This window comes from Vipera ursinii (assembly GCF_947247035.1).
Source record: "Vipera ursinii genome assembly, chromosome: 1".
Taxonomy (NCBI): domain Eukaryota; kingdom Metazoa; phylum Chordata; class Lepidosauria; order Squamata; family Viperidae; genus Vipera; species Vipera ursinii.
In genome coordinates, this window is record NC_139512.1 from 295,223,613 (window position 1) to 295,295,701 (window position 72,089).

A 72,089-nucleotide genomic window follows, 5' to 3' on the forward strand; every position below is an offset into this window, starting at 1 on the left:
ACATTTACAATGTTCTTCTAACACTGAATCTGTTCTGTACCAGCCTACTACCGGCCCTGCAGAAAAGGCAGGGACAACCCCTTTACAAAACGGCAAGAGGCTGGAACTAAGACTGCCAAATTTATTAACATAAAACAGAGCAAACACGAACCATGAAACAGGAGCTATTCAAACGGTTGCCTCCAGCAAACCAGCCCTCCCACACATACCCCTTTTTAAACAGTTCAGGGCGTGGCTTCTCTCTGCCTCCTTCCGAGGTGCCCCATTGCCTTCCTCTGTTTACTCCTGATTGACTGCCTCCTGCGTCGGGCGTCCTTGAACAGGGCCAGCTGTGGGTCATCTTCATCCATGCTGTGAGGCTCACACAGCTGGGTCTGCCTCGTAACCAGATGGGAGGGGCCTGGCTGAGGGCTCTGCAGAGCCTCAAGGCTATCCTCTGCAAGCTCTCCAACACCCCCCTCCTCTTCCTCTGATTCGTCCGACCCAACTGCCGAACCCACAGGCTGACCCTGAATCACAACAGAATCTGATTTGAGCCGCTGACATACAGGTAATGAGGTGAGATCCATCCCCAACCCTCTTAGCTTTCCCAAAGGGCCTGAAAACTTGTCTCTGACATCTGGAGATGGAGATGTCTCATTCTGCAGGTAGCTAGTAGATTATCAGAAGATCCTACCAACACACCTTTTGCACATAAGTTCTTTTATTTGCTTTAATGTTAATTTTTTTTAAACTTTGATGCCCAATGTTTTAATCTTGGATGTTTAAATTGTTTTATATTGTTATTTATAACATTGTAAGCCACCCAGAGTCTCTTGAGAGTGAGAAGGGTGGCATATAAATTTAATTAAAAAATAAAAATAAAGAATAAATGATGGAATTCAACAGAAAGGGACTGTGATAACTTCTTTAGGTAAAATGAGTAAGCAATGCTTCTGTCAGACGACAGTATACATTGCAAGAAATATAACCAGTACTTACACGAACAATTTATAGCTGAATAAATGCTCAAAGAGTTTAGGAATCAATAGCCATTCCATATTTAGCTACTTAGTGAGGCTCTATAAAGGGCAAGGGCTGATATCTCTGACTACACTGATACAGCTGCTGTGATGTCATGGCAGCACATCTGGGCCAGGCAGCAGTTTATACATAGAGGCCATGTAAAATTCTGATTCCTAAAAAGAACTCATTCATTCATTCATTCATTCATTCATTCATTCATTCATTCATTCATTCATTCATTCCAAGTTTGTTTGTTTTGTTAAAAGAATGGCAAATTGTTCTCAGAACCTTTCACTGGTAATAGCAAGAAGGCACTTCCTGCTAGAAAGTGTGCCAGATCTACCAAAGTAATGTTTAAGCACATACATTAACGGCATTGATGACAATAATGGCAAAAGTGAGGAAGGAGGAAGCGATAAAGAACAAAGAATAACAGGGAAAGCCCAATTCTGCTTAAATAAGTTATCTAACTTTTTTTTTTTTAAAAAATCAATCTTGGGTGTTTCTGTTATACATTTGAAATCTGTATATTCAACAAATTATGCCATGTAGGATGTAAACACTGTACGTGTAATATATTATGTGCATGTCCTGCATAGTTGCAAAACCACAGCATGGAAAACCCAACCTCAGCTCTCTAAACACGGTGAATGGAAAGGAGAAAAAACTGCAGACAGGGAAATCCTCTCTAACTTTGTTATGGAAATACGATCCAGCTTGACATTTTAATTGCGATTCTTCTTCCTTGTGATTTGGCACACATTCATAGCACCCAAGATGTTGTTTAGTAGATCCAGCTGCCTCCCATGGCCTGTAAAATCCAGTGACTCAATAAGATAGGAGAGTGTGAGACTCAATGTGATTTGTGTATGCAGAAACATAAATATGTCACTGGAGTTTAGTCTTATAAATTTGGAGAGTTTATACTTGCAGCATTTGTTGTGCCCTTGTTTACACACAAGGACTGAAAAACCTGACACACCCTCTTTGTGGATGGAGACCTTCACTGTAACAGAATTGCTTCTAATGAGTATGCTTCAAACCATGTGGATGATGTTTAGCCACAAATTAATGTAAACAGAAAAAAAGGATTTCAGATGTTCAAAGAAAGCTTTAATCAAAGATATACTTTGCAAATAGCAACCAGGAGCACATGTAGGGCTCCAATGCCTCGTGGCCAGAGATCACATAGGCAAATGGATGTGAACAGAAGGGCAGAGCAGAGGATTTAATATGCTCAATCATAGTTCTATATAATCCTGAACAAACGGTAGTGGTGGATGAGATACTGGCTTTAGAGACCTGAAGGAAATTTACTGGATATCTCAGACGGTTGTGCAAGATTTTGGATTTGATGCAGGACATGGAATGAGGCAAATGCATCTCTTTAAAGCAACTGCATCTTTTCCAGCACTGTTACTCTAAAGAGTTGAATTCATCCCCATTCACCAGGAAACATCCTTCAGGAGTTGAAGCTGAAGTGCTGCGCAACCATAATATCTCATTTATATTGCCTCACTAAGATAGAAAGCCTTCTAATACTTTGGTCTAACTAATTTAGGAAACTGCTTCTGCTTTTGTTGCATCATTATTTTAAAAAATAATGGATTCTACCTTCATATAATAATGTGCACAAGGATGCATTTAAAAAGGCCTTCTTAAATAGGAAACCATGAGAGCCTGTTCCAAATATTTCACCTCCAGTTATACACAAGGAGCAGGGCATGTATAATTTTTTCCAGGTTCCTTTTCATATTTTAGAAAATTTCTGGCTATCCATCCTTTGCTTGAAAACCTCCAGTGATAGAGCATTTGTGTCTGCTGAAGAAAAGGCTGTTCTTAATAGCTTTCTTAGCTTGGACATTCTTCCCTATTTCAAGTTTAGAACTCCCTCTGTGAAGTTTCTACCCACTCTTGAGAGCAACGGAAAATGAATCAACACTCTCTTCTCTATGACAATCCTTCAAGTATTGGAAGATGCTATTATGTCTTCCCTTAATCTTCACTTCTTTAGGATAAACATACTCGATTTCTTTAAATGTTCTTCATGAGAGTTAACCTCCAGGCTCTTCATCTTCTTTGTTGCTCTTCTATACACTCTTTCCAGGTCCTTAGCATCTGTCTTATATTGCAATGTATTGCAATCCAATGTATAATTGGATTCAGTATTCCAGATGGTAAGTCTAACCAGTGCAGCATACAGCTTTTTTGGCAGCTGTACCACACTGGTGGTTCATACTTATTCTGTGATATTCCAGAACACCCAGATCCTTCTTATAAATACTGCTGAGTACCCAAATCCTCCAGAAGTGCAAAATTCAGCTTCTTCCCTACAACACCCCTACCACTGACCTTGGACAGAAACCATCATCAAGGGAACAGTTACAACTGGACTCAATGTTACTTCCAGCCAAAGATCTCTGCAGGCTTTGCAGCAGCTATTTGACTGCTGAATTCCCTCCCATTGATTGGCTGCTTCACTAGTTCCACATGAAATCTCTTTGCTGCCACCAAATAGTTGATCAACAGCATCTCCATCTCTACCTGAAGCCTCTTTGTGCTGTTGTTGCTGTTAATACTTTTACCACTCCACCATTGCTCCTAGGCCTGTCTGGTCCATTGCATTGTCCCATCTGGCCACCAGGACCTTCTTGCTCACTGACTGAGCTACAGCAACCATCCAATAAGGGGAATGGGGAGAGGAGAGACCTAGTTAAGCAAAGGAATAATTACTTCTGAGTAAAATATGTTACCATCCAAATGGAAAAGACCTTTGAAATTGCTTAGCAAATACTTCCTCCTTTCCTTTCTTATTTCCATAACTGGAAAAGTGCCAGAGACCAACATCAAGTTATTGGGAAATAAGTGAATGAACTTCTCCAGCAGCAAATTTTGCTTCCCATACATCTATTAAATGTGTTCATTGAAGCATCCATTGTCTTATCTTGTTTGCCAAATACTTCTGATTAGCTCAGATAATATCACAAAGGAATGCCTATACTGGTTTCTCATACTCTGTGTAGGTTTAAATTTATTTTCTTATTTCTATATTTAAACCTGTCATCTAGAACTATTTAGCCACAATTCAGTAGCCAAATTCTTAACCTTCCTTGAGTCAATTTGTTATTGAACTGGTTTGGTTGGTATGTGGAGCTGTATTTTTCTTCTTATGACAGGAACTGATAGGAAAAAATATCTTAACATTTATTATGCCAATGTTTATTCCAAAGGCAGCCCAAGACATTTTGCTTCCAAAGGTAGAATGTGAAATAGTGTTCTCCCCAAACAAGAACATAATAGCAACCAAGGCTGGTCAAGTTATTTTGGCATGTAAGATGGAAAAATCTCACAAATGCCTTTTTCTGGCATGCAAACATACTATACAGTAGCTATTCACTAAACACTTTGCTGCCTTTTCTTAGTACCCCAAATCATCTGCTTCTGCCATGCCCACTAAAAACTAGCATTGGTTGAGCCTATAGTAAGCTCTTAAAGCTGACAAATCACTGCTTACATTTTGTCACGTCCATAGGATCCCCAATTTCCTTGGTCTTTCATCGATGAAACATTTTCACATCTCTCCAGTCTTCTCCCTCCCTTTCATCTGTCTGCCCATTAAAATTAGCATTGCTATATTTAGCTGCCTTCAGTGCACATGGCCATTCCCATGGGCTCTGAATCAGGATAGGCAGGACTAGAGTTTTCCACCTGTAATGCAGAGGCACTTTTTTTTTCCTTTGACACCAGAGCCTTGGAAATCTCAACTAAACCAGAAGACAAGAGCTGGTGGAATGTTCTTAAAATAGTTCTAGTGACTAGCTCCCATCTTAGCTTACTGAAAGCCCTTGGTCATATGAGCAAGCAGTATCTCTGCAAAACAGCACAACTGGTGAATGAAGTCATCTTAGCTTTCTGACAATTGATGAGCAAAGCAGAAGAGCCTGATTTAAGTAGAGGAAGCCTAGGGAGCTATCGCCTCTGGACTGAGATGTTTTTTTGTTTTTTTCCTGCTGAAGAGTCAAGCATGTTCCATTGGGGTCATGCAAGTTCAGCTGAAAGGCTGCTTTAAAAATCTTCTAAATGAAATCAGACTATTTTATTTTCAGATAACATATGCAGTCATGACATTCTGTGGCATCTCTAGAAACCAGAATGTATAGCAAGAAATGGGGAAAGGATAAGGTAGAGCATATAAAATACTCGTGATCATCTCTAATCAATGTTCTCATGCTATCTCTTTTTGCCCTGTAGGTTAGACAGGACAGTCAGGCATCCTCATCCAAATGAACCTTGAAAATATTATTATTTGTTATCTACATAGATGTTCTCTTTGACATGCCCTGGAGGATTTTAGGTGGTTCTGGCTGGACTTCATTTTTTTTCTACATTGAAATCTATCTTGTTTCTTCTAAATGCCTATACAACTCTTGAATGAAGTGAGACAACGGAAGCAAGGAGAAGAAATGAATGCAAGAGTAAATGGAAAAAACTTAAGAGTTAAAACCCAGTTCAAAAAGCAGGCTTTCGATTAGAAAATCATGGACTTTTAACACAAAACTCAGCTCTCAAAACATTAACTGGAGGTAGTGACAAAGTCATAGCTATGACTGCTGGTTGCCTAATGGTAAAGAGTTAATGAGGTTATGAAATCTTACCAGTATTTTCTAATGTAAGGGTCCATTGGATACTAGCACCTCTGGAAAAAGATGGGGAACAGCAGTGATTTTTTAAAATTTGGTTAACCTGATTATGTAACACCAGAACTATCAGTATGGAGATTTGACTGAATTAATGCTTGGCTGGATAAAGCCTAAAATGGTCCTCATTTAAGGACCACTTGTTCAGTGACTGTTTGAACTTAACAGCCGTGCTGAATGAGTGGTGCTTATGACTGTTCCTTGTACTTATGAAGTTGCAGCAACCCATAGACCTGGGATTGCTGCTTGCAATGCTCTTTTGCCCCCAAATCAGTAGGGAAGCCAGCAGGAGGTCGCAAATGGCAACCATGTAGTGCCACATTCAATTATGATAAGGGTTCTGCTTAACAGTGGCAACCAGAAAGGCCAGAATTTCCATCACTAAGCAGCGCTGTCAATACACTGTCATACTTTACCGCCCTGTTGCTTAGCAATAAAAATTCCAGTCCCAGTTACTGTTGTTAAATGAGGACTACTTGCAGTGGGAATGGGTCAGTGTTTACTTTTCTTCTGCACTCTAAAATAAAAACCCACACACTTTATTACTTCTGAGAAGGCTGATTGAAGTGGCGTGGTTAGATGGATATCGCCGTCATTCATTAAAACTTTATCTGAAGAACTGAGCAGATTAGTTATTTCACATTTGTAGCAGTAATTAATATTCTGCATAGGATAAATATGAACAAAAGATGTGACAGCAGAGCCACAATACTCAGACCCTTATCTGGCCATCAGGACATTAATATTTTGTTTACCATCTATTACCTCGTTTGGCTAATGAAACTTCTGCAAGAAAACAAGCAAGCTCAGAGTGCACCAAGGACCCCTCATGCTCCTTTATTAGTACATAATATTTCAAATGCTTTTTCCAGTGAAAGTATTAATACCTATATTGAGAAATGTAACTTGAGCAGGGTCCCTGAAAAACATCCAGAGACAGATTCCATAGCTTCCATGGGAAATATGCCCATTTGTTCTTACAGCTAGAGTGGGTCTGGAGGAGAGCCTACAATACTTTTCTGAGTGTCTAGGTGACCCTTATTCACAGCTGTTTTCCATCTTTCTTATGTCTGCCTTTTAAAACATGAAAGCTGTTATCGTGCAAGAAGGGAGGAAGGGAGCATCATCTCACAGAAGGAATTCGCTGGTGAGGAATAGAGGTTATTCCACTGGGGTTCTACTCTGTACTATCAATCAGCATAAGAAATGTGGAGGCACTGGGCAGTGAAGGTTCTCATAGCTGTCTTGACTCAGCAGTTGTATAAAATAAACTACACACATGCTATTTTGAAGAGTTGTGGGGGAGGAAGAGAGCAACTACTCATAAGTCTTTAGGATGGCCATCGGCAACCTGGAGCCCTCCGTAGGCATTATAGAGTTATAGTCTCAAAACATATGGGGAGGGGGCAGGTTTCAGAAGGCTGTGGTTGGGAGACCTGCCACCCTGAAGCCTCTGTACACATTTATTTTTCACAATATTCAAGAGTCTATGACCCAAATAGGCTTCTAGTCAAAGGGATGGCTACATACAATAAAACAGCTCTACTGTGCCTTCTGTCCAGACACTTTCATCGGAAGACATAAAGATGCATGACACACACACATCCCTTTTCCTGCAGCCTGTTCCCCTCCAAAGCAGAGGAGGGAGGCAGGGGAAATTACAAGGAATATAAGGGAAAGAAAAGGCTCTTTTGCCTAACTGGAGATCTTTCCACGTGACAGGGAATCTATTTATTAATATTATGAAGTTTCATGTCTCCAGTTTTTGAAACTATACCAGAAATATTTCAAAATCAATCGTCAAATGTTTCAGGGTTAACGAATGAGAAATATTCTGTGTTACAAAAAAAATAATGCCTGACTCCATAGAAAGCCTTGGAAATTGCAAATTGTAGCTGCAAATAGTCAAGTTGTCATTAGAGGAGTTTTTAATGTCAGACGGAAAAAGTATGGACCTCAAAATATAAGTTCTTAGACTCAAAATTTGTAAGACCTCAATCATCCATGCAATCATCGGTCAACCCTCTGGATATCATAAACTAAGATAGCCATAAGCAATGGTCTCTGATTTCCAAATGCCAGTGTAAGGCTAATAGTTTGTCAATGGCATCCACAAAGTAGAATAAGGACAAATGATAATAATAAACAATAAGCATAAGAAAAAGGAAAGGAAAATCTCAAGACTTGTTTCCTTGGGACAATTCTCCACTATATTTTTAAAAGGGTGAAAGAGGGCTTGTAACACATCAACCATGTCACCCTTTCGCTGCCTGCTTTTAAACAATTTCATTCCAGAAATACTGCTTTTTGCATTTCAGTTTGATTTAGTTTTAATGTTTTGATTTGATACTATTTTAGCCCTGTATTATAAGAGGGCTTATCAGAAAAAAGCTATTTACTATTTATTGCTATTTGCTTTACTGAGGTTTAATTTTTAATAATTAGCAACGCTTATATTGTTTAATGCTGTCTTGCATTTAATTTCCTTGAAGAGATAGAATATAAATAATAAATAAATAGAAACCCCCCAGAAATGTTAGCTAAAATGGATTAGGGCTGGTGAAACTGTCCTTTGGCCAATGACCCAGCACAAGACACCTCAATCCAGAAGTGTCTTATCTCCATTTATTTCCATATATGTTTCCATCCTCATTAGGTTCTGAAATTGGGCACTGAGGCAGATCAGAGGAGACTTTCCAAATAGAGTTATTTCTTCCACCCATGTGTAAAGTAGCATGCTGGGAGGCATACACTGCACATGTATGTATACTAAAAAATCATCATAGATTTAAACAACCTTATGAAGATTCGTTGGAAATTACATAATGAATGAGAAAGAGATTATCATGTCATGGGTCTATTTAACAAGTCACATGGTGCATTGGAGGAAAGGAATGTGTCCATCTATGGTAACTGATGCAAAGACATTGCAATATCCACCTCAGTGTTGCAGATCAAGATGTGTTCTACCATCACCCTCTACGCAGGCAGCTGAGACGATGCGTCGGCAAAGAGCTGGCTTTATTTATTAGACAGATTAGAAGGCATTAATTGGTTGCTCTCATAGTTTCTGCTCAGAAAGGTACAGTAATCACAGGGGCATTTTTGGCATTGCTGACATAGTTTTCCAGCCCTCCTGCTGAGAAACAGGGACCCTTGCATACTTCAAAAGGGCTTAAAGGCTTGGGTTGTGCCACCACAGTAGCAGTGCTGGTGCAGGACTAGGGTGTGGGGAATTTGCAGTAGAGGATTAAATACCAGGGCTATTGTGGAATTTTAAACACTGATTTTTCCAACTGACCACAGGCCCAGAGCTTGTGTGTGGCATGTTTGAGTCTCTAAAGTGCTTGCAATCCAGTGATCTTTGATTTCATAATATTTTTTTCTCCCCCCCCACCTCAAATATATTTTGGTTTGGCTGTTCCATAGTCACAAATTAGCAAAAGACACACATGAATTAGTTAAACCTGGCCCAGCTTAAGGAAGAGGAAAATAAAGATTTCAGTCATGCCATTTCTGCGTGACTGTATCGCATGTCTTCCTTGCTCTTTCTTAAGTTTCTTAATATTCTTCAAATATTCATATCCATCAGTTTGCAAGAATCCTGCCCAAGGTGGGCTCTGCCAATCTGTTCTCATAAAGATTTTGAATAGGTTTGCTTACAGAACTGTGGAATCCTGGCTTCACATTCTCATGTATTCAACGTCACTAGGAATCTTCCAATCAGTGATTGCATTTGAACGGTGCTCTAACATAGATATAAAGCATCCAAGCCGCAGTAACTCAATGGCTTAATGACACTGGAGATGGTCTTTGTTCCAGCAGTGCTAGTCCTAACATCATGTGGCAAGGTGAGCTTCCATCACGTGCCTCAGCTTCTGCCACCTAGCCATTCAAAAACATGCTCTATGCGAGTAGATAAATAGTACCACTTCAGTGGGAAGATGAGTCAGCATTTCATGCAGATGGTCAGAGCCCTGCCAGGCCTGGACCTTCCAGATGAAACTCCCATTTGCGAGGCGGCTTCTGTGAAGGGAGAAGGCCCCAGATGATGCTGCAGAACACTATTCTTCCTTTCCAGTGCAGAGCTAGCTCATCAGCTATGGTGCACTTTGAAAAGTGTATGAGGGTGAACTGAATGGACTAGAAGTTTTAAGAAGCCAAATAACTACTCTGAATTAGCACTGTAGCCTCCTGGAACATCACCACATACTAAATCAATAAGTAACAAAGCATCCAATTTGAGGAGTTAGCAGTAATTTCTGCTGTCGCATCTGGGCAGAAAAAATGAAGCTGGTCCAAGGACAGCAGAACACTTAAATGAAAAACAAAGAAGCAGCCATTTTGATTATTGAATAACAGGATAACAGAGTTAGGAAGGACCTTGGAGATCTTCTAGTGGTATCTTACCTTATCAAAAACTGGTATCTTATTATCTAGCTTCTAGGTGTTTCAAATATATATTTATTTTACTATTCTACCAGAAATCTGTTGTATTAAATGAGCTTCATGTGAAAGAAAGACGTTCCTTGCCAACTAAGGCTGGCATTCTTTTTCTTTTGCACAGAGGTAATTCTATCTCGGCTTGGGTCTAACTCCAGTCCTGTCATACGATAGCACCATTCTGAAGAAGGCATCTGGTTTGGCTTGGTGGAAATCACGAGCGTCTTGGGGTCCGGAACTACTGAGCATAGTCACACAGAGTCACCGTAGAAAATCTGACCGCCTACAATGTGGTCAGGTTACCCACTGCCATCAAAATAATTCCATTATCACCAGCTGCAGTTAGAGATAAAATGATCTCAGTTGTGCTAGAAGCCAAAGGGAGTATAGGAATGGGACGGCATAAAGACTGCCCAAAATAATCACGACTATATCGATCTTATCTTTTTCGCTTACAAGAGTTATAGATTTTCCGCCAGGCCAAAAGTCTACAATGATAAGAATCCAGATCTCATGAACCAAGCCTTGGTAGCAAATAACATATCCTCAAAGAGGACTGGAGCTTATTAAGATGATTGTAGTTCAAAGGCAGAGGCACTATAAGATACAGGATCATGAACAGCATGTTTTAAAAAAGGGAAGGATCCCATTTCATTGAGAGAAACTGGAAGGGGTGATCTTCATATATATGAAGAAAGAAAGTTCAGACTGAATCCCACAGAAAAAGATAAAGACTTTCTTCTCAAACATAAACTGATTGTGGACCAGACACAGGAAGCAAGAGCAACAGAGAATAAAGTTGATCCAGACCAAAACCCCAAACCAATTACAGCTAGTCCTCAACTTATGACTACAACTGAGCCCAAAATTTCTGTTGCTAAGCGAGACAATTATTACGTGAGTTTTGCCCCACATTACAACTTTTCTTGCCACAGCTGTTCAGTGAATCGCTGCAATTGTTAAGTGAGTAACATGGTTTTAAAGTGAATCTGGCTTCCTGTTGACTTTCCTTGTTAGAAAGTGGCAAAAAAAAAGTTCACATGATCCTGGGATATTGCAAACATCATAAATACATACAAGTTGCCAAGCGTCTGAATTTTAATTACGTGACCATGGAGATGCTGGTCACATCTGTAGAGTTTTCTAGCAATATACTTTCTTCATTTAGTATCACTCTTGGTAGCCTAGATAGGCTATAACTTGGGAGTTAGGAGTGGTAGAAATACTGTACATGAGTCTCCTAAAATGTTAATTTCTGCAATTCCCACAAAAAGAAATTTAATGAAGAATATGGCCTAGGACAGGGCTTTTCAACCAGTGGCAGGTGGTACGTGACCATCCTAGAAAAGTGGTAGCGGGGGAGGGGAATGAGCTGCACCAGTGGCAGCATTGCACAAGCCTGAGCGAGAGATGGCTGGAGCTACAGGGCTGTCAGGGCTCAGCAGAAGCTCCAGGAACAGCGCCAGGCTCCAGCTGGAGCTCAGCGCTGATCCTGGCACTTCTGCTGAGCCCAGAAAAAGCACTGATCAGCTGGAATGTTGCAGCATCTCCAGGGTCTTGTGATTTACATTCAGATGCTTGGCAACTGATTCATATTTATGACAGTCACAGTGTCCCAGGGTCATGTGAAGTGACCAAAACCTGCTGCAAACACCCAGCAAAGGGGGGGAAATAAAAACCAAACACCCACCCCACCCCACCCCTGCTGCCAATCCTCAACAGAAATCCTCATAACAATGAAAACCTCGGAGAGGAGGAAGAGCACTGCCAGGCAGGCAGGTGTCTTGCTCGGCTGTGGCTTGGGGGGAACTTTTTTCAGTGCCATTGTAACTTTGAACAGTCACTAAGGGAACTGTTGTAAGTCGAGGACTACCTGTACTTCATCACTTTTTTCCTCTTTTTTTTTTTTTGACACCTTGCTAGGCGACTGGTGGTACTCGGATGCTGCCATATCCTAAAAGTGGTACAATGGGTGAAAAAGTTGAAAAGCCCTGGCCTAGGATAAAGTTGAGAACTGGATCGAAAGTACTCAATTTAAAAATAAGATGCACTGAGAAACTCTTGATGTCAAGGCCCTTTCGTTGGAGCGTTCAGACAGCAGAGAAGAGAAACAAGATTCCAAAATAGAAAATAAAATGGATTAAAGCAAAGTGGAAAATGTATAGTTAAAACAACATACTGAGTGAAAATTTAGGCATGAAACTTTTCCTAGACAATTGTATTCCATATTTGTAAAGGGAAGAGCCAAGGCTAAGCTGGGCAAGCAATCAGAAAAGATATTTAAATGGCACCGATGCTATTTCTTTTCTAGGATTTGCTAAATATAATCTGAAGTGGCACTGTCCTTCTTTTTATTTTAAAGACCTCTGCAGAAAGAAAATATCCTTGCCTGCCTATTCAACCTAGAAGGGTGTGGGGGGGGGAGCTTTTCTTAATCATGGGTACAAATGTGCCTGTTTCTAGTTTTTTCATAAGATAATTAGAAGCTGTGGTGGTACAATGGTTAGAATGCAGTATTGCAAGCTAATTCTGCTGACTGCCCATTGCTAGCAGTTTAACAGTTTGAGTCTCACCGGCTCAGAGTTGACTCAGCCTTCCAACCTTTCCAGGTCGGTAAAATGAGGGCCCAGATTGTTGGGCCCAATATGCTGACTCTGTAAACTGCTTAGAGAGGGCTGTAAAGCACTGTGAAGTGGTATATAAGTCTAAGTGCTATCACTATAATTGCAAATAACCAAATTTTAGTATCTAAGGTAAAGTAAAGGTAAAGGTTCCCCCGCACATGCGTGCTAGTCGTTTCTGACTCTAGGGGCTGGTGCTCATCTTCATTTCAAAGCCAAAGAGCCAGCGCTTGTCTGAGGACGTCTCCGTGGTCATGTGGCCGGCATGACTACACACCAAAGGCGCACGGAACACTGTTACCTTCCCACCGTAGTGGTCCCTAATTTTCTACTTGCATTTTTTACGTGCTTTCAAGCTGCTAGGTTGGCAGAAGCTGGGATGAGTAACAGGCGCTCTCTCTGTTATGCGGCACTCGGGATTTGACCCGCCAAACTGCCGACCTTCTGATCGACAAGCTCAGCGTCCTAACCCACTGAGCCACCGTGTCCCATTTAGTATCTAAACCAGTTCCCAAATTTAGAAGAGCCTTATCTTTGACAGCTGTTTCAAAAGGGAAATACAAGAAAGCCCCATATGAAATCTAATATTGCCCGAGTGATATGGGTGCCATCGAAACCACAGCCCATTCTGTGGTTTACAGGGACATTCACCAATTGATTATTTCTTTTTTATTTAAATTTCCAGGGCACTCTGATAGCATTTATTTGCAGTTAAATAATCAAGATAAATGTATTGCTCTAAAAGTAACAACATTTTGCTACGTTATGTATAAACTTTTGCCCACAAATGGTTGCCAATGGTTCTTGTTGTTAGAGGATAGTTTTGGGTTGCTCAGTTTATTGACTGAACCTTTTATTAGTCAATGACTGAAATAAAATTTCTGTGTCTCTGTTTCTAGAGATTCAAAGCTATATTTCTTGCACGTACCTGTGAATTTCTGTGATTGTATATTTCCCCTTTCCTTCTTTAGCCCCAAACAATAAAAGACACCATTTTATACTCTTCTTTGTTAGGTTTACTCAAGTATATGATTTCCTTCCAATTTTTATTCTCTTCGTTTTTCTTTCTGTTCCCAACACATCATTTTAACAGTAACAGATGTGCAATCTAAATATGAAGCAAATGTTTTAAACTTTTATTTGTACGCTACTGAAGTTTGTTGTGGATTCTGTAGTCCCATGAAAGTGTAGGAACTGAAAGAGCAAAAAAGAAGATTCAGACCAACAAAAGGTGAAAGCCAATGATCTCAGCTCAACTGAAAAGCTAGAAGCAAAGAGATGTTCAATTCAAGAAATACTGTATGACAAGCTAGTAGAGATGAAGGTCAATAAATCCCCCCCGGGGGGAGCAGTTTATGGTCAAAGCTTCTGATTCTAGGAAAGCAGAACAGATTCTGGTGAGTTTATCTCCAGCAACCTTCTCTCATGCTGGTATTGTCTTATAGTTCTCATCCGCTGGCCCTTCTCAAGCTCAGCTGATATGGTCTTCATAGTTCTGACACCCAATGCCAGTCTTTACTACAGGGAGCTTAACAGGCAACCTAGCATCCTTTGCTGTTCTCTCCTTTGTTCCTCTGTGGGGTAGTAGCAGCAGAAGGTCTGCTCATAGCACAGGGAAGATAGATCAGAGAGTAGAACTGCAGAATCAAAAATGTCACCAGGACTTGTCCTGCTCCAGCCTCCAGTCTATAATGAAGCTCTGGTCGGCCTATCGAGGCTTCTCATTTTTTTATCCCTTGAGATCTCCTCCTCATCCAAAGAACCCATAACGGACATGCCAGGGCTTGGTATTGGACGTAATATCAGATTACAGTTCAGCAAAATAATTGCTTGTTGATATTATTTACTATCACTATTTTATTCTTGCTACTCATTCAGTCCCTGGAAGAATTATGCCATGAATATGCCTCTTCTAACCAACTCACTGTCTGGGAATGTAGGATAGCTGACTGGTTGTATGGTTGAAAAGCTGGGTGTTGGGACCAGAGCCGACGTTTGCCTGCACGAAATTCTTGTGAGAGCTTTCAGACTCTATTAATTGTCAGATATGGAGGTATCTGAGATACCTCCATATCTGAGAGTAGGAGACTGCCTGGACTTCTGGGGAAGCAATGGCAGATTGAAGACAGTTCCAAAGAGATAGGAGCCAATAGAAAGATAGGCAAGGAGAGTAGCTGGTGAATGGATCAGCTCCTCAGAATTCCTCTCCAGAGCAAGAAGAGGACGAGGATAGCTCACAACCTCTCCATACAGAGGTTCCCCACAAAGGGACTGTTAGATAAGGCTCTGGGAACTAGGGGAGGGGGAAATAATCTCACCTAAGCTGCAGTTTAATACCTTCAAACAAACACTAGGTTTGCGTACTTCCTTTGTTAATTATCTCAGGAAATTGCTTGTTAATAGATTTTTTATATTAAGAACCTTCAGAAAAGCAAGTTTCATTATATTGTGTGAGTTTCCTTTGTTTATAGATAAGAAATAACATGTGGGAACAAGATTTTTTTTCTGTTGTAATTTTAGAGATAGTTAGAAATTAATCGAGTTAAAAGTAAGTAAAGAAATCTAAAAAGGATTTATTTAAGGTTAAAATATACATGGGATCCTTTCTGGTCATTCTTAATGGACTGAATGACAAGAATTGGTTTCTTGATAAAATATGAGATATTGGGAATAAGAGGCTTTTTATTGAAATATTGGAGATATTTTTATTAAAACATAGGAAGCTATTTATACTTCCCTTGAGGGAGAAGGAAATCATTTCTTTACATGTTTGTGGGTTTTTTTCTTGATTTTTTTTCTTTTTCTCTGCACTTTTTATTTTCTTCTTAGTTTGTATTCTTTCTTCTCTTTGTATTTATAAACTTTAATTTTTTAAATAATTTTTATTATAAATGAAAAGTAGGAGAGTATCTCTCTCTCTCTCTCTCCCATGTAAGAAGGTTCTCCATCAGCATCATAATAATCCTAGCAATTACTACTCCCCTCCAATGTGTTACTGTGGTCCAATGGGGTTAACTGACCTTGCATCCTCCCTTATATGGTCCCTGCCTCATAACTCAGTGAAAGATAACACCAATCATGGGTGGAATACTTTTCATCAGCTCAGTTTTATGGTGTTGGTTTTATAACCTTTAAGACAGCTGCATCCTCCATAGATGCCAATTCACTTGGGCATTACAAAATGTTTATAGTCTCTCTCTCTCTCTCTCTCTCTCTCTCTCTCTCTCTCTCTCTCTCTCTGTGTGTGTGTGTGTGTGTGTGTGTGTCTGTGTCTGTGTGTATGTGTGTATGTGTGTGTGTGTGTGTGTGTGTGTGTGTCTGTCTGTCTGTGTGTGTGTGTCAAGAACAGTAACAAAGAAACAAGAAATAGGTTGCAAGAAAAAGTATTGCATTAGCCAGTTTAAATCACAGGGAACCTGGGAAACTATAGGAAGGAAAGTAAAGAGCTGAATCTGCATTTTTTTTCCTACCAGTCTTCAGAGTTTCATTATTATGATTCACTTTTTGCTGCCCTCTGTCCTTGAGGTTGTTGAGAAGGTGAGTGGGTTTACAAAGGTTACTGTATTCTTACCTTTGCGGTCAATGGAGGCACAATAGGCAGGTAGGAAGGGAAGAAGGGAGGTTATTATTTTTACAATAGGGCTTTTGAAGTCTGCTAAGTATTTTGAGAAGAGACAAAAAGATTATCCATCCAGACATCTATTCTGAGAAATTTGTGCTTTACTTTCTATTTAAGCAACTGGATGAGTTGAATCAGTCGAATCAGTGGACAAGTTGAATTAGAAAAGGACAGGGCAGTCAGTAGTAATGTAATATGCTGCTGACATTTCTAGTCTGGCAATGAAATAACTTTTATTTCAGCCACAACATTCCCCACCTACTATACCCTCTGACTCACAAAGGCGCTGTAAGAGATGGCCCTGATTTTGTTCTCTATGAACTCAGAGTATTTACTGCAAGCAGTCATGGTGCCTGTCAATTTAGAGTAATTTTCCTTGATAATCATAGATGCTCCATAGCTGTTCTTCTGAATTCTGAATGCCCTTAAAGGCTTGCAGTACTTGAATTAGCCTTGTAGAAACAGAAGGTAACTAAATTTGGTCCAAAAAAATAAGACGGCTATGCACTCAGACTACCCTGAAATTCAAGATCTTAAGTGAGCTCCTTCTTTAGGTGAAAAGACTTAAATACAGGTGAGGCAGGGCATACCACAGTCTTCCCATTTCTAAAAATGTTCTTTATAATGCATTTGTGTTTGGGATGTGTTATAATTGCTCTTGAGTTTATTGATGGTATTTTGGAATTTACATTTAGTATGTGTATGTATTTTGTTATACATTTCTTTATTGTTTTGTAGCTTCTCTGGTGTCTTGTACTTACAGAGCTGAAAATGTACCATAGAAGGTGTCCTCTTCAGATGTCTTACCTTCAGTTAAAATTAAATAATTGGAAGCTGGTGAAGCTACAATGTTCTAGTCAGTTTCTTGCACAATGAAAGATAAAACAATCACTGCTACTTAACAAATGAAACAGGTACCAATATCAATGGATTATCTCAGGGGTCTTCAAACTTGGCCCTTTTATGACTTGTGGACTTCAACTCCCAGAATTCCTCAGCCAGCGTTCCAGGCTGAGGAATTCTGGGAGTTGAAGTCCACAAGTCATAAAAGGGCCAAGTTCGAAGACCTCTGGATTATCTGGTCCCTTCCCAGTTGGGACTCAGACTGGGATATGATACTGAGATAGCTTTGGTGATCCTATCAATGAATTGTGGTAAGTTCATGATAGGGTTATTGCATCCATCCTGGCTCTTTCTCGGTGCCCTTCAATATCACTGACCCTGCTATCCTTCTGAACTGAATGTTATCCATTCATCCATGCAGAACACTCCTGCTGTGAAGGATATGTTGAATTATAATATGTAAAGGTTGGAAAAGGCTTCAGTACCATTCAATCCAACCTCCACCCACTGCAGAAATCTACTTCAGGTAATCCTTGTTTAGCAATTGCTTCATTAAGCAACTATTCCCAAATACCACGGTAATAAATGGCAGTAAAAATTATTTTCCAGTGTGTGGACTTATGGCCAAATGTCTGCACCTCATAACAACACATACTGAAATAAGAGTAATGCTGGCACTGTTGCACAGGAGAACTTTATCTAAATGATATCTGGTATCTAAATACATACCCAAAAAAAAGCAGACTGCCATTCACCATATTTCAGCTTGCAGGTATAACTTTCAGACATTCCTTTGTCCAGGATATTGTTAATGTCATCATTTAATAATAGATACTTGCTCCTGCCAGCAATGTGTCCTATGCAGTACAGTATCTAGAAGAGATGCCCTTCAAACTGCTGCCTATCTGTCCTAAATAGCAGAGGAGAAATTTCCAAATGATTTGTTGTAAACATTAAAAAATTTTACCTTTCCTGTTTCTAAAGGTATATGATGCTTAATGAAGTGCTGGCAACATGCAGGCTACAAATAAATGCTTTTCTAAGTATATTCCAATTGATTCTAATTAAAATTTAAAAAACAGCCTTGGGAAAGCATGTGAGGTAGCTGAAAGTAATGCATAATCCTTTTTTTTTTCTTCTCCTCTCCTCTTGCTTTGTCAGCTATAAACCTGTAGGGAAAAATGTAGCTTCTAATCAGGAAAGTGGCCAATGTTCAAGAACTAATTAATTGTTGAATATAAAATGCACATTCAGTTGGAACTCTATTTGCCTGCATGGTGAGGACAAACATCACCTGAAGTATTTTCCCATAGATCCCAAAACCTGTCTTATAAGCAGCACTGTCTCTCATTTCTTTGGCTGCTTTCAATCCGTGCCTTTTGGGTTTGCATCTAATAATAATAACCTAGAAAGCCGTTGAACAGAAATGTAAATGGTTTTACAATTTGTATGAAACCTTTCATTAAAATATCCATTTTCATTGCAGTATAAAAAGATCACGTTGAATGATAAATTGATGTACCCATCCTGCTGGTACATTATTATTAGTTTTACTGTCTCTACCATGCAACTATACATTCATACTACAAGGGTGCATATGGCTTCCACATGTAAATAATGATGATGATGATGATGATGATGATGATGATGATGATGATGATGATGTTGGAAGGGACCTTAGAGGTCATCTAGTCCAACCTTGAATGGTACCTTTTCAATGTCTGAAATGGTATAGGGTTTCCTACTTGAGCAGGGGGTTGGACTAGATGAACTCCAAGGTACCTTCCAAAGTTGTTGTTGTTCTCTGCCAAGGCAGGAAACCCTATACCATTTCAGACAAATATATGTCCATACTCTTCTTAAAAACTTCTAGTGTTGGAGCATTCACAACTTCTGGAGGCAGGTTGTTCCACTGATTAATTGTTCTAACTGTTCTCCTTAGTTCTAGGTTGCTTCTCTCCTTGATTAATTTCCATCCATTTCTTCTTGTTCTGCCTTCAGGTGCTTTGGAGAATAGTATGACTCCTTATTCTTTGTGGCGGCCCCTGAGATATTGGAACACTGCTATCATGTTACCCCTAGTCCTTCTCTTCATTAAACTAGACATACCCAATTCCAGCAACTGTTCCTTATATGTTTTAGGCTCCAGTCCCCTAATCATCTTTGTTGCTCTTCTCTGTACTCTTTCTAGAGTCTCAACATCTTACATCATGGTGACCAAAACTGGATGCAGTATTCCAAGTGTGGCTTTACCAACACATTGTAAAGTAGTATTAACACTTCACATGATCTTCATTCTATCCCTCTGTTAATGCAGCCTAGCACTGTGTTGGCTTTTTTGGTAGCTGCAGCACAATGCTAGCTCCCATTTAAGTGATTGCCCACTAGGACTTCGAGATCCCTATCATAGTTACTACTATTGAGCAAGGTACCACCTATACTATACCTGTGCATTTGGTTTTTCTTGCCTAAATGTAGAACCTTACTTTTTTCACCATTGAATTTTATTTCATTAGATAGCACCCAATGTTCAAGTCTGTCAAGATCCTCCTGTATCTTAAGCCTATCTTCTGGAGTGTTGGCTATTCCTGCCAGCTTGGTGTTGTCTGCAAATTTGATGAGTTCCCCCATCTATCCCCTCATCCAAATGATTGATGAAGATGTTGAAGAGCACTGGGCCCAGAACAGAGCCCTGGGGCACCCCACAACACACTTCCCTCCATGTAGATGCAGTTCCATTGACGACCACACTGCAGTTCCATTGAGGACCACACATATGTGAAGTAATATATTTCTATGTTAATTCCATATACTTTTCAGATGATATATTTATTATCAATATATATTACCTTGGTATTGCTTATTTTAGAATTCTCCTGTGCCAAACTTGCAAAAAGTCTGATGGCTTTTCCATAGCATGATATCATTTCTCCAATGTGGTCTATTCAGTTTGAGAGGTTGTATGTACCTTTTTCTGATTGCAATAGCATCTGCCAGAGATTGCAGAAAAAACTTTGGTACTCATATAGCAAGAATTTAGCTCTAAAATTTCCATCAACAATAGAATCTAATAGGGTCTAGATCTATCGCTGGCTTTTCTGAGAAGCAACCTACACTAATATTCATGGCATACATACAGGAGCTGGTCACTTATGATGGAAACTAGTGTACCAAAAATATGCTGTAACATATGTTCCATATATTCAAACCACCAGAAAAGAGCAAGGGATGGTATGTAATAGATAAGGGAAAATATGGACTTTGAGAAAGTTGTCAAAGATTTTTGCTCCATTTTTTAAAAGAACTGACCTGATCCACATTTTCTGGACTGTTGTATAATCTTGAAGAGATCTATCTTCCATATTACACTCTAATTCAAATTTTGCAGTTCAGCTTACAAGTTAAAAACCCCATTATCAGAGTGAAAATATAACGAGAAAAGCACTGTTACTACTATTTAAATATGTATTTTTAAAACTGTACCTGCAGATTTTTTCTGAAATTGTTTATGTTGCAGTGTGGAAACAAATTATAAAATATCTATAAATGAAAACCTGAGAAATTGATGTTAACTGGAAATAGGCTGCTATACCACTCTCCATATTTAAACAAATCCACCTACATTTAATCTGGTTTAGTTTCATTCAGTCCACGTCATTTCCACATTGGACTTTCATGTAAGAAAGTTCCGGTTTATTTTTGTTAAACAACTTTTCCAAGCATAGGCATTTCAAACCACACACTTATTAAAGTAGTAAAATTCAGAGAAATGGACATTTCAAGGGATATCAGATTCCTATTGATATATTAGTAGGTATAAATACATTTATTTAAATGCGGGTCAAGTAAAATACCTCTTCTCAATCCTTGTGTGTAAGTGGGTGCAGTATTTCAATATTTAGAAGAAACAGACTTATACATAAGAGAATAACAGAGTTGAAAGGGAGCTTGGAGGTCTTCTAGTCCAACCCCCTGCTCAAGCAAGACAACCTATGCCATCTTAGACAAATGGCTGTCCAGTCTCTTCTTAAAAGCCTCCAGTGATGGAGCACCCACAACTTCTGAAGGCAAGCTGTTCATTGGTTAATTGTTCTCAGTGTTAGGAAATTTCTCCTGAGTTGTAGGTTGCTTCTCTCCTTGATTAGTTTCCATCCATTGTTTCTTTTCTTGCCTTCTGATGCTTTGGAATTAAGTTGGCCCCTTCTTCTTTTTGGCAGCCCCTCAAATATTGTAACACTGCTATCATGTCACCCCTACTCCTTCTTTTGACTAGATTAAAGGTAAAGGTAAAGGTTCCCCCGCACATGCGTGCTAGTCGTTTCCGACTCTAGGGGCCGGTGCTCATCTCCGTTTCAAAGCCGAAGAGCCAGCGCTCGTCTGAGGACGTCTCCGTGGTCATGTGGCTGGCATGACTAGACGCCAAAGGCGCACGGAACGCTGTTACCTTCCCACCGTAGTGGTCCCTATTTTTCTACTTTCATTTTTATGTGCTTTCGAACTGCTAGGTTGGCAGAAGCCGGGACAAGTAACAGGCGCTCACTCTGCTATGCGGCACTCGGGATTCAACCCGCCAAACTGCCGACCTTCTGATCGACAAGCTAAGCTTCCTAACCCACTGAGCCACCGCGTCCCTTTGACTAGATTAGACAAAACCAATTCCTGCAACCATTCTTCATATGTTTTAGCCTCCAGCCAGCTAATCATCTTCATTGCTCTTTTCTGCACTTTTTCCAGAGTCTGGAAAGAGTCTGAAAAGAGTATAGAAAAGAGTCCATACTGATCAAGCAACTGAAAACAAACAAACTATGGAAAGAACAAAACTTTACATTTTGTGAATTTGAAATCAGGAGTGTCAATTCAGTGTTGGTACCCTTAGTTTCTCTTTTCTTGAATGAATGAAAATGGCAGGATTAGATAGATCCTGCTGGTGGATATTCTTAGGATATTAATACGTAGCTTCTTGCATTAATCCATTGTTGGGAGTTTTCCATTTTAATGAAAAGGCATTGTTTTCATTCTCCTCCTGCCACATTATACTGCTTTTAACTGCTCCTTGGTGGAGCAGTGGGCTAATGCCTCCTTAAGTAACACCAGCTGCCTGCAATTAGTGCAGGTTCGAGTCCCACCAGGCTCAAGGTTGACTCAGCCTTCCATCCTTCCGAGGTAGGTAAAATGAGGACCCAGATTGTTGGGGGCAATTAAGCTGACTTTGTAATAATGCCGCTTGGGGGTGTGTGTGAAAGCCCTAACAAGCAGGCATATACATAGAATGAAGGCTACTGCTAAGCTTGTAAGCCGCCCTGAGTCTTCGGAGAAGGGCGGGATACAAATGGAATAAAAAAAAATGTTGCTCTTGACAAACTGAGCTGTGCATTCATCAAATCACACGGTTATAGACCACAGCTTGCCTGCATAGAATAGCAGCAAAGCAGGGAAATTCCCTCATTTTCCTAGCTGATTATGTAGAATCTAAGATTCTTAAGCCATTCTGTGGTGGTTCTGAACAGCACACTCTGAGGCTGCAGGCCGAGCCAATTTTAGGGAGGCTTTTGAAAAAACAAAACATACAAATCTTCTTAGCACCAACATTGTATTTAATTAAGATGTAAAACAGAAAACATTTTACATTAAATAAAACTTTCCTGCTTAGGATGAAAGCAAATAATTGTACTTCAAAAGTCACAAAATGTTCCTATGAGGAACACTGTTAATTTGATTCCTGAAAAATAATAAATAGAATGTAAGACAACAAAATTAAATCAAGATTCAGCTTATTCAGAACCAATTAGCCAGGCTATTTTCTTTAGAAACACAGAAATCAGATTGACTATATGCTCTGCAGCCAAAGATGGAGAAGCTCTATACAGTCAGTAAAAACAAGACCAGGAGCTGACTGTGGCTCAGACCATGAGCTTCTTGTTGCAAAGTTTAGTCTTAAATTAAAGAAAGTAGGGAAAAGCGCTAGGCCAGTCAGGTATGAATTAAATCATATCCCTGTTCAATATACAGTAGAGGTGACAAATAGATTTAAGGAATTAGATCTGATAGACAGAGTGCCTGAAGAACTATGGACAGAGGTTCGCAACATTGTACAAGAGGTAGCAACTAAAACCATCCCAAAGAAAAAGAAATGCAAGAAAGCAAAATGGCTGTCTGAGGAAGCTTTGCAAATAGCTGAGGAAAGGAGCAAAGTGAAAGGCAAGGGAGAAAAAGAAAGATACGCCCAAATGAATGCAGAATTCCAGACAATAGCTAGAAGAGATAAGAATGCCTTCTTAAATGAACAGCGCAAAGAAATAGAAGAAAACAATAGAATAGGGAGGACCAGAGTTCTTTTCAAGAAAATTGGTGAGATGAAGGGAACATTTAATGCAAAAATGGGCATGATAAAGGACCAAAATGGCAGGGACCTAACAGAGGCAGAAGAGATTAAAAAGAGATGGCAAAATTACACAGAAGAACTATACAAGAATGAGCTTAATGTCCCTGATAACCACGATGAGGTGATCACTGACCTCGAGCCAGACATCCTAGAATGTGAAGTGAAGTGGGCCTTAGAAAAGCTGAGCAACAACAAAGCTAGTGGAGGTGACAGTATTCCAGCTGAGCTATTCAAAATCTTAAAAGATGATGCAGTAAAAGTGCTACACTCAATTTGCCAGCAAATTTGGAAAACTCAACAGTGGCCACAGGATTGGAAAAGATCAGTTTACATTCCAATTCCAAAGAAAGGCAGTGCCAAAGAATGTTCAAACTATCGCACCATTGCACTCATTTCTCATGCTAGTAAAGTTATGCTTAAAATTCTACAAGCTAGACTCCAGCAGTATGTGGATCGAGAACTACCAGAAGTACAGGCAGGATTTCGAAGAGGCAGAGGAACTAGAGATCAAATTGCTAACATACGCTGGATCATGGAGAAAGCTAGAGAGTTCCAGAAAAACATGTACTTCTGCTTCATTGACTATGCTAAAGCCTTCGATTGTGTGGATCATAACAAACTGTGGCAAGTCCTTAAAGAGATGGGCATACCAGACCATCTTATTTGTCTCTTGAGAAACCTATATGCGGGCCAAGAAGCAACAGTGAGAACTGGACACGGAACCACTCATTGGTTCAAAATTGGGAAAGGAGTCCGTCAAGGCTGTATACTGTCGCCTTGCCTATGATGCAGAGCACATCATGAGAAAGGCAGGGCTAGATGAATCAAAAGTTGGAATTAAGATTGCCGGAAGAAACATCAACAACCTAAGATATGCAGATAATACCACTCTAATGGCAGAGAGTGAAGAGGAACTAAAGGGCCTCTTGTGGGTGAAGAAGGAGAGTGCAAAACTTGGGTTGAAACTTAACATTAAGAAAACCATAAATATATATATTTAAACATTGTAGACAAAAAGGTTTGTCAGCTCGCTGGTACTGTGTCCAATGTTTTTAAATAATAAATTTAATAAAAAAATTTAATAAAAATTAAAAAAAAAAGAATGTGGTTTCTGATCAATAAAAATAATCTTCCATGAGAAAAAAAGAAAAAAAAAACATTAAGAAAACCAAGATCATGGCATCTGGCCCTCTCAATTCCTGGCAAATAGATGGGGAAGAAATGGAGGTAGTGACAGATTTTATTTTCCTGGGCTCCAAGATCACTGCAGATGGGGACTGTAGCCAAGAAATTAAAAGACGCTTGCTCCTCGGGAGGAAAGCCATGGCAAATCTAGACAGCACACTAAAAAGCAGAGACATCACCCTGTCAACAAAAGTGCGTATAGTCAAGGCTATGGTCTTCCCAGTTGCAATATATGACAGTGAAAGCTGGACCATAAGAAAGGCTGAGCGCCAAAGAATTGAAGCCCTTGAACGATGGTGCTGGAGAAGACTCCTGCGAGTTCCTTGGACTGCAAGGCGATCAAACCGGTCAGTCCTAGAGGAGATCAACCCTGACTGCTCTTTAGAAGGCCAGATCCTGAAGCTAAAACTCAAATACTTTGGCCACTTAATGAGAAGGAAGGACTAACTGGAGAAGAGCCTAATGCTGGGAAAGATCGAGGGCAATAGAAGAAGGGGACAACAGAGAATGAGGTGGCTGGATGGAGTCACTGAAGCAGTAGGCGTGAGCTTAAATGGACTCCAGAAATGGTAGAGGACAGAAAGGCCTGGAGGAATATTGTCCATAGGGTCGCGATGGGTCGGACACGACTTCGCAACTAACAACAACAACAACATTTTCTTTAGGAGCCAAAATTCTGTATTAACCAGTGCCTTTAATTATATTAAGCTGTTCAGATAACCAGATTTATTGTATTTATATTTATTTAAATATATTCTAACTTGCTGCAAAACAGTAGCCATGGTGGCTAAGAATAAATAAAATATAAAACAAAACAATCCTATCCAACCAGTGGTGGGTTTCAAATATGTGAAAAACCAGTTCTCTGTGTGGATGCTGCTTCTGGAAGTCCATTCTGGGCCTGGGCAACAAAAAATTAGCTACCGGTTCTGCTGAAGTGGTGCAAACCGGCTGAATCCCACCACTGTATCCAACAGTCTTTAGAACAAGATACCCAATACACTCAGTGCCGATCTGGATATCTGTATTGACCAAAGAAGTGAAATAAAGGTTAGTACAAAAAGAAAGAAAATGTTATAAAGAAAAACCCTTCCTCAAAGGGATGGTAATGAATTCAGAATGTCATCAATACATGCTCTTGTTCATAATTACAGCCTTTGGGGCTGCCTCTAAATTGTCCCTGAATTCCTCTGACTTGTATTGAAGAGGTTGGAATGGACTCCAGTAAATTCACCTAATCCACAGCAATCTTCATTAATGTTGCACAGGTATGAGTTACATAGGAGACTTCTTACAGTATGTCAATTGAATTGGTTAAAGATCAACACTGGAGAGTGTTATTGTAACTGTTCAACAAATGTAGTTGCATTCACAGCCAACTATTTTTGTTGTTGTTGTTTAACAAATAACAAATGTTGTATTCAGGAGTACAAAATACTTTATCTTGAGATTAAAAGCCTTGGTGGAGCAGTGGGCTGATGCCTCCTTAAGTAACCCCAGCTGCCTGCAATTAGTGCAGGTTCGCATCCCACCAGGCTCAAGGTTGACTCAGCCTTCCATCCTTCCGAGGTAGGTAAAATGAGGACCCAGATTGTTGGGGGCAATTAAGCTGACTTTGTAATAATGCCGCTTGGGGTTTGTGTGAAAGCCCTAATAAGCAGGCATATACATAGAATGAAGGCTACTGCTAAGCTTGTAAGCCGCCCTGAGTCTTCGGAGAAGGGCGGGATATAAATGTAATAAAAATAAATAAAAAATAAATAAATTTTTATAAGGAAATAATGGGTTTGTGGCTGCCTATCTTATATAGTAATACATTCTTTGATGAGCATGATATCTCATCAAAACCTGCACTTGATTCCAGAACTATTAGAAGATGTGTGTATGTGTGCATGTGTGTGTGTGTGTATACTGTGTGTGTATACTGTGTGGTTATTACATGACCATGGGACTGCAGCAATGGTAGTTAAGTGTGAAAAATGGTCATGTCACTTTTTCAGTCACGTTGTAACTTTGAACGGTCACTAAATGAACTGTTGTAAGTTGAGGACTACCTGTACTAGACTTAATGTGGAGGCTGTGGCCAAAGTATATGCCTTCAGACTGGAACTACTACATATTTACCAGGAACATGTTGGAAAATTACAGTATTATAAACTACTGAGCATCCCAAGATAAGGGTTTAAAATTTGGAAAGAACAAATATGTCAATTTGGATTATTTTATACCTAAGCCATTTGTTTCATTAACTTAAATCAGATTTTCATTCACAGTGCCAAGACATTGCCTTACACTGACTTGTGCATTTCCGACCAATAGAATTAAATGCAAGCGGTCATCTATCTTGAAACTGGGACTGGATGGGGAAACAAAATAGATAAAACACATAAAAAATGTCATCAAATAGAAATGGTGACAACACAGAAAGTCTAACTAAGTTACCTCTCAAGTGATTACCATTGGAAAGGAAAGAGTTTAATTTAATATTTCTTTCAAATTATTTATCCATCTTCATTGTCCTATCTTATTTATCAGTACCTGCCAAGCAACACATATACCTAGGACATCCAAATCAAATTAGGTTCTTGTAATTTTCAAAACCTGCTCCAGGAAATTTAGGAAGGAAATTAAGTTATCTAAGCACAAGTTATCTTATTCAAAGTTTTGGGAAAGTGAATGTGTCACTAAAAGTTGATCTAACCTTGCTGATGGCTACATTGCAAGAATTACTTTCCCATTAAAAAAAAAGATTTATTTTTGACACCAAAGGCCTGATGGGAATTAGCTCTTGGAGTATTTAGCCTATGGAATTCTTGGTCAACCAAATACCCTCTAATTGTGACACAATGTAATTATCACTATCATCAGCCAGAAAGGTCTTATCAATGCTGAGTTGGGATTTAAAAGTAGTCTAACATTTCTGGAGATAACTGACCTAGGTTATTCTAAATGCCCTAGGATATCTAAATAAGTCTATTTCTCAGTACATATCTTTCTACGTCTTATACTCTTTTGGCAATCCCACTGTCTTTAGATTGATAGCTATTTCTGAATAAAATTGTGGTCACTAAATTTTTCCTGGCAAAATGAGACACAAGTTTGTCATGGCAATTGTTATTTTTTTTTAATGTTCAGAATTGTTTCATAATTAAAGCCATCTGAAGGTAGAGTAAACTATGTTTATTTATTGTCACACTCTGTATTGTAATATTATATCCCACTGTAACATCCCCACTGGCGAAAAAACTCCATAACTATAAATCAGCCTTCCACAACCCTTGACACTCTAGATGCGCTGGGACCCAAAGTCCCAGGATTCCAGGCCAGCATAGCCATTATCGTATTCGTAAGTCTGAACCATGTAGCTTTAAGAACTTCAGGCAGGCATAAGATTAGCAGAGACTGCTATAAATTGACTATAATTTCAGAAGAAAGACAAAGATTGGGTATTTGGGCCTTAGCTTGGAAATTGTGATAGAAATGTAGGTTAGTCTGATACAAGTGCCAAAGGCAAAGACTAACTTAAAAAGAGGTAAAAGAACACAATCTTTTTCATTTGCCTTTTGTGAAGCTGCACTGTGAAGAAACATTGCACTCAAATGCTTTATCAGGCATGGACAGAAATACCCAAATCTCTTATTCCCAAGAGGTTTCTTTGTTATTGTGGAGAATTTTCATCCTACAAGATTAAGAATAGTGGAAATCCAGGTCCCCAAAATCTTAAAAGGAGAAACACATATTATTTAAATTAGCAAATCAGTGAAGCATACTGTTACTATGACCACCATAGAGTTTTCACTCCTTTCAAAGGAATGAAAGTTTATCTTTGTTCATATTTTTCTGTATATTATAGGTGGGGAGCCCAAGAACCCATCAGTGTTCCCCCACCAGCCAATCACTTGGACAGAAGCAAAAGTTCCCATCACTTAATAAAATCTGCAAATCATCAGTGTTACAAAAAGATTTTTTCCCAATTTCAAAAAAATACTGCAGCTAAAGCAGGAATGATCCTCTGGAATATACATGTTAGCATGAGACTGTAGTAGACCAGGGCTGACTCTGGAGCAGAGCAAACTTTATATGCAATTTCTCCTTTGTCCTTCCTCTTCTTTTGCTAAGTGAACTTCGTCTGTCTGCAAATTTAATTTTTGAAATCAGAAATTCCATAGTGATGTCGCTGCCACAAAAAAAACCTGCTTCCAGAATACTTTATGACATACTACTTATTATTTTTACCAAGATCAACTATGTGATATTTGCTAAAACATTTAAATACATTGATTTACTGCCGACATTTGAATGCCTTTGCTTCTTGAGAAGTGCAAAAAAATTATTGTCGTCATCATCATCTTCCCCAAATTTCTCAATACCTACTCATTGTGTGGTCACGCAGGAATGGCATGCCATACAATTGTTTCTTGAGAGGAAAGCCAGTTCTGTAAAGCTGTAATAATTATTCCTGTTCTGCACGTCTCACTCTCGGTGAATATATACACAATAGATTCAGTAGATCTAATGTTCCATAACCAAGTAGATGCATATTACAGTGTTTATTATTGTGGGATATTGTTCTCTTTGTTCCCTTTCACCTGAAGGTAACTAGGCTCCTAAAGTATCTCTTTAAACTGCTCTTGTACTGGGATTAACTCTTAGAGAGCAGTTACACATCTTAAATCCCTGACTGTCATAAATGCTCTTCACAGTTTCCCATCCTGCATTGTCCTGTAAGGTCCTCATGTGCTCAAGGATAACTTCATCGGCACTCAGAGTTTACTTTCTCCCCAGATTGCTGAATATGACATCCCGTCGCAATTTTAGCATTTTATAGATCTGCTTATATCTCAGTACCTCTTTGTCTTAGTGTTTACTTTCTGAAAGGAGTTCCTAACCATATGGAACTCCCTCCATTACTTTTCTTGCTTACACATTTTGTAAACCAAAAAGTATGCCTCTAATCACAGTCCATTGTGGATTGCCACTTTCCTGGACTGCCTAGTAAAATTTAAAAGTCCCTTAGAGTTATTTCCCCTTAATTACATTTGTTTCCCAGAACCCATAGACATAGGCGCAATAATAAGTCATGGTGGGTCCAAAGTAACCTTTAGAAGGATAAATGCAAAACCAAAAGAACTGCACTCTCAGGATGATAGGGCTAACATATATAGGCTGCAAAACTCCAGAGGACCACTAGATGGAAGCAAAGAGCTGTAGTAACCTCCATGTTTGGCTGCAGTTAACCATCCAGCCTTTCAGAATGGATTGAACCCTCCTGCAGAAAATATGCTGCTCAGGAATTTACGGTATCTTAAATACAGAACTAACATAATCTGGATGAGTGATTCATTTTTAAGGAAAAGTTGTTAATGCTATGAAGAAAGTGATAATTTAATGATATTTGCTAATACTGGGACATGTTGCATGAGAAAGCTATGCACTGGCTGCCCTCATTATGTGGTTGCTTTCTTAACTCTTTTTCCTCCCTAATTCTCTGTTCTTACAATTACTATTTATCAATAACAAGTCATTTCACCCTTTTTCCTAGTGCCATTCCAAATTTAATTTTAACTGTGGATTGAACACTAAAGTGAATGAACAAACTTTAAACTATAGAAGGGAAGATGCTTTGCACATGTAGTTTCCAGTGGTATAAGGGTCTCGAGTATAGCTTTAGCTATATTTTTATAGTTATATTTGTAATGTATTGGGCTTGTTTTGTTAACACCACGTGGTATTGCTGGGAGGCTGTTTGAGCAGGGAAGCTAGCTAACGGCTCCCAGCTCCTCAGACAACCCGACTGCAGCGCTGCTATTGGTTGCCCCTAGGGTGGCAATAGGTTGCTTCAAACCTATTGGACGCCGCCTAGGGGCCAGGGTATAAATTGCTGCATCTGCAGCCCTGTTCTCTAGTTCAGATCCTTCAAGCAATAAAACATGATCTTTGCTGAACTCACTCGCCTCGTCTTCATTCCTGCACAACGAACCCAGTACACAACAATATTCATTAATTTTTTAGCTTACTATTTCTTGCTTTGTTTCTGCATTTTGAATAATGTTGCATACTCTGAAAAGGTAGTGGTATGTATATATTTATGAGCATAAAAAAATAATCCTATAAGAAACATTTGAAAGAGCTGGGCATGTTTACCTGTGGGAAAAAAGATCAAGGAATATATTGCAGAGATTCACCCAGATTAGTGTTTTTGTTTTGTTTTAAACCCTCAAATTCTTTCCAATTTGTTTTATGAACAAACTTGCACATGGATGACAACTTCCTTCAATTCATGTTGTTTTGATAAGCGGTTATCAAAACATGACTGAAGGAAGTTCTCATCTAGCTACACCTACCAAATTCATTCGGCTCGGTCACTCCCAGCATAGAGGATTATGACTGCCATGTAGTGGTTAAGAATGAAGAGCTTGTCAGAAAGAACAGGACAGCAAACATAGTTAAGCCCACAATTATCAAAGCCATTTTCATGGGGTGAGCATTCAGAATCTTCTGCCTTCAACTTTTCCTGTTTTAATTTTTTTCCCCAAAACTCCATTTTCCCCATCTATTATGCAAAGTTGGGTAAATTCTTGCTAAAAGGGGGGTGGTGGTGGTAGGGGGAATTCTCACCAAACCCAAAGACACAATAAGAGTCTTCAAGTAATTGAATGGTTGATACAAAGGCAATAAAATGGTCTTGTTTTTTGCTCCAATGTATACCACAACTAATAAACTTTGAGATAAACCTGCTAATACTGTAGTAAGAGCTGTTTATCAATGGAACTGGTTGTCTAAAGAGTCAATATGTTTTCTTTCACTGGACATTTTTGTTGTTCAGTCACTAACTCATGTCCAGCTCTTCGTGACCCTGGGGATCATAGCACGCTAGGATCCTTGTCCTTAACTGTCTCCCTGAGTCTACCCAAACTCGTGCCCACTGCGTCAATGACACAGTCTAACCACGTCATCCTCTGCTGTACCCTTCTCCTTTTGCCTTCCATCTTGCCCAACATCAGGGCCTTTTGCAATGAGTCCTCTCTTCTCATCTGGTGGCCAAAGACCTTCAGCTTCAGTATCTATCGTTCCAAAGAGCAGTCAGGATTAATTTTCTTTAGGACTGATTTGATCTCCATGCTTTCCAAGGGACTCTCAAGAATCTTCTTCAATACCACAATTCAAAAACATTCACCAGACATATTTCAGCATTAAGAGAAAGCTAAAACAGAAAGGCCATCTGAGAAAGATGATGTATTTTCTGATTAATGTATCAAAAGAAATGATAGATTAAATGACCACCAAGACATTTGCATTTCTGCATTTCTGTACTTGGAAAACACCTCTGCCTATCACTGTCCTATACACTCTCTCTCTCTCTCTCTCTCTCTCTCTCTCTCTCTCTCTCTCTCTCTCTCTCTCTCTCTCTCTCCCTCTCTCTCTTTCCACCTGAAAAACCTAATATGAGGGTCTCACAATTATACAGGTCCAAACAGCAAACTTTTACCTCACGTGGTGTATTTTTGAGATATATTAATATTGTTTCCCCATTTTCAGAAAAGAAGATTCTACAAGTGTACTATAGTCAAAGCTAATGAAATATGATGCCTAAGAGAGACAGTTTGCATATATAATTTTGTGAATTAGAGCTCAAGTCAAATCTGTTAATGAAAGACCAAATCCTGGTAGACCTTGCTCAACAATTACCTTGTTTATTGTCTGTCCAAAGTTACAATGGCACTGAAAATATAACTGTAGGACTATAGTCCTCCCACAATAGGCACAATATCCCTGTAGTCATAGGATTGCAATTTGGGTGCTTCACAACCAGTTGGCATTTATAACTATCACAGCATCCCATGCTTCTCAGCCTGTTTCTAACAAGAGTCATTGGGAAGCTAGCAGTAAAATTGCAAGTCACAGACACGTGATGTCTCACTTAACAATTGCAGTTGGGTATAGTGGTTAAGGTGCTGGCCTATAAATCAGGAGACTGTGAGTTCTAGTCCCGCCTAAGGCATGGAAAGCTAGGTGGATGATTTTGAGACAATAACTCTCTCTCAGCCCAACCCATCTCACAGGGTGGTGGATATAGTTGTAGAGAAAATAGTAGAAGGAAGGAGCATTAGATATGTTCACTGGCTTGTGTCATTTATAAAAGTCATAAAGGTGGGATAGAAAAAAAATCTAACAAATAAATTAATAATAAAATAAATCATTTAGTGATGGAGTTGCTGGCCCCAATTATAGTAATAAAGCAAGGCCTACCTGTGTATGTTTTTGTTATTATTATTTATCAAATTAATTGAAAACAAAACACTTTTCACCTTTATCATTCTTTTTTCTGTAAATATAGTGCAGTAAGAGTCTAAGTCCTGTAAAGCTGAGAGTACCTGAGAATGAATAGGAGTGTCCCAAAAAACCTCCCTGAACAATCAGAAACATAGTCAACAAAGTTAAACTTGAGAAATATGTATTCCAAACATTTTGCCTTTGTTTCTCTCATTCTCATTCTTTTTCCTTTAACTTGCCAGAACCTATTTCTGTACATTTTTTGAAGTCTCTGGCATCCCTGAAGAGCTCAAGCAATGCCCTTATTTTGCAGAGGAAGATAAAACCCATGAAGTCAGAAGTCCTTCCATGGGTGCAAACATACCAGCCTAGGTAAATTTACACCAATACTTCAGAATTCTCTTGTTGAGATAAGGGGTTGTCTCACACAAGTTCCCAACAATCCAGGCCAATTCCAGCAGACTATTTCTTATCAAAGGTCACTGAGGAAATTGGACAAGAAAAATACCACAACAGTTACAAACAGAGATCATGAAATCTACTTATTTTGCTAATGTTCCTAAAGCTGTGGCAGCCCTTTCTGTTTGGAGAGCAGAAAAATGGAAGCTGATCTGCAGTTCTCCCTGGAAAGAGAGTTTAGTTTTTATTTGGTAGAGCATGATTTTGAAAGGTTGTTGATTATTACTGAAGCATGGTCAGGACAAAATGGAAATATAATTGTTTTTGCTCCCACAAAATAATATCCTTCCAAAGAACCAAGTTTCAATGCTCAAAGTAAAGGGGAAAGACTGGGCAAGAAATAAAGCCATAACCTCAAGCTCTTTTCTCTTTTCAATTTTCACTGGCTTTGCCCATATAGACCACTCCATACTGCATTGGTGAGGCCATACTTGAAATGCTGCAGTTCTGGTCACCATAGTACAAAAAACGCTGCTGAGGCTTTAGAGATAATGCAGAGAAAAGCAACTAAGATGATAAGGGATTTGGAAGCTAAATCCTATGAAGAACAACTAAAGGAACTAAATAGGTTTGGCTTTATGAAGAGAAGACTGAGTGGAGACATGATAACAGTTTTCCAATACTAGAAAGGCTGCCATGGGGAAGAGAGCATTAATTTATTCTCCATAGTGCCTGAGGGCAGGATAAGAAGCAATGGGTGGAATTTTATGAGAGAGAGAGAGAGAGAGAGAGAGAGAGAGAGAGAGAGAGAGAGAGAGAGAGAGAGAGAGAGAGAGAGAGAGAGAGAGAGAGAGATCCAACCTAGAAGTAAGAAGGAATTTCCTGACAATGAGAACTATTAAGCAGTAGAACTACTTGCCTCCCGGAGTTCTGGGTGGAGGTTTTCAAGAAAAGGTTGGATAACTTTTGTCCAAGGTGGTATGAGGATCCCAGCAATGGGCAGGAGACTGGGCTGGAAGACCTCCGAGGTCTCTATCAATGCTATGATTCTATGACTTCTACCAACTTATATAACTACCTTGACCTCTGTCAAAATGCCATAACTACCTTGATCTCTGTCAAAAATGGATACCCACTGGAGCAGAGGTGTCCATGGGAGAGAGGGACAAAAAAGTCAAGATAGTGAACGCAATCTCATGATTGAGGTTTGTACTTATAAAAACAGGGCCAGACTTTGATCACATGGTGAGGACCATTCTCGTGGCTTTATTGAGCATGCTCAGTAAATGTCTCTGCCTTGTTCTTCATATCAGATGGTTGCAACCATTTCCTTGTGACATTCCTCCTTTCCCTGGACATTTGGGAAAGAGCATCTGCATTGTGAGTAAGCTCTCTACGTCTCTTTTCCTGATTACACTAAAAATGGGTCTAAAATGAACTTGTAATCTTTAAAAAATTAATTTACTAGCTAGATGATAATTGGTCAAAGGAGATGGTTCCCTGAGAATAAGAATTTGATTTCGGCCTCCAGTTGCTAACCTCAATCGAAGAATGCAGAAAATAGAGCAATGTTGTTTTAACGCCCATTCTAGCCTGTGGCCTTAATAGTTAAATGATGCTACATATGAGATTTACTTCTAAACAAACATGCCTAGCCTACAAAGCTTAAAGTGTGAAAAACTTGTTTCTGAATATGTATGTATGAATGTATGTATAGTGCACTGGTTTAAGCTTTCTTTATTCTTCTGGAACCATATTATTTTTATCTTCAAAAAAGAAAAGCCTATCACCTTAGACACTACACATAGGAAATATCTCTGAGGACAGACTATCAGCTAAATCCAAAAAAGAGCTATTGGGCAAAATACTTTTCTATGAAATCCATTTCTTTTTTTAACATGTTTTGTGGTTGGTTGGTTGGTTGAATAGGTCAGTGTCTATGGAGATTCTCTGTCATCCAGGTCATAGTTGTCCCAAAGGTGCTTTTTTAAGCGGCAACTAGACTTCCTTGTTTTTCTTTGAAGATGTTTCACTTCTCATCCAAGAAGCTTCTTCAGACGTTTTCTCTGAAAAGTCTTCAAAGAAAAACAAGAAAGCCCAGTTGCCTTTTGAAAAAGCACCTTTGGGTTGAATAGGTCAGTTGCCCATCCAATAGAGCAATAGGTGGTGAGAATGGATGCTGCATCTGCAGCTCTCTGTGCTTTTTAGGAAGCTATGGGTGGTGGAACTGGAACATGGGTTTAGACCAGCTGAGAGTCTGCCAGGGTCCTCCTGGATTGGATTTGGCAGGGGAAAGTCAGGGGTGGGATTCAGCCACTTCACACCGGTTTGGTAGAACCGGTAGCTAAATTTTGCTGCATTCAGAGAACCGGATGGCTTCCAGAAGTCCAGTCTAGGCCTCGGAGGCCTGGAGGAGACCTCCCAGGCCTAGAGCAGCCTGCCGGAATTGTGTGGATGCCACTTTCGAGAGTATTGTTCTAGGCCTTGGAGGCACCACTAACCCCCTGTGGGAACTCTCTTACTTTCCTTCTTGTACTCTCTTGTTCTCTCCTGTATTTTACAGAAGGGGTGTGGGTGGGCTTTTGATGCTATTCTATTGTTCTGACAATTTTCAACTGGTTTATAGATGTGAAGTGTAAACTGTGTATGTGCACAATTTGCCGTTTCTTGTTCAGTAAGGAGCTGGTTGTCCTTTTTGCTGGGGGAGAGCCAATTGAGGGAGCCCTCATTGGCTGGATAAAAATGGCAAAACCTGGCTGACATTATTTCCCCAATTTGCTATCCTTCCATAATTCCCAGTCAAATAAGATCAAATGTAACTGGAGGGCAGAAGAGCATTATTTTCTGGGCTGACTCCAGATACTTTAATGCTCAATGTTTTATCTCTCAGCTCAATGTGAACTGTTTGCTAATGGGCCTGTATTCTCCAGGGGCTATGAAACATGACTTTAAAAGCTAAGAAACTGGGCAATAGGTTCTCAGTGAAAGACACAGCAACATTTTCAATAATAATACAAATGCCATTACTTTCTTCTTCCATCATACAAGGATTTGTATCTTCGTTATAGTGCTATTGTGGTTTGCTGCAATTTTGACTGTTGTAATGTAGAATAGAGTGGCCATTTACAAATCAAGCAGACAAAAGAATACACCAATGCAGACATGCTATTTTGTGGGTAGATGTTGTAAGTTAGAAATATAGAAAATATTGTACATAGAGTAAAATATAGCTTACGGTACTGAACATGGGCAAAATTACAACTGCATCTAATCAATCTGCATTTAAGTGATTAGTGATTGATAGTTCTTGGTTCTCACTCCATATGAGAACTGGAAATGTTTTAACATTATTCTCTGCAAACAACAAGCCACATAGCCACTTCACACAGAGAGGAATCTCACCATAAGACATCAAGCTAGGAGTTAACACTTATTCAAAGGCATCTCCTTCAAATACTTGTGCAACTGAAGAATGAAAACCCAGAGTTACAATAAGGGCACAAAGTACTCATGTACCAGCAATGGTCTCATTCTGGACTTCTGTTTTCTTGGCTAAGGAGCAGCCATTCCCATTTGTAAAAGGAACAAAAACAATCGGATGGGATTATTTTTTAAAAAAAATCATATTTGTTCCTATTTCCAGAGGTTCTACATATACATTTTGATCCAACTACACATTTCCCTTTGATTCCCCCCCCCCCGCAACTTCCTAAGAATAGATCTACTTTACTAGTGACTTACTCATATTGCTCAGTTGCCCCATCATCAGATTGGGTAGGTAACATTTTCTTAGGATGCAGCAATGGACAACCTCACCCTTTGTTAATCCCTCAGTCACCACCAAATGACCTCAGAGTGTGTTTTCCAAATTACAATTCTCCATATTGTGTTACTCATGTGTTCCATTCCATTCTGACTAGCCCACCTCAATTTGCTGCAAGCTAACCCTGGAAGATCATTGGCTACTTTGCAGAGGGAGAAAGACTCCTTCAACGGAGTCGATGCTTACTACTCTCTCTAATACTCTTCAAAGCTTCCTTTTTATTATGCGTACTATAATAGTCCAACGGCTATAATTCTTGCCTTGTTAATAGAAGGTTGTTGGTTCAAAATCTACAAACAAAGATATTTAAATTATTATTATTTTTACTTTCCTTGCCCTTCGTCCTTTTCCCTGTGCTTCCTTTTTTTTCTAAGGAGAAAAACAAGTGGTGTACTGAAAATCAGGGCAGGGCATAGACACAAACCGTCTTCCAATTTTCCAAAAGCATTACTTAATCTGTGAAATCTGGGCTTCCATATTCAGGATGCATTATAATCCCACTTCAACATATCATTAGCTTTTCCAACCTTATGACATGTATGTGCATTTTATATTTTTCTTCATGTATTATAGGTTCCCCTGGTGACTTAACACTTCCTGACTCCAAAATGCGCCACGGGAGGAGTTCTCTTTAGATGTCTTGCCTTCAATTAGAATTAAATAATTGAAAGCTGATCAGGCTACAATATTCTGGTAAGAATCTTGCACAATGAAAAAAGACTAGTCACATTTCATAACAAAGTAAACTGTACTCCACCCATAACAATATTAAGGACATTTTCTTCATTTTTAAATGTTCCTTAAAACAACTTTTTTTAAAAAAAAATTATCAGACTGATGGAATACAAAGACATTCTTAGGCAGGAACAACACCGGAGTTCCTTTCATGAGTGGGATACTGCCAGGGCAGTGTTTGAAACATAAACAGCACGCAGAAGGTCCATGCACAGTATTGCAACTGCAAGAAAAACAGTCAGTTTTAGAAATGTTAGGTGCTTTCTAAAATCTGCAGTAACTTCCTTTTCTTCTCAGATTGATTTGTTCATTGGCTTGTTTAAATCTAGCAGGAATCAAGTTAAAATTAATTGTGTTCACTTTCCAATTTTTTATATTTTTGCATTGGAATTCCCTTTGTTAAAAAAAATCACTAATTTCCTTCCTGTAATTCCCCCAACTGTTCTTGAATTGCAGCACATAACATCCTAGCAATCCTTCTTTTAGAAATTAACACTTGTGACCCTGGAACTCTTGGGCTGAAACAGTTTTCTACAAATTACTAAATTACAATAGATAGATAGATAGATAGATAGATAGATAGATAGATAGATAGATAGATAGATAGATAGATAGATAGATATAGATATAGATATAGATATAGATATAGATATAGATATAGATATAGATATAGATATAGATATAGATATAGATATAGAGTTATTAAAGGGATATTCTTTGGAAATCCATAATCTTAAGCCACATTTTTCTTATATTTTACACACACACACACACACACACACACACACACACACACACACACACACACATATATATATATATATATATATATATATATATATATATATATATATATATATATATATATATATATATATATATATATATATATATATATCTTCTGTTTCCTCTCTCAAGTATCCTATCTCTCCGTAGCACCTAAACGAAATAAAACTTTTCTAGTCCCGATCTTGGTCAGTTCATCTATGTGGCAACCACTCTCCTTTTGAGTTCTATGAATCATAACATATAAGGGTTAGAATGAACTTGGATAGAATCTAGTCCAAGCCTCTGCCCAATCCAGGAATTCTCTGCAATAACATTCCTGCAGACTGCAGTCCAGACTCATTTTAAATAACTTGACTGTAGCAGAGTCCACCAACTCCTGGGCAGTCTGTTTCATTACTGATTACCTCTTATCACTAGATTTTTTCCCCCTGATATCTAATTGAAATTGAAGTCCATTTCCTTGTGGTTTTTTTACATAACACTTATCGATCTTTGAACTAATAGAAAATATTTGTAGCTTGGGTTTTAGATTTTGGCTCTGGTTTGTTCTCCAAGCTTGTTTCAGTATAATTTCTAAATGTTTCATTACCAAACTAGGTAACATCATCAGCAGGATTTTCTTGTCCTAGTCTCCTTAGTTCATAAATGTCTTGTGTGCCAGTGTGGTCAGTTGGTCGTGCGATTGGTTGTTTGTTTGGAGCTATATTTGAATTCTGAGCAGTTGATTGGTTCTCTTGTTGATTGGCTCTTTGAATGGTCTGGTTTCTTACTTATTCAAATGCTTATTGATTTTTCTCATCTTTTACATGACAGTCCTACAGATTTCTGTTGATAGTTATTGTGTTTTCTAACAATCGTGTCTTCTGCAATCTGAAAATTGTCAAAGCCTCCAACTATCCTCATAGGTTTTTCTTTTCAAGTGCCATAACGTCTCCATTGCTCTTCTTCGGACATGCTCAAGTTTATCAAAGTCTTTCCTAAAATGAGGCATGAGATAGTCTAGATGTGAAAACCAATGCAAAATGGTGGACCCAGATTGTTGGGGGGGCAATATGCTAACTCTGCAAACCACTTAGAAAGGGCTGTAAAGCACTGTGAAGTGGTATATGAGTCTAAGTGCTACTGCTATTGCTAAAACAGAGAGGAACTATAACTTATCTTCATCTTGACTCTTCATTTATATAGAATTATATTTGTTTTATTTGCACTTGCAGAAGACTGTTGGTTTATGTTCGGCTTGTAAGCCACAAGACACCCAGACCTTGAAAGTGTCCTCTAAAGTACTTGCTATCTTTGTATGACCTGCAAATCTGATAGACATATTTTTAACTCTCATTCAAGTCATTCATTATATTGAACAAAACTTGCGGATGCTACGCAATACTTTCTTCCGTGAATATACAGTATACTCACTGTATAAAATTGTTCAGTCAGTTCTGAACCTATCTCTTTGACTTCATTACACCTTGTCTCCAAAGTGGAGCTGTTTTCAAATGGGCCAATGAAATAATCAGCACAAGGAGAAGAGGGCAACAAACAGTATGTAAAGCAATAGTGAGAAAGCACCAGTTTACTTTGAAAGAGTTTATAACTTCAAGATGTAACTCCAGATTAATTACAAGCAAGCAAGAATTTGTAAAAAAAACAACAACATGCAGATATCTTGCTTTCTGTGATTTTTTTTTTTAGAAATCATGTAGGCGTGACATAATGCCATGGGACTGGAGAAATGTTGTTTCTACTTACTTAGGTAGCCATAATCTGGTCAACTGGCAGTGAAACCTGCTGATGTGAAACAATCTTGGGTAGCATTCATCTCCATCCTTTGCATCTAGAGTTATCTTAAGTTACTTAAAGTTTCAAAGCACCCTGAAAGTACTTCAATCAATCAGAATAGAGCTGTAAGGGACCTTGAAAGTCTTCTAGTTCTGCTCCCTGCTCAAGGAGACCCTATACCATTTCAGATAAGTGACTGTCTAGTCTCTTCTTAACCCCACCCAGTGGTGAAGCACCTACAACTTCTGAAGGCAAGCTGTTCCACTGGTTAATTGTCCTCACTGTTAGGAAGTTACTCCTTAATTCCAGGTTGCTTCTCTCCCTGATTAGTTTCCATCCATTGTTTCTTGTCCTGCCCTCTGGTGCTTTTGAAAATAAATTGACACTGGAACTTCTGGTTTGATGTTGTAGCAACACAGATGCAGGAAGGCAGGGCTCTGCCTTCTGCACCCAATTTCACCCTACTGGGGGCCCTAAAAGGGCCTAAAATCATCACAGAGAGGTGATGAAGAAGGAGGGGTGCCTCGTCAATCAGGAGAGATGGTAGTCAATCCATTTGATCTGAGAAAAGCCCTCTGAAACAGCAGGTTAATCCGTTTGTTCCAAGGAAAGCCCTCCCAACCAGCTGCATTCCTGTGGCCAGCTTTCAGCTACTGACAACCGAAGAAAGAAGCACTAATTAGCAGATTGTAAACAGCATGTTTGGAACTGGGTGACAATATTGATCCTTTCTTTACTCTTTTACAACTGGATTTCCTGGAAAAGGCTCCCAAGAAGCTAAAAACCTCCAAATGTGAGAAGGAAGGGGATTGCAGCCCCACCCTTTCAGAGGAATGGATATGGTGTTTTAACTTTTTTATGGGGGACAGAAACATTTAACACTGAAGTAAAAGAAATAGAAAGTTTAGTTTTGACAAAACTGAAACTGAGAAAATTGTTAAGATTTTCTCTTTGAAAGAATACTGGGTGAAATACAAGAAATCAACCTTCTGTTTTAAGAGTCAGAAAATGAATATTGAATGACATCTAGTGGTGGATGAGAGTACAGCACCATAGTTGCAATGACTGATGCAGACCTGGCAAGAAGCCTAGAAATAGATAACAACCTAGCTTCTTTGTTGTTTGGTGACTTTTAACTCAACAGAGAACAGCTGTCAATAGAGAAAATATTTTGGCATACTTACTACAATGTGAGAACTTAATTGTTTTGAAACCTGGTGACCTTCTTGGATTATAAACATATACGGAGCTCTGACTTTTAATCTTAAGAACTATTTGGAGAGAAATGAAAACTTGACTGCTGACTACATTTGTCTAGGGGAGGTTTTTGGATTGTTCTTTGGGTGATTAACATTTTGAACACTTTGAACATTTTGGATTGTAAATTTCAGCTGATTGACAATTTCTGGATGCCTGAGCAGAAGGACTATTATAAAATATTGCTATCAGTGGAGGACTTATATCCTAGAACCTATTGGATTATAAAGGCTACATATAAAGACCAGGAGAACCAGATAAGATCTTGTTCTATGGACATTAATATTGGTGTTGTCGTGGAAAAAACCCAATGAAAGAAACACAATACAACAGCACAAAACAATAATTCTTACTTTAAGAGGTTTATTTTGCTAATAATTTGGAATTTAGCAAACATAATAACACAACATCACTTACATTAATAACTCATTGCAATGAAGTCCAATGACATAGCAGTTCCAATAAGGACAGCTATAGGCCAATAGCAAATCACTCAGGTCCAGTCCCAACAATTTATACCCTTTCCCGCCCTAAGACTGTAGACATATAGTCAGCAATCTTATACTTTATGCTAACTTTTTGCTGACTCTTTGCTGAACATAACTTTCTACATGCTTGTGTACACTGGAACCTGCATCTATCAGCTACTTTCAGTTCCCTATGTCTTACTGTTCCAGTCTTTATGTTCTAAATATATTTGAAACAAGCAAGCTTAGCAAAATCATATTAGGTAAAGTACAATTGCAAACTGCAAAATTAAGCATAGCACAAACTTTGGTTCAATACTTTTTCCATGAGGCCTGATTTAGTTTACTTGGGCCTAAACCTTGCATAGAAAAACAATAGCCAATATTTTCATTTTCCACAGTGGTATTAGACAAGACTAGTGTTTGGGGATCACAACACTCATGAGAGAATATCTGGAGGGGGGAAATAAAATGGATACTTTATATCTAGCCAAAAGTGGTAGGAAAACGTATTTAATACTTTCATCTGAAGCCCCCAGCCAGATTTACCAGGGATCAAGAAGAAGTAAACATTTTCCAGAAGGAAATACATTCTATGCTACAATTAATTCAGGAGACAATTATTTCACATAAAGAAGATGCAAGAATAAACCATGATGAGATTAAAAACAATTTTGACAATATAAATGAGCAAATCTCTAACCTAAACCTACAACTAGAAAACTCTCAGAAAATGACTACAAAGAATGAATCAACAAGTCAGATAACAAAAGATGAATCAGAGGAAAGTGATCCAAAGAAACAAGATATAAAAGAAGGGTAACATAAATTGGCACAAATAAAAATCTGCAAGACTTAGCTACAACAATGGAAATGGAAAAGGCACTCTATTCTTTAGGTTTTCAAAATATATCTGAAGATAAGGAAGATTTTAAAAAATTGATTATAAAGCTGTTAGAGGAAATGCCAGAAATGGGGAGAAAAAAATGAAAAGAGAAGCTGAGAGAGAAAGAAAGTGAGAGTTGTTTAATTAATACAATTGGGCGGAACTCCCCCTCAAAAATACCCTATTTAAATTGTTTTTCCCATTTCAAGCAATATTCACAAAACCACAGGAAGAATAGTTTGGCAATGTAATTACTTTAGCCAGGAAAGCTAACTGGCAAAGGAAGAAAGCTAGAGTTAGACTCAAAAGACAAAAGTTCTGACATACCAGATGGGATATTATATGATCCAATATTTGTTTGAATATGGTCATAAGAATAGATAGCACATAGATATAAATAGATTTTTACAAGAAAGAAATGGTTTATAATTAGAATAACACCTTTTCTTTTGATATGGGAATTATAAAAACACTAGGATGGCTTGTAGAAATGAAATTTCTGGCTACATAAATGTAACTAATTTTGAGAAAATCATAACTGACAAAGATATCTTGAATACTGATGGGAAATTAAATAAGACCTTGAAAAACAGGACATTTTAAGGAGACTTTAATTGCAAATACATTTTAAATATAAAGTGGCTAGAAGAGGTTATAAATTGATACTATTGTTATTTGTATAACACTAGAAAAATATGAAGAGGATGTGTATACCTAATTTTGTATGTATAAATAGTAATAAGAACTGTATTTGTTCAATGCTGAGAAAATGAAAACATGGGAAGAAGAGAGGACCAGGGGGGAAAAACACTGGATTGTGTAGCACTGAACAGATTTATATTGAAGAAGTTAAGATTTATTTATTTATTTATTTATTTTTATAAACCGCCCTTCTCCCGAGGGACTCGGGGCGGTGTACAGAATAAGGTAGGTATACAGAATGAACAATAGTGAAAAAAACAATAGTAAAAAACAAACTGGGACCCCAATTAGAGCTATCAGGCCAGGCCAGACTGTTGGAACAGGTAAGTTTTTAAGTCGCGCCGGAAGGTGCGGAGGTCGGGGGCCATCCGGATTTCGGTTGGTAAGCTGTTCCAGAGGGCTGGTGCACCCACTGAGAATGCCCTCCCCCTGGGGGCCACCAGCCGACATTCCTTGAGCGGTGGCACCCTGAGGAGGCCCTCTCTGTGAGAGCGCACAGGACGGTGGGGTGCTGACATTGGCAGAAGGTGCTCCCGTAGGTAGTCCGGACCCATGCCATGTAGGGCTTTGTATGTCATTGTTAGCACCTTGAACCTCACACGGAAGGCAACTGGAAGCCAGTGCAGCGCACGGAGGAGAGGTGTGATATGGGAGTATCAGGAGGCTCCCAAGAGTGTCCGTGCCGCTGCACTTTGCACCAGTTGAAGCTTCCGAGTGGATCTCAAGGGCAGCCCCATGTAGAGAGCGTTACAGTAGTCTAGGCGAGAGGTCACAAGAGCATGGGTGACTGTACGTAAGGCATCCAGGTCCAGATAAGGCCGTAATTGGCGAACTAGTCGAACCCGGGAGAAGGCCCCCTTGGTCACAGCTCCTATGTGATCTTCCAGGGAGAGGTGCGAGTCTAGGAGGACACCCAGGTTGCGGGCCCTATCAACAGGGGGTAGTAACTTGTCCCCGATGTTAAGGGATGGGATGTTCTGAGTATCCCGGTTTGCCGGTACGTACAGCCATTCAGTCTTGTCCGGGTTCAGTTGAAGCCTGTTCCTCCCCATCCATTCCCGGACCGCTTTCAGGCAGCGGGACATCACGTCGAGGGCATCACTGATGTTGTTTGGAGTTGAGATGAAAAGCTGGGTGTCATCAGCATACTGATGGTACCCTACTCCAAAGCTGCGAATGATCTCACCCAGCGGTTTCATGTAGATGTTGAACAGGAGAGGCGAGAGGACCGACCCCTGAGGGACTCCGCAAGCGAGAGGCCTCGGGGTCGACCTCTGTCCCCCTGCCAGCACCGACTGCGAGCGACCCTGGAGAAAGGAGGAGAACCAACGCAGAACCGTGCCTCCCACTCCCAGTCCCCTGAGGCGTCGCAGCAAGATACCATGGTCGATGGTATCGAAAGCCGCCGAGAGGTCTAATAAGACTAGGACAGAGGAATGGCCCCTGTCCCGGGCTCTCCAGAGATCATTTATCAGAGCGACCAATGCCGTCTCCGTGCTGTAGCCCGGCCTGAAGCCTGATTGGTACGGGTCTAGATAAACCGCTTCATCCAGGATCTGAGGAAGTTGGTGCACCACCACGCTCTCAACAACCTTCGCAAGGAAGCGAAGATTGGAGACTGGACGAAAGTTATTCAATGAGGATGGGTCCAAGGTGGGCTTCTTGAGGAGAGGTCTCACCACTGCCTCCTTCAAGGCGGTGGGGAAGTGACCCTCACTCAGAGAAGCGGAGATGACCGCCAGGAACCAGCCTCGTGTCCCCTCTCGAGCTGCATAAGCCAGCCAGGAAGGTCACGGGTCCAGTAAGCATGTGGAGGAGCTCAATCTCCTCATAATCCTGTCCACTTCCTTAGGAGTCACAGGATCAAATTCCTCCCAGATGACGTCGACAAGACTGTCCATGCCTTGTTCTTCCAGCTCAGCCCAGTTGGAGTCCAGGCCGGTTCGAATCCGAGCAATTTTATCCAGCAGATATTGACCGAATTCCTCGGCTCGACCCTGCAAGGGTTCCTCCCTCACCTCTTGGTTCAGTAGGGAGCGAGTCACCCTGAACAAGGCAGCCGGGCGATTATCTGCGGACGCGATGAGGGTGGAAAAGTAGTTGGATTTTGCCACCCTTATCGCAGCGAGATAAGACCTGGTGAGGATTCTTAATCGCAATCGGTCGGATTCGGATCGACTGGATCTCCAACGGCTCTCTAGGCCCCGTCTCCGACACTTCATCTCCCGGAGCTCCGCGGTGAACCATGGGGCTCGCTGGGATCTGCGCCGGGTCAGAGGCCGCAAGGGTACAACTCGGTCCAGAGCCTCCGTGGCTGCCTTTTCCCAGGCTTCCACTAGGGCATCCGCCGAGCTGTGAGCAGGGAGTGCATGTGCGTCCCCAAGCGCTGCCTGGAACCTATCAGGGTCCATTAGGCGCCTAGGGCGGTACCATCTGGTTGGCACCACGCACCCACGGCGGGGGGTGGCAAAGGGGAAGTCTAGCCGCAGGAGGTGATGATCGGTCCATGACAGGGGCGTAACAGTCGTGGCACCCCCACCGATGCAACACTGAGTAACAAATGTACCCGGACATCACGTTGTTTACTAAGCACATGATTTGTATTAATAGAAAATGAATAAAACATTTATGTTAAAAAAAGAAAATAAATTAACCCCATCCACTTTTTTGCAGCCTCTTAAAGTTAGAATTCTCTTCCCTAATACTGTTATCCTTTCCTCTTGCTATTTCCCTTATTTAGTTTCAATTTGGAAAACATAAAATTTCCTGAGCTGTGAGTTTACTAAAGCTGTGAGTTTACTAAAGTACTAATGATTTGATTTGATTTGATTAAACTGTTGATGCCTTCCTCAGATGAATGTCAGCTGAGAGAAAGGAAAGATGGGAAGGTATTTACAAAAGAAGCTAATGGCTTACTCTAAGAAATCAAAATAAAGACTTGCCTGACTGTTATAAAAGGGTATAATTCTCATCCCATTAAAATGAAGGTTAGATACTGAAGCTGGGAAACAAACTGAAGCGACAAAAGCGACTCCAAATTAGCAAAGTGCAATGAAACTGCCTCTAGTGCTGTCTCATGTAAGAAAAAGAAGAGATGCAGTCTAGCTGGTGTGTTACCATGTCCTCTTGTTTAGAAAGAACTGCATATCTGAAGACCTGAGTAATAGTGACAATTCCTCCATTCCCCAGGTTATGTTTATGTGTGTTATGCTGCTTGAAATAGTTAGAAAAGTTGGCTTGGGAAAAGACAACCAAGCTAGTTAGTTAAATATATCTAGTTAAAATATTACAAGGTTCTAAAATATTGAGTGAAAGAGAAGCAAAAGGTAAAGCAATAAAATGTAGTGGATAAGTTGCACAGAAAAAAAATTACTGCATATAACACTCCTTATTTCATAATAGAATGACCATTTAAAATCAAACTTGAAAAAAACTGCCCAGAGAGAGTTTTTTATTGATATCAAAAAGACATTAAGATGAGTGTCAAGACTGCTTCCCTATTAAACCACTCTGCTTCTACCTATCACATTTTATATGCTTTCAGTTCTTCCATGAATGAAAAAAAAATACTTTCAGCCAGCATTGTCTTTAGCAACAATTCTGTTGTGCAGTGCAAAATGTCCACTCATGTCTATATCAAATATTTGCAATTGCTTTGGATGGGAAGCTTTATAGAACTGTCAGTAAATAAAATATCAAAACTAACTGAGTGGAGGCCATTACAAAATATTCTTCTCATAGCAATCCTCACCTGAAATTACAGATGCAACAAAATAGGGGGGGGGAAACAGAATTTGTGGGACCATGCATAATGTTCACAAATAAAAATCTACACAGTCTGGGAAGTATAATTTACTGTGACTCCTAAGTATACAAATGTGGGAAAATGTGCTTATATGCCTTACAAATAGACAGGTCCATAGTTCCATTCTGTGTTTTAGATCAGAGGTCCCCAACTTTTTGGGCACCAGGAACCAGTTCCATGGAGAGAGGTTTTTCCATGGACAGGAGGGTGCATGGTTTTGTGTGCTGCCTGCATCTCGTGGATGGTGCTTTGCTTGTTTGCACGGACCAGTTGCTGGCATGCCGCGGCCCAGTACTGGTCCACGGACTGGGGGTTGGGGACCTCTGTTTTAAATTAACACAAATACAAACACAGAATTAGACATCTTGCAAAGAATGTCTTCTAGAACTGGACACAAATAGACTGTTCAAATGTCTGAACCATTTTAGAGGCAAGTCAGTTGAGTAGATAATATTTTCATCCCCCACCCCCACCCCAAGAAAGGGATATATTCTGCAAAGCATTCTCAATGGCAGTATTCTTCTTTAGCAGTGACAGTAGCTTTGTTACCAAAAAACAAAAAGCCACATGAGAAACATTTTTTCATATCGTCCTTGTAAGTCTGGGAACTATGGGACTTTCATTTGGGAAAATCAAACAAGATAAGGTCTGTCTGTCTATCTGTCTATGCCATTCACACATACATCTCCTGGCCACCTTGTAATTAAAGAGATGCAATCACACAACAGAATAAGTAGGAAAGGAGTGCCTATTACAACAAAGTGTCTGTTAAATCCAAATGCCAATTTACACAAGTTTATTTTGTGGAGTTTATGCTTCTGTAAAAAGAAAATAGAATTTTGCACATACGTATTTTATGCCCTTTATCTATGCACTAAATGAAGAGGATTTTACGCAGGCACAGAAGCACAAACTGTATGCAAAGAATATTTTCATTTGTCCCCAAAGCCTACTTAAAGTGAGATCCATGAAATCAATGTTTTAGTGTCTTTTAAAATAAAATGTAATTATATGTAAATGGATGTGCAAGCCAAAATTAGAATGGAGACATTTTCCAAACAGTTTATAAAAGTTATCCCCTAAAACTAATGCTTTATCAGATTCCATTTTACAATTTCTCAGAAGCTTCTTCTCTGTTCAAAAAAAGTTTCTGTTTTTCTCTTCTTAAGGTGCTTGAGAATTCCTTCTGACACTCTCTTTGAGCTAACTTTATTATTGAAAAAAGTAGCAAGGTGCTACACCTCTTCCCTGAAGCCTCTTTACAACTGCTTTACAGTTCAAAAAAGGCTAAGGAAAGAGGTCTATTTTCCCTTGGAAGTAAGTTGAAGCAGAAAGATTCAGCCAACAAAATATTGGAGATAACTGTCCAATGAAAAATGTAACATTCACACCAAACTCTTGGAAACATAAAACTAAACAAATGGGGAAATGCCATTTATGAACATTATTTTCTCTTTGGGAAGATAAACTTTAAATTAAATTCACATTCATAAAATTGAGAATTGGTTAGAATAAATGTTCAGCATATCACTCATCACTATGATTCATAAAACCGTAAGGAATCTTCTAGGTCACTATGATTCATAAAACCGTAAGGAATCTTCTAGGTCTTCTAATCCAAACTTCTGTTCAGTGCAGGATCTACTAGGATATTTCTGACAGATTAGTATCCAACATATTTTTTAAGACCTCTAGCAAAAAAGAACTTACCACTTCATGTAGCAGTCTGTTCCACTAGCATATATGGGCAGGAAGTTTCTTAAAGTCTCCACTTACCCCTTGAGTACTCACACCTTATATAGCTATTGATTAGGAATAGTAAAAAGGCTTAGGGTCTCTTAGACTTATACACCCTCAAAATTTCTGCATTGTACTGAATATATTTAATTTAATTTAATTTAATTTATTAATATTTCTATACCGCCCTTCTCCCGAAGGACTCAGGGCGGTGTACAGGGCAAGAATAAAACACAAAGCTACAAAAATTAAAAAGTAATTAAATACATGCCCATAAAAAACAAAGTACATTAATAAAACCCCAATAAAATGATAGTAAAAACCCCACCAATCCCCCCTCAGGCCAGGCCGGCTTGCTTGAACAGGTATGTTTTCAGATCGCGGCGAAAGGAGCGAAGATCGGGCGCCGTCCGGAGCTCAACCGGTAGCTGGTTCCATAGCTCCGGGGCGCCCACAGAGAAGGATCTCCCCCTGGGGGCCACCAATCTACATTCTCTGACCGGTGGCACCCTGAGGAGGCCCTCTCTGTGGGAACGCACAGGGCGGAGGGAAGTTGACGCCGGCATATGTATGAACATTGACATAAAAGGAGTTTAAATATGGCTCTAAACCATATATTTCACTGAAACTTATCATATGGTCTATATAATTCATACACCTTTATCCAAAAATATTTCTCATGTTAGCAGTATTCAGAACCTCTTCTAGTTGTACTTGAGGAGAAGAATGTCCTGGCACTAATCTATAACTATGTGAGTCCATGCATGAGAACAGCATACACTACTAGTGTAAGAAAACAAAAATCAGCAGGTACAAAAAAAGCCGTGTTTGCTATTAAAGTTTATTTAGGTACTTGCCATAAGGCATGCCCCAAGGTTGCATGGGAAATACAAAACTGACCCTATTTACCCCATTGAAATTAACAAAATTGTTCTCTTGATATTAAATATACAAAAAGTGTTCATGTGCCTAGAGGAAATAGTAAGACAAAGTTTTCTAATTGATTTGATATGAAATTAATGCAAAAAAACAAAAGTAAAGCAATTGTACAAGTGTTGCATTATCTGCCTAGTACAGGGGTGTCATACTCAATTTCATTGAGGGCCGCATCAGCATTGCGGTTGCCCTCAGGCGGCCGGGTGGATATGGCCTGGGTGGGCGTGGCCTACAGGGTGGGCGTGGCTAGAGTGCGAATGGCCTACTGGGTGGGCGTGGCCAGCTCTACATCATTCGCATCAAGGGTGCCTATGGGGCCCTGGGCAGGAGTGGGACAGATCTGAGGGTGTCTGGCAGAAGGAGGGTCTCCAGGCCAGGGCCAAGGCAGTGGGGGCCGTTCCCTCACTGTTTCCAGGATGGCTTCGCGGGCCGCATGAAACCACTTCACGGGCCGGATCCGGCCCCCGGGCCTTGTGTTTGACATGTCTGGCCTAGTAGGAATCACATCTTAGTTAGAAGAATATATAGAACAGAAGAATATGCAGAAACATTATAAGAAACGGGACATGACAAGCCTTAAGAGATGGACCATAGTAGACAATGTTCACTGTCCTGTTTCCTTGTACTGGCATACTTCTTCAGTATAAGAGGACCATGGCAGACATAAATTGGTTAAGACAACAAAAAAGAGAAATAACTAAACAAGGATGCCAACATACCTGGCTGGGTAAATTTGCGCACACACTTGAAGTTACATTTGATGACACTTCAGTCCAATAAAGGCAACTTATAGGAGTCTAAGGAACCAAGTCATTCCAGAAATTCCAATTATGTTGATAGGAAGGGAGCCAAATAACATCTACAGTTCCAAAGTGAGAAGATTAAAAAAAAAATAGAAGCTTATGTGGAAGGCTGGCATGCAGAGGATGCCAAAGCAATTTAGAAAGGGGGGGGGGGGAAAAACTCCACCAGATGTTGCTGACCATATCATGCTTAGAATCATAGACTTGGAGGAGGATCAATTAGGCCATCAAATGCAATCTCTAGCCTGGTGCTAGAATCCAAATTAAACAAACAAATAGTTGTTGAGTTTCTTCTAAAAGATATCTGGTGAAGAGAAGCCCTCCCAAGTGTTTCTTAACATTCAAACAAAATCTGCATTCCTGCAACTTCACACCATTGTTTCAACAAACTGGACTGACAAAGAACAGATCAGGATTATCCTTTGTGTGGAAGGTACTATATTATAACCCCCACCCTTCTATTCTCAGTGCTAAAGACATCAGTTCCCTCAATTTCCCTTTGTACAACTTGAGTTTCTAATCCCCCCAAACATCCACAATACCCTTCCCTGGACATCTTCCTATTAGTCTGATTTTTTTTTCACATGGCTTCCCTGAAATTCTGACAGCTCTAGTGATTTGAAATCATTTTTGACTGTCAGTACCTAAGATGTTTGGTCTTCAAAGACCAAGCTTGACCAGAAATGAAATTATAAACTTAGCATGAGTCTTCGGAGAAGGGCGGGATATACGGTAAATGGAATTAAAATAAAATAAAAAATAAATAAATAATGTTATTAAAAGTACTGTTGTAATTGTGTTCCACAAATACTTAAGGGGCAGGTCTCTTAAGACACAATCATTTCTATCTTTAAATGGTTTTGGGGGTTTTTTTTGGGGGGGGGAGAGTTTCCCTCAAAAAGCTTTAGTGACTCAAAATCCTTTTCTTTCTCCCCAAGAAAAACATGCCTTCTAAACAGATTTCTAAAATGAGATTTGTAGCTTGCCCTTCCCAGGATATTCTGGCTGTGGATACAGGGCAAGGATAAACCATTAACCAGCTTTGACGGAATCTTCAGATGAGAGGAAGCAAAGAGAGATTATGATCACATTGCTGAGCACAAAAGGAAATGATAGGCCAAAGAATGAAAAGTGGAATGACATATTTCACAAATAATGCTGATAAAATATTTTACTGTATTAGCTAACTTAATCATTCCCTCCCTGGTCCTTTAAAATGCAGTCTTTCTGACTCTTGGTCAGATAAGGGAGCAAGACAAAATGCCAGAGCAGTGCTCTTAAATTTTCTTAATTAACCTGGTTTTCTTCATCTGATTGTTTTCCCCTTCCCCTTTAAAGCATCTCCAAATCAGACAGGCAGACCTTTAGAATACTTTTGTGTTTATTTAACTTCCTCTCATCTATTTGTTATGCAGTCTTCTGAAGCCCACCTGCCACAGGAGAGGTTAGCCTGAGACTTGACTGAGGAGCTGGAGGTATATAATTCAAAATCCTCAGGCTCAGGGAACAAAATAGGTCAGAGTTGCTGGGAGACTTAAAGGAGAGAAAAAGCAATAGTTCAGAGGGAAGAGAGGAGACTCAGCTTGCTAAAAAGCCAAGCTACTCACACTTGCATAAGGAGATACAGAACAAGTTTCTATGGCCTGGCTCTTCTCATGCCAATTGAATTAGGCCAGTTGATCTTTTATTTAAAATCAAGACTGCATTGTTAGAATTGTTGCATGTCAGTCTCAGGGAAAAGACAGTTTCTGCTTGGCTGGTTTATGGACTAATTAACTGCATTCCCAAATCGTGTGACTCGTGGTATCAAGTTGAATGAATGAGAAGACATTTGTAAGTAACCAAAAAGGCAATTGGACTCACTGCAAACACTAAATCAGCAAACCTCTAGGCCAGTGTTTCTCAGCCATGGCAACATTAGGATTTGTGGTCTTCAACTCCCAGAATTCCCCAGTCAGCATGAGAATTGAAGCCTGCAAATCATAAAGCTGCCAAGGTTGAGAAATATTGCACTAAGGCCCCAAGCTGACCTTGACTTGGATTCCAAAGCACTAAACAGGATTGGGAAATCACCAGGAAATAACGGGTCTAAGTCTGTCAAGAATTTTCCACCACCTAAAACAAAACTCTTTTAAGAATGCAAAGGCAAATCACTGTCTGCCTTGTTGCCAAGAAAATTGCATAGATATATCCATGAAGTGACCAAGAGTCAAACCTGACATGAAGGTGTTCTTACTTTTTATGTCCACTGAACTCAGTTGTGATGCAATGAGCTTACTTGACAGCAGCTTTCACTGAGTTCAGTGAAACTTATTTTAGAGTAAACATAAATACAACTGCATAATAAGTGTCACAATTATATTCTGGCTACACAGCTATTAACAGGCAGGACAGTCACCATGATTACAAAATGAAATATAGGTGAAATTCTCAAAGCAATGCAAAATCTGTGTTTAAAAAATGGGACAGCACACATCTGTCTGGACTAACACCAGAAATGAAGGGTTGGTTCTGTCTTCAGTGCATATTCTAGACAGATTCCATTGCTTCAGAGATTGCATCTGGCCATACTTTTTACTGGGTTTATTACTTGCTTTGGATGGGGATGGGACTATTTTGCCTACTCTCTGCCATTTTGCCTATTCCAGGAGCTACTATATTTCTGGTTGCTGCCAGCCATGGTCAATCCGTTGCAATAATAATCAAGCCTTCTCTCTTTCTCCTGCCACTGCTCAACACCTGCAGCTTGTCAGTTGGGCTGATTTTGACACATGTTCGGTGCTATTTCAGAAGAATACTAGACCTGTGTCCACAAACGGCTCAAATGGCAGAGCATCTCTGCATCTGCAATCTGTTTGTTCAGCAAACAGACAGGTGGTTAAACCAGCTTTTATGATACCCACCCACCCAAGTTTCCCTACCTCAGTCCCTTAAGGACATTGCTATGTGTGTTTTTTTAAAATTCTTTGCAGGCAAGTGCCGCTTTATGGGAAGAGAAGAAAGCCAAGGTGATTCACCAATCATTTTTCTTAACTTGTCCTGTATGAAAACAGTAAGACAGGAATACTTGCCAACTTCAGTGCCGAGGTGAATCAACTTCACAATAAGGGCAGTTCAGTTTATGCTGGCACACATTTGTGCCAGCTCATACCCTAGAGGAAAGTACTTTAATGCCGCCATCTGGCAGCACCTTGAATTAAACTATCATTTCCTGAACAATAATGAAGGAACTTTCCAAACCTAGGTGCAACCATTTAGCTTGGATTATATCTCATCCTAGTGAGGAAAAAGGTGGATTTTGTGCCTATTCCATAGTCTCCTTGTTCTGATTCTTTATCTTTAAGCTGGATCACCCTTTCAACAAAAGAATGCCTTCAAAGGGAGAACTAGCCTACATAAAGTAGTTTGTTTGCATGGCTAAATAATTTGCAGGAGATAAAATAGCGTTTTCACAGGAAGATCAATGGAAAAGCCAAACGGGAGGTTTGAACTCCTTTAGATAAGAAGACTGACAAAATGCATACAATGCATCCATTCACCTTTGATTCTTCACCACAAGAGGAGATTTGGGCAGGCATAACGCACATCTAAACTGCACATTTATTATCTAATGTTTGTTTTAAAGTAGTAACTTCAAATTTTAATAAAATAGACTGCGAATTTATGGCCTATCACATTTTATTTTTTATGATAATGTTACAGAAAAAGGGCAGCATCCAACAATTTGCATATAAGTCCTGTTCAGCCATTCAAATATGAAAAGAGAGAGAGTTTCCTCCTTTAAATTTCTGGGAGTCTACCTCTGTGAAGATCTGACCTGGAAAGTTAACACAACTCAGGTAGCTAGAAAGGCCCAACAGAGGCTTCACTTTCTTAGGGTCTTGCAGAAGAACAGGGTAGAACAACAGCTAATGACCCTCTATTAACGGTCTACTATAGAGAGCGTCCTCTCGTATGGTATTGTGGTTTGGTATGCTGGTCTGACAGCTGCGGATAGGAAAGTATTACAGAGGGTGGTGAGCACAGCACAAGACATTGTGGGCTGTCCCCTGACACCACTGGATGACATCGCCAGGGCTCGTTGCCTTCGAAGAGTGAGGAAGATTCTCAGGGATGACTCACACCCTGGACGGTATCTCTTTAGTCTCCTACCATCCGGTAGGAGATACAGGAATATAGCCAGCCGTACCAACAGGCTGAAGAATAGCTTTTATCCGTGGGCTGTTAGGCTTTTAAATGGGACATAATCTTATGCAGAATTGACTTGGGAGGTCGGTGTGTGGTGTAGTTGGTTCACATAGTGTGGTGGGATGGAGGGTTTGTTGTCACTGTGTGTTGGGGGGAGAGAGCAGGGGGGAAGGCTCAGCTAATCTCAATGTACACATGTTGTACTTTGACAATAAAGGTTTATTTATTTATTTATTTAAAATATGAGACTTTCTCCCAGCCTACATTTTTTCTAGGAATACCAAAGCAGGGTTTCATCAGATAAAAGGCAGCATGGCACACCAGACACAGCAGGAAAATTCACAGGGAAAGTTAAAGAAGCTAAGGTGGAGAGGCCACAAGCAGAACTTCCTTGGGACATAGCCTAGGCAACCTTGGCTCTTTCATGACTTGTGGACTTCAACTCCCAGAATTCCTGAGCCAGCATGGCTCAGCTTGGAAACCTCTCCCTTTTCCCTCAGCCTGGCTGGCTCAGGAATTCTGGGAGTTGAAGTCCATGAGTTATAAAAGAGCCAAGGTTAGGTTACCTACCCCTGATCATGGCCATTGGCAATAAGTCCCACAGTAACATCTCTACCCTGCTCCAGTAGGGGGAAAGATTCCAGCTCATTTCTAGGCACAATAGAAACCCTGATTGCTACTTCAAAGCCTTGTATAGATGGCATGAACTTATCCACTTCTTGCATCATCAACTGAAGCCTTGCTTTGAGATTTAAATTTACAGTGGTTTCTCTAAGCTCCACACCAGTGTAGGCCATTCCCTGGGCTAGGGAGCCTGGACGTTATTTGATCAGGCTTTTCAGCTGACCAGATTGCGCTTGCTTTGGCATTTTTATTGCTCTGTTTATGTCTCTTTTTTTCCTGTGTTGCTGCAGTTTTATTTTTATTGTTTTATTCCATTGATGTTTGTAGTTATCTGTTAACTCCCTTAGGGCTTTTGAGCAGAAACACAGTGTAAACAGTTACTCTAAGTGTTTCCTAACTTTAAAAAAAGGTGGGGAGCAAGATTAACTTATTTAAGATAAAAAGAAAAAGGTGTAAGAGAATAGATCGTATTTATGTATTTGTCCTCTAATGAATAAAAAATAAAGCCAATTTAAATAGAACAAGAATCAATCAAAATATGGAAACACCAAGCTGACATATACTTAAAATGGGTGCTATCCAAATGTAAGCAATAAAAAAATCTGTCATGAGAAATCCTTTCCAGTTGCATAGGCAAAGCATACGTGTATACACATACACACTCTATATTGTTGGCTATTTCTTTCCAGACTCCCCTGAACATTGGTTCTCCTGGAAAATATATTCTACTCTTTCCTTTTTTTTTCTTTTTTATTTAAGTGAGGTCCAGCTTTTCAAAGGTTATCTTTGTGTAAATACATGTCCATGAATGCCTTAAATAGGCCATTGCTAGAGCAGCCAGGTATACCTTCATTATTACATAGGATTGGGATCCTAGTCTGTCCAGTGAAGAAAGGGGATCTTCTGACTGAGCCATTCCCAGCATGACTTCGTCCTTTTCTCCCCTTAAATCTGGCTGCCAGTTCTCACAGGCCAAACTCTAAAACAGGGCTGTTCTCCAGTGAGTAAATGATGTAATTATGCCCAGTTGTTACAAGGCACGGCTTTCACCAGCAGAACGGGAAGGGAAGGGTGTCGGAGGCTCCATGCCAGGAGGTGTGTCATGATGACAAGCGGCTGGGCCAATCACAAAGCAGATGGTTGAACTACAAAGAAAAAGAAAGTGCTCCGTGTTCTTGAAATATTGCTCGCTCTCCTTCCTTCCCGACTCTGCAACTTTGCTCTGGGAAGAGGTGAGCTTTTCCCTCCTTGAATCAAACAGAGTTGATCTTTCTGGCTGGAATTCCTCTTGCCTTCTCTCATTTATTTATTGCAATTCTCTACAAATCTTTTGACTCTTGAGGCCGAAGATTCTCAACATAATCGTCATTTGGGATTTTTTTTGTCCCAAGTATTTGCCAATCATACCTCAGCAAGCCCATTTATTTTCTTTTTTTTAAAAAAAAAGGATGGCCTCCATATTGCTTAACTAGCAATATTGTTTTTAACTTTATAAATGAATAACGCATTTAACTCTTCATTACTTATACTCCTAAATGGAGACTCAATAAAGATGATACATCTCTCTTGGGTCAATCACCACGGGATTATAATTGCAATCTTACAGAAGCCTCCTCACTCCGTATCCCACTGATTAAATATTTACCCACACCAGCTACCAGCTGTTCATGTCAGGCTGTGATCTTAGCTGGTTTGCTGTATTACAGAGTGGGAGGGAAAGCTGGTTGAGCTTTAACAGGGGGCAAATGGTCAGATTTCAGAAATGCTGAGGCATCAGAAGGAAATAGGATGAACTTTTCTTTCTCCTTGGAGGAGGAGGAGGAGGAGGAGGAGGGCATGGATAAGCATGGGTTCTAAATCATATGGGACTTTTTATTTTTATTTTTTACCGACCCAACTGAATGTTGGAAAGAAATTCGGAAAGGGGGGTTGGGAATCCTGTCTGTCCTTTCAGACTGTTAGCATGACAGTGCTCTGAAAACTAAACAAAAGAGGACCAAATTTGATGGGTGGGGATGAGAGAGAGCTGGCACAGGAAGTTTTAAAATGGTCTCAATCAGCAAAAGAAGACATCCCGCCCCCCAGCATTCCTAAAGCAGAAACAATGGGACAGCAACTTGAAGTGTGCCCTCCTAAACTCCTAGGTCACATAATCCAGAGAGGAGTGTATATAGACCTATATACCGCTTCACAGTGCTTTACAGCCCACTCTAAATTGTTAACAGAGTCAGCAAATTGTCCCCAACAGTCTAGGTCAGAGGTCTTCAAACTTGGCCCTTTTATGATACACTGGCTGAGGAATTCTGGGAGTTGAAGTCCACAAGTCATAAAAGAGCCAAGTTTGAAGACCCCTGGTCTGGGTCCTCATTTTACTGACCTCGGAAGGATGGAAGATTGAATCAACTTTGAGCCCATTGGGATCAAACTCCAGGCTGTGGGCCGAGTTTGCCTGCATTCTAACCACTGCACCACCAGGGCTCCTATAAAGCCCACCCTCTGCCTTGTGGTGTGCACATGCACAAATACACATAAGCAATATGAGGAGAAATACCCTGACAACGTTACCCAGAAGAAAATACGGAAGCTTCATAGAGCCCCTGCTGATAAATGGGTTGGAAAGAATTCCAGAAGCCATGCTTTGCAGGGGTGTCCTTATTCTACTTGTACCTCTACAGATAACACATTGGTGCCCTGTATCCCATGGCCATCTTGGAGCAAGACTTAAACTCTGCATTCTTGCTCATTTTAATTCTTTTAAGCTATCTTGTAAATGTAAGCATTTTATTGCAGGCCATTTCCCATGTGCACCTAACCACAGCAGAAACATGCCCTGGCAAACTTTGTTTGCCATGGCCTCATTATCATCTGATCCCCAGCCGTGCCGTATCTGAAGCAGCCTTATGTTGCAATTCTGTAATGAAATGTTGCATCTGTGTAGGTTTTCCTTAACCCGACCCAGGTTTCGCTGTAGATACGATCTTATGTACTTCACTAGCTCTACTGTTGGTGGGGCAGTCAGGTGACTTCTGTGAGGTGAGGTGAGCCCAGCACCTATTGGCCACTTTAGGCTGGTGAGTGCATCGCCCCTCCCATCTTGTCCCTGGGGACTATATCCAGAGATAGCTTTGGGCAGTGGAAGAGACTAATTCTTTCAAACCAGCCTGTACCTGTCAAGTCCCAACTAAACCCATCCTCAGCTGACATACTTGAATCAGCCTGAACAGTAGCTGACCAGCATTGGCAATGAGAAGGGTGGAGAGTGAAATGGGAGAAACAGAAACATTTCTCTCTCTCTCCCACTTTCTCTCTGCTGCTTCACATTGCAAGTCTCCTCATGCTCTTTTGTAGTTTATTGCTCTTCTAGGATAATGCTAAAGAAGCCTGATAATCAGTTCTGGTTGGATGCAGGTGCTTGTATTTTGCACAGGTATCCTGACTTTCAGTTGATATCGGCTGATAAGCATGGCTATTTGGGGTAGGCTGTTTTCCAGAAGAGTCCAGAATGAGCCCAAATGCCTAGCCCAAGGGTAGGCAACCTTGGCTCTTTTATGACTCGTGGACTTCAACTCCCAGAATTTCTGAGCCAGCCATGCTGGCTCAGGAATTCTGGGAGTTGAAGTCCACGAGTCATAAAAGAGCCAAGGTTGCCTACCCCTGGCCTAGCCAAAATATGCCTTCTTCACCAGGCCCAGTCTCATCCCATGTTATACCAAAGATAACAAGTGGGGTACATACTTTCTGCTTGTGAACTTTGATGGGAGGGGAGGTTTTATCAGTTTCTCAGCCCTGGGATTTCCTAATGTCTCCCCCCTAAGTACTACATCACGTCCCACTCCTCAACTTACAACAGTTCATTTAGGGAGCATTTGAAGTTACAACGGGACTAAAAAAAAGTGACTTATGACCATTTTTCACGCCTGTGACCACTGCAGCATCCCCATGATCACGTGATCCAAATTCAGATGCTTGGCAAGTGAGTAATATTTCTGACAGTTGCAGTGTCCTGGGGTCATATGACAACTTTTTGTGACCTGACAAGCAAAGTCAATGGGAAAGCCAGATTCGCTTAACAACTGTGTTATTAACAACTGCAGTGATTCACTTAGTAACTGGGACAAGAATGGTGTAAAATGGGGCAAAACTCACTTAACAACTGTCTCACTTAGCAACATAAATGTTTGGCTCAGTTGTGGTCATACATCGAGGACTACCTGTACAGCATTAACCAAAACACTGTAGTGACAACCCTAACCCAAACTGTTACCCTATTAAAATTTTATTTGCCAAGGATTGGTTCAAAAACCTGAAACCAGATAGTGTGGAGGACAGAAGCGAGTGAATCAAAGAGTTGTCTCAAATTAGCTTTGAAGCTGAAAGACACACAGCTAAAACACTCTAGCAGTTTCTAGAACATTTTAGTTAATATGAGGGCAGTACAAAATCCTCATCAAAGTCTTATTTATATTGCCATGGGCTGTACTGTAGCTTTTATCTTTCCTGCAGACAAACATACTGTACAAAGAAAGAGTATAATTTCAATGCAGCACTTCAGCATAAAAATAGCTGATGACAGGTACCTGTAGGTGTCCATACGTTCCGTAGCACACAAGTGAGAAGATATTTAGATCTCAGATTCTGAAAGAGGCTGGTGATCACTCATGCAGGCAGATACCCACATTAGTAGCATGCTGTGTCAGCAGTTTATAGCATCTGGAGCAGGAAAAGGCTTTTTCTCCCCTTATGAGTGGACACCCTTTCTTTTTTCTCAGTCACAGCTGTGACTGAGAAAAACTCGAGATAAAGATAGAAAAAAGCTGTCATGTCGAGAGATTTTAAAATATCCCATCTCCACACACGCTAAAGTACAGTCCTGGTGGCTCTACTACCTCACTGACTAATAAACCATACATAAACATGAGGAGCTGGGGATTCCTATAAAGGCTCCATTTCTGATATGCTTAGCTGCTTTATGACTCTGGTCCCACCATCATATATCAATAAAACAGGCATTCCTGCCCAAAAGGGTAGGGTAGGGTACACTCATGTCAAATGGAAAGGAAAATTCACCATAGACAATATGGTCTCTTGATTTTTGTAGCTTAACTTCTTCCAAGTCTGCACTCTTGTCTTTTCCAGTATAATGGAAAATGCTTTGGTAATTTTTCCAAGTCTTGATGCCTGCTAGATATCTTTGACTATCCCTAGCTGGCTTTACTAGCATGATTTCTCCTGATGGCTGAAGCTTTCTTAATTACATTTCACAGAACAGAGATCATTAGAAATTTGAAGGAAGAAGAGCCTTGACAATCCATTTATTCATCTTTTAAACATCTATGTATTATATACCCCAGATTCCAGCAGAGAAAAAGTTAGTGCAAAAGTTACTCCAAAGTGCAGAGAAGTATACTGAGCTCCATATGGATTTCATAGCCGTTTGATGATGTGATGTCTGGCTGCAAGTGTGAGAAATAAAAACAGGGAATGTTTTTTATTTTGCTCAGACTAAAACAGTTGCCAGCCAAGGCCATAATCCATTCATGTATTTTCCAGCAGCTAATCCCAAAGAAGAGAGTTTTGAGATCAGATACCAGGACTGGTAAACTTTTTCATTCCTCTCTCTCTCTCTCTCTCTCTCTCTCTCTCTCTCTCTCTCTCTCTCTCTCTCTCTCTCTCACACACACACACACACACACACACACACACACACACGTCTTTACATGAAATTTGGAATGGAGAGTAAAACATGTTAGGCCAGCCACCTATTTTGGGAAACCTCAGGCAAAGAATTGGACTAAGGCTTTGGTCTTTGACGTGCTTCCTTTTCCAGATTAATCCTTGGCATGGAGCAATTCCTCTTAAAACTCCATTTTAATTATCTTTTTTTGAATCTGCACCTTTGTCTTAATGTTTGGGGGGGAAAATAGGAAAGGTTTTGTTTTTGTTTTTTAAAAAAACTCAGTTCTTGAAAGACGAGACAAAAGGCAGGATGAAATTTTAATAACACCAGAGTCTGAAGCCCACCAATTTTAATTTCTTGAAAATGGGAGCCAGCACAGAGGTACACCAGTGGGGGGAATTAGAACCATAGAAGGGGAGACAGGATTAAGGCCTGGTGCTTTTGCAAGACAAGAAGGCAAATGCCTGGGGAAACAGCCATCTGGAGAAGGGCAAAAAAGCAGGAACTGCATATGGAGGCTTCTTCAGATTGCTAAAAGGCCATAATTATGAGCACGAAAAAGACGAGTGGCAGGCAGGGAGTGTCCCCAGGGCTGGTCAAAAAAGTCAAGATGACAGCTGTGGCTATACAATTGAAGCCATGCCATCTGTTGTTTTTTTTGTTTGTTTGTTTGTTTTACCTCCACCCCCTACCCTTCCAAACACTCTTGGCAAAATGAAGAGAGAACAATTAGAGGGAACGAAGGGAACAAAAACAAGCATCAAGTTCACTACTGTTCTTAAAGTCAATGTAGATTATGTTAACATGTACCCTTTTAAAATATAGTTAGGATTTGCCCATTTTTTTTATAAAGCAGTAGAGAGACCCTGACCTAGACAGGGACCACAATATCAGAGTATTTGGTCTATCCCCAGGCTGTTTCCTTGCTGAAAATCTTCCCAAATTCTATTCTGGAAAATAGAATTTGAATCAGACTTTTTTCAGTATGAGCTTTGCCCCTTAGTAATCTTTCTTCTGTGTTAATCCTTAGCTTAAAATAATTCCCCCTTCTCTCACTGAAAATTCTGAGGCAAGCAAAGAGTCACGTTAGAAGAATGTCCACAGCTACTAGTTCTGAGTTGCAAAATCCAGATAACCACCAGATGGCAGCAAAAACTCTCATAGCTGTCATCTGGTGGTCATCCAGATTCTTGCAGCTTAAAAGAGGGAGTTTATCCACCGACCAGCTCTGCAAATTTGGCTGTAAAGAAAGTAGCACATTCAGCAGCATGCATCTACACAATGAAAAACAGCAGTAATTAAACAACTTAGTTGAAGCTTTTGGGGGGTCTGTTCTTTTTTAAATGTGGTATTGCTTTTTGGCCTCCCTGAAGGTCGAACAATGACAATTTCACTTAAAGGTCTATCCTGCCACCTACTGGTTTGCAGTGGCCTTCACCATTAATTAGTGACTTCCTCTTGAGATACTAAAGAATTAACAAGCCTGTGTTCCATCTCTCTTGTTCTTCTCCATATAACATTTTCAGTACTGTTGGGGGTCAAAGAAAATAAGAGAGCATCGGAAAGCCTTTTTATAATCAGCCCCTTGTAATGTCTTTGCTCTGGTTTTCTTTGGGAATATTGCATAACATTTGTGAAGAATGGCAAAACTTTCCATAAAGGAAGAATATAATATCCAGAGCTTTGATGCTACTGCAATTAAATCATAGTGGATTTCCTGCATATACGGGGGATTGAGTAAATCAGAGTTGGCATTACAAGGGCTGCAGGTTGCAGAGCATCCATGTCTTTCAATGTTAAATTAAAAATCAATAGAATTTAACATTAAAATGGGTGAAATCACATGACTGAAGTTGTACTCATCTTCTGTTAGTATATCAAAATCCAGAGAATGCAAGACTGCTGAAATCTGATGGGATTTAGGTAACCTCACAGAAATTTAGATATGAGATATCAGACTTAAGGATGCCAATATCTGCCAAGGTTTTATTCATGTGTGAGATCTGGAACAATTTTTAATAAGTGTTTGGGGAGAATCACTCAGTTGAAAAGATTTCCAACTTCAGAACTAGATACCTTCAGTCCCTATGGTGTCCTGAAAAATTATCTCCTTCAGCTAAGGAAGAAATAATTTGTCCTCGAGAAAATGCTGTCGTAGAGAAAGGATGTAAGACAGACGACTGAACATACTGTAGTACGTGCATTTATTTCAGTAGTACTCTTTTCCTTTTAATAGGTTATTTTTTGATCTTTAAATACAGTAGTTAACAATAGTTGGCTGCAAAAGTACATTGGCAGTCAGTATGATAAGAATATGAGAGACATGGAAGCCAAATAAGGCCGTAAGAAGACAGAAGCATAATATACTGATTAAGCTTTGAACTCTTCCACCAAAGGATGACTAGATGGTGTTCCATGATTGCAGCTAGGCAGACTTTGGTCAAGAACTGTGATGGAAGTCTACCTAGGAAGTATGTTATTAGTGTATGTCTTAGTAACTTGGTCTGTTTATGTCCTGTAAAAGTAGATGTCCTTTTGCAATATGCAAAGCTTGGAAACTTTAATCATACTCAGGAAATATTAAAAGACTTCTTATGATTAAGTAACACCTTAGAGTAACTTATAATAGTTAAAGCCTGAATTTACCCCAAAGCCTCTATTGTGAAGCATCCTCTTTTCAAGCAATACAGGAAATAAAACATTCCTGGGCAGTGCTTTTTTTTGTAAAAGAAAAAGGTGCCGGAACTCACACGTTATACAACCCGCCTTGCCTACCCTACAAGGTTCCATCCAAAAAAGGTGCCGGAACTCCGTTCTGAGCGTTCTATGAGAAAAAAAGCCCTGTTCCTGGGACATACATTGTATGTGGAAGAAGGAGAAGGAGAAGTTATCATCCATTCAGTCATGTTCAACTCTTGGCAATTTTATTGGCCATTTCTCTCCACATCTTCTGATTTTGCACTACTTTTCTGAGTTTCTCTATGCTCTGTCTGATGTCGGCTTTGGTGATGTCCAGCCAGTGTTTGTCAAGCCTCTGTGGGCTCGACACTAATGGGAGGGGGGAGGGGGACAAGGACAGTGGCTGGGGGTGTCCGGATGCAGCGGAGGAGGCCAGTGACAAAAACGGTGGTGACAGCCCTTCCCTCCCCACCCTGTTACCTGGACCATTGAAGGGGAACCCGGCGGAGCATGGCTACGTGGCCGTCGGCTCTGTAGCCATCCTGCCAAACAGCTGATCAGCTCCCTGCCAACCCCAGGACTGGATAGATCGCATACGGGGGGTCTGGGAGACCATAAAAAGAGCATTACAAAAAGCAGCAGAGGCCTCAAAGGCTCAGGCCGATAAGGAACAGGCACCCCAAAAGCCCTTTCAGGTGGGGGATATGGTGTACCTGTCAATCAAGTACCTGCGCCTGAAAATACCCTGCAAAAAGCTAGGGCCAAAGTTCATAGGTCCGTTCTGGATTATGCAGGTCATTAACCCAGTCGCTGTGCGGCTACAGCTACCCCGTCTTTTGGGGAAGGTGCACTCGGTATTCCACTGCACTTTACTGAAGCCAGTGGAAGAGTCTGGTCCTGTCACAGGGGACCATTATGAGATCCAAGAGGTGTTAGACTCCTGAATCCATCAAGGTCATTTGCAGTACCTGGTATAGTGGTAGGGGTACCCTGTTATGGATGCATCCTGGGTGGGGGAAGCAGACATAAAAGCCCCCCGGTTGTTACGGTTCTTCCACTGGCGGTATCCCCATAAGCCAGGAGGGGGGGGTTAGCTGCATCATCCGCCACAGCTCATGATTAATCACACGTTTCTCCTTGCCTTCCAGGTGGAGCCCTGGTAGAGGGGGCTGCCTGTCAAGCCTCTGTGGGCTCGACACTAACGGCATGGGGGAGGGGGACAAGGACAGTGGCTGGGCGCGTCCGGATGCAGTGGAGGAGGCCAGTGACAAAAAAGGTGGTGACAGCCCTTCCCTTCCCCCCCATTACCTGGACCGTCAAAGGGGAACCCGGCGGAGCATGGCTCCATGGCCGTCGGCTCCGTGGCCATCCCGGCAAACAGCTGATCAGTGCAGGGAAGCAACAGAGAGCCGGAAACTTACAACGCATCCCTGCTCTTATCAGCACGCACACCAGTTGGGAGATGCATATGAAGAGCGTTGGGAGGCGATTACTCCCAGCACTAACTTTGTTGTTTCTGTGACTAAACACATGCCAGAATGTTCCATGATTAAACCAACCACCTGTGAACTCAACGGCTTGTTTCTTGTTGGAGCCAGGGGTGTGGCAAGGATGTCTGACAGTGTTCTTTGATGGCCTGGTTACCGCTAACTCTTCTAAACATAATTGCTTTCTCTAGTAATACAAGATGCAGTTTTGTGATTTTGCCTTCTAGCGACCTTTTTATTATAGGTACTTCTAATTCCTTTCTTGGAATAATGGCTTTTGTAATATCAAATTATCCAACCTAGATCTAAACAAGTGGTTCAGAAACAGGGTTCCTGCCTAGTTCCTCTAGCCAAAGCCATTATCTCAGCTTTGTTCTGATAAAGTCCAGAATCTTTGCTGTAAACGTGTAACTGCCCTTGATTATGCAAATGATCTGCTACCAAATTCCATATAAGCTTTGGGCTAAATTTATTTTGTTCATATTTAAGGATGGTTTACATAATCTGCAATTCATCTAAGTTTTGCAATACAGTTCTTCAATCAAGATTTCATATTAAAGGTATATACAAGAGGATTGAATATATATACTAAAATGAGCAAATCCCTGAAAGCTACCTCTAGAAAAAGGCATTTCTACGAAGTAATGTTGTTTCCAGAATTATGTCTGTCAAGCAAAAGTACACAGAATGCTGCATATTTTAAACAAAACACACAAGAAATTTCATGTATATTTATTAAAATGTAAAGTGAAGTGGAAACAAGATCAAATTGAACAATTTTGGAAAAATGAGAAAATCATCAAAACAAAATTGATATATTTGACTATCTCTAATTCGGGGGGAAAAACTATATTGAGTTTGTTTAGCTAACTCCATCTGTCCCTAGCACATTTTTTGTAACTTTTGTTATTGTGTGAAGTATTTCTGTGTATGAAGCCAAATTCAGTTACAAACATACTCTTCCTTTCCTCCTATATCTATGGTTCTTTTGCTTCTTCACTACTTGACATTTCCTTTGGTTAGCTATTATCCAAAAGGAGGTATTCCTCAGATTCATTATTCTGTTTTTTTGAATTGCATATTTGCTGTTTGTTCTGCAACATAATTTTCTTACGGTTAGGGTTATCAGAAAAAAAGAATGGCTCAACTTTGCTTCTGTGCAGATCAAAGCCAAAACATGCATCTAAAAGATGAAAATATTAAAGGTAAGCTGTGCCTGCGCAAAAATCCATGATCAATCAGGAGAAGCCGCCCTTTATGTTCTTTTTTCTGAAATGAGTTAACAAACTTCACTTGATTTTATGTCTTCCCTTCTCCAGAAATTATGCTTCAGCTACTTATTCTGCTATTCAGATGTCCAAATTTTGGATGCCATCTTACATACAATATTCCAAATGCTATTTCCCAAGTGCCGTCTTTATTTGACAAATTAACTTCATGGCTGTATATTTTTATAGTGAAAATTATGGGCAAAATACCCTCTTAAGAAATTACCCATGAAAATGAAGCTCTCCTCTCACCTAGGTAGGCTCAGGCATTAGCTGGAAATCTATTTATTGTGAATGCTCTGAATTGGATTCCTACCCTAAGGAGTTGTCTTCAAGGATCCTTCATTCTCTCTAATGATCCTATGTGTTTGGGTGCTTAAGGGCACCAAGGATGGCTTTGTGGTCAGACTGTTGAAATTATTAGAGAAATTTCCAATAAATAAATAAATTTGGGAAGTAGCAGAGCATGGAGGAGGAATTGTGGCCACACAAATAACAGTCTGTAGTTTTGTACCTCCTGTAAGGACTGATGATGTTGATGTTGATGATGATGATGACATTGGTTGGACAACATGTATGGAAGTTCCCCTGCAACTCCACAATAGCTCCAGGGAGAGATACTCATGACATTTTTAAAGTAGCATCTGTGCTTCATTTTTTAAAAAACTGCTTACTCAGGTACTTAAAGTATCGAATCTTGCAGAAATGTCTAAGATTTCTGCTTATTTGAAGGATCATTCACAAGAAAGATATATTTCAGTTTGGAGAAGATGGATAGATTATATTCAGAACAAATATGGGACTAAAAAGTTCCACTTAGCCTATGAGTAGATTTTAGAGGGATATTGTTATTAATTTTAGTATTAGTATTGATTATATTTTTGTTTGTTATTATTATTATGTTTTTAATAATTTGAATGTATATGTTAAAGGGGAGTTAAAGCGCATTATGAATTTGGTTAATTTTATAATGGATAATTTTAGTTAGAATATGATTATTATATCTATAACTCTGTATTCAGCTCTGGGAAGTGGGGGGGAAGGGGGGTGGTTTGGGGTGGGTGGGTTTTGGGGATATGTATTGTAATTTTTTAAAAAAAAACTAATAAAAAAACTGCTTACTCAAGATGGGTAATAGTACAAAATTCATTTTGGCTAAACTTTAATTTACATTTTTATTTTTACATTTTAGCAGGAAAAGGTGTTTTGCTCCTCATTAGTTTCCTTTGGCTGTTTCTCCCTACAATCTTGGAGACATTTCATTGCTTCCCTGGCATTTGCTTTAGGAAAGATCATCCTCACCTTGGCCCTTGGCCTTCATGGAACAAAGAGCAGAGCCATTTGCACTCAGGGTTTAAATGACAACCCCCAACAGGCTGGTAGAAGTGCCCGGCTGCAACACAAAACAAACAACAGCAAAACACAGAGATGTATGCAATTAGTAATAGGGACGGTTTCCAGGAGATGGAGTAAGGATTTAGAAAGTAATGAAGTTAGGAGCATGCACCAACAGCAACTAGCTAATCTAATGAATACTAGGTCTGCTAGCACAAAAACAAGGCCTCAGCCTGAAAGATCTTGTTATTAATAGGGGTTGGAGTGCTTGTTTCCTGTTAATAGGAAAACAGAAATCAGGTGAAGCTTGTATCACAAACACATCATTTCTGTTCTTCTCCCTAGATCCATACTGATCATCTGAACCTGTGCTTCCTGACCATCTGGATAAAAGCTCCATGCCTGCACTGCATGGAGGAATACAATTTTGCATCCATAAGAGAAAATAAGTGTCAATTTGTATTAGAGTACACAGGATACTGGACAATGGTTTATAAAGCTGGGCAGAAGTCCCTAAGGATAACCCTGTTCAATAACAATAAATCAGAAGACAAGGGATTAGGCAGGACTACCGCATGCAAATGCATGGCATTGTAAAAGACCCTGGATTGACCCAGGATACAGGATACTGCTTGTATGCACAGGAAAGAACCAGGATGCTGCTTGTATGCAGCAATATCTGACTATCTTGGTGCAGTAATTCTTCCTGCAATGGCTGGCTTAGGTCAGCTGTATTTCAAATAGGCTGTGGTACAACATTAAGCCTCAATTAAGATGATAGAAGGGAAACAGGTCAGCCTCTTCCATAAGATTAAGGGAACTACTGCTATTGGAAACTTGTGTGTAAGCAGATCCCAATTATTCTGTCACGTTGCTCAGGATCTACTGATTGTTCTGGAGGTAATTTGCAGCAGATCAGAAAGGATTTCTGACACTCATTTAACACTAGAAGCAATAAAATGAGTCTTTTTTCTAAAATATTTTCCTGGTTTGTTTTTTAAAAAAAAAACTATACACGAATGGAGTTTTGGGGGTTTTTTTGCATGAAAGGATTTTGTTCCATTCAGCTCTGTTGCTGATTCTATCTATCCATCTTTTGCTCTATGTTCAGTTTGGTAGATTATAGATACCTCATCAATAGTAGATCAAGCAAGTCAAAAGTTAATCCACCTCTGTTCCAATCTGATATTATTTTCTAGGTGGATAAGACCTAGTATATTGTGTTGAATGAGGTGACAGAACTGAAGAATACAGCATTTGTGAGAATAGAAATTTAGTTTAATATATGCTATTTGAAAGCATAATTAAAAACAAAATAAAAGGAATGTTCAGTAATTCACCTTTTCAGAGTAATGCTGGAAGTTAAGAATTTACACTTACAGTCAAGCAGCTTGTCCTGGACACAATACCATAAAATATTTTGTAGGACTGTGCACACAAAAAAACACCTCTTAATGAACTGGGCACTTAATCAACTTTGGGTTAAAATTGCCCAATTTTTAAACAGTGGCCACATGAATTCATATTGATCAGTCTCTCTATTATTTCAGCTGAGAACCAGCTCAAGGCTAAGATTGAATACATTTTTTTTTCAGTCAGGACATTTAGTCCTAAGAGAATTTTTTTCCAACCATGCAAAATTATCTTTTTATATTAGTTCAATAATTTCAAAATGCACTTGATTTCTCTTCTCACCCCAAATTCATGTTAACAATAATGTGACTATTTTTTCCAATTATTACATCTCCAGGATGAAAAGTTGACACCCTGCCATTTTAAAGCAATCTCTTAAGTGTTAACTAAATATGAGAAAGAATGTTGATGAATTAGTCTCATCCTAAAGTCATAAACCATGCCCCTGACAAATATCAAAGGGGGTCACATAATAACTTTCTAGTTGTGTTCATAATGGTTTTCGAAGCAAATCACTTGACTTTACTTTGAATCACTACACACAAAAAGCCAAAATATAAATAACTTTTTAATTTTTTTGTAAACCACCTAATACCTGAAGCTTTCTAAGTGGTTTACAACAAACACACTAAAAGATACAATTTGAAAAATTGAGTGTTTGCAATTTACATGCATTTACAAGTCTTGTAAATGTTTCAACATATTTTCTAGCAAAGCTATGTGAGTTATAATTTTTCACAAATGAAAGCACTAATTTATCCAAAAGTCATTTGGCTAGAATTTTACTAAATCAATCATATTAGCAGTGTTTCCTAACATGTTTCCCTCTAAATATACCAAAGGCCATAGCAATTCTGGAAGTCACTATCTCAAACATACATCTGGAGGGAGCCACTTAGTAAGTGGCTGAATGGTAAGTTGGGACTGATTGTAAATTGACCTTAAAACATACTGTATATCCTATTCTGTGCCCAACCCATGTTTCAAGATTCTCTAGTACCCCTCGTTAAGAAGTTCTGGACTAGCTATTTTGCTTCACTGTGGAAAAAAAAGTATAAGCATTTCTTATTTCCCAGTCCCACCTTGTAGCAGGCAAAATGGCTTGATCATGTTCTTTCTACCAGCAGCAACTAAAAGCAAAAAATGGCTGCAGAAATTTGCAGCAACCAGAAATGGAGTTCAAAAAATGGAAAAATTGGGCATTTAGTCAATGCAACACAAGCTACAAATAATAGAATTAAGGGAAACAAGATATTCATCCAAAAAGGAGCCTTGTTCCAGCAGCCAAAGTTACCTTCTCCATTCACAAGTTCCAGTTCAGTTTAGAGGCTGCTTAACAAAAGAGAAAGATTATATTTAGTAAGAAACTAAGTGTCCAAGATCTTGGCATCTGGGCATTTTTGTTCTGCCAAGCTGGTACCCTCCAGAATAGGGAGGTGAACAGGAGTTGGTCCCATATGAATTCCAATGAACTTCTTCGAGAAGGAGGCAAACTAGCTGCTAATGAGAAAAACAGCCAATAGATAAGCCAATTGTATCATAAAGATTAAAATTCTATCTTTTAATAGCTGGATGCATAAACATGACTCACAATGCATGTAGCTGCATCATCGTTTTTGTGCTTGAACCAGTGGATCCAAGGTAAAATGAAAATATTGAAATTTCCAGATTTGTAATTTGCATGTGAAATGTCAGTTACAGACTTGCTGAATGTCAGTGCTCAGAACTTGGCCTTGTTTGCATGTCACATGTAAAATAGTACAAACAACTTTATGTTAGATGTCACATTTTGTGAGCGATGGCATATCAACTGTCAATTAACGTTATTTTTAAAGCACATCAAACCTGTGCCAACTAGAGAAGGAAAATCCAAAAACCAAACAGAAATCCTGTGTACAAGTTAAGACTTAGCCATAAACCTTTTGGAGATTCACTCTGCCTTCAAAAATTTCATTCAGTCTGAGAAATCAAAACATTTGCCATTTCCCAACATGCATCACTACTCTTCTGCAGTAGATCATAAAGCATTTCTTGTTCTCTCCTTTTGACCAGATTGTATTGTTGCTTTTATAATAGATTGTGGGGTTTGTTCCCCCTTCCCTTCATTCTGTCTGTAGGTGATAAAAAAGTAAGAAACTTCACTGAGTTCTTATAAAATTTTAACTATCAAGATTTGTTCCTTTAGACAACTTAGACAGGTTTATTTCTTTACTATGACATGAGTTATATTTTTC